Genomic DNA, 72089 nt, shown 5'->3' with positions numbered 1-72089 from the left:
CCCCGTACACACACACACACATACACACACACACACACACACCTCCACCCTGTCTCTGTCTGTCTCTCCTCCTCCTTTTATCCCAGGAGTCGATCCCCTTTCAATCCATCTCCTGCCTCCTCTCTCCCTCTGTTTCCCACCCTGTCTGTCTGCTCTGTTTTTTTTTTTTTTTCCTGTAATTATAAATCATGTCAACCCGTCTTTGACATGTCTGTATCTGTCTCCTCAGGTCTTCTTTTCTAAACTTCTGGAGAAGGATGTTCACAGGTGGGAGATCCTGTATGTTCAACATTCTTCACCGCCTCCTGAAAAGTGATGATATATGACATAAGACACTTAAATTAGCAGACTTAAATGTAGCATATAAAGTATTAGTCTTCAGACTTTGTCCTCTTTTTTTCAAATTATCTCGGCCAAAGAGATTTGAATTTTTTTTTAGGAAATGTTTAAAATGGGATAAGGAAGACATGATTAAATTTTGAGGTAAATTTTGGATCCAGGATTCTTTATCATTGTAAAATAGGGCTGTTTTCACCATATGTGTATATAACTCCAACATGAATGGTCGGATTGCTTTGCAAAACAATACAAGACAAGGTCACCATAATTTCTGACAGATGTAAAAGTACGATCCAGATCCTGCCAATAGTCTAGATACAAAGATCTGGAATATGAAATATGAACTTGGTCATCATAATTTTCAACATTGTCAGGAAACAAATTATTGTACAAACCTGCAACTAACATCAAATTGTAGCAGACAGTCTGCTGAAAGGGAGTATAACATTAAAGTAGGACCAAAGTGTTGCATGAACCGTTTTTCCTTTTTTTCTCCTCTATGAAGAAATCATGACATAACCAGTCATACCCTTTTTTTTTACAGGTTGGAGCAGACTTCTCTTCCTTGTGTAATTCAAAGTGTTAGCCTTCATCAGAAGAGCTCTAACCTTTGCTTTGCAGGCTAAATGTCAAGATATATTAAACAACCTGCCTTTTTTTCCTGCTCTTAAACTCACCGGCGTGGCCTTTGAGGAGAATTACCCACATCCAGCTGAGTGGGAGTGTTGAATAAGTCGATGAGTTTCCCATCGAATGCATTCACAGACAGACGGCTTTCATTTGTAGACTAATGGACTCATACCTGTCCATTTGAGGATTTTCAACAAATCTGGAAGCTGCAGTAACGTAAAATATATTGTATTTATTGCTTTTGCATGCAACACTTTTTTATAAAATATTTCTACCACCACTTTATTTTTTAACTCTTTGAATTTTGAATATTTATGCCCTTATATTCTTAATGTTGCATCAACAGATCCATCCAAATACCTTGTGATATAAAAAACCACTTGGCAATAAATCCAACTCTGATTCTAATCATCTTTAACAACTTCAAACCTCCAGTTTCTGTCAAACATTTGGTGAGACAAACAGCTCGTGTGCTGCTGCTTAAATGACAGCCTTGGCGTGCAAACTTGAAGCCCACACACTGACCTAAGTAACCAGAACCTTACCTCCTTCTTCCTCTAAAATAGGCATTAAAAATAGAGACCGTGTCTGTCTTATTTTGGGGGAAAAAACGTGTGACCACACCTTTCCTTTTTCCTGCTTGGAGAAATGCAAAATGAAAGAGTGTAAATTACTGACATTTTTAGAGAAGAGGCTGAGAAGCTTATCCACAAACAGCAATAAACATCTGAAATAATTTCCAACATAACCATCAGAGGGTTTGAAAACTTTAAAAGGTCCCATATTCTGCCCCTTTTCTGCAGTTTAATATGGATCATTGATGTCTTCATGAAATGGTAGTAACATGTTTTGGTCCAAAAAGCCAATAAATCAAGCACAGCAGCATTGTTTCCAGGCTCTCATAGCCCCTCTGTTCAGAACGCTCTGATTTAGTGGGCGTGGCCTTCATATGTAAATGAGCCACCGCTGATACCGCCCCGCTCTTCCACGTCACTGAGAGCGGCGCCACAAGCTCTGAGTGAACAATGTTTAGAAAACAGCGAAGCTTGTTTACCGTAACATTACAGGCTAAAACAACAGGCTAACCTCAGCTACAGTTAGCATTCTGAAGCTAACACAGAGACAAGGGAAGACTCGGGAAAAGCTCTTCCATCTGCTCCACAGCACACAGCATTTAAAACACTCACATTTCCATGGTCCAAGGTTTGTTGGAGGATGGTTGGTAATGTGCCTGGATTCAGGACCAGTCTATTCGCTAGCCCTCTGTTGTACTGTCCAAAGTTGGAAGAGCAGTCGGCCGTGAAGTGACTAGCACACACATGCACATTTGTACTGAGTGTAGCTGGCACATTTCCTTGATAAATGAACTCTAGCCACTTAGTCTTGTCTTCTTCTGAGATGGGAAGCTTGTGCATGGAACCATGTGGCTGTTTACAGCCAAAAATAGAGCAGTGATGGCTCTTCAACTTTGGCATTCTCTCCAGCAGCGGGGAGGAGAGTGGGTGGGAGGGGGTTCGGGGGTATCTGCTCCAGTGGACCAATCAGGTCAGACTTGCTCCTCATTGGTCAAAAAAAGGAATCGCTGATGTTGGCAAATCCCCAAAATCCAAACAACTGGTTTTCAGGATTTTACATTCACAAGCACAACTAACTAAACTCTTTTGCACAAAAAATTAGATTTGATGCAGTTATAAACCTGCTGTTTGAGCATGTTTAAGGGTGTCTGTAAAGCTGAATGAGGCTTTTAATTTGAGGATCAGTTGTTTTTTTATGGAAAAACAAATTTGCAGATTTGTTCAATTTTTTGCTGACTAAGAAGCAAAGAATCTGAATTGTGCTTATTTTTTTTTATAGATTTAATATCTCTCGACGATGTGACCGCCCCTTTAACTTCCACATGTTAAAGATTTTCAGTGTGGCCCAAGACTTTAAATTCCAACCACCTCCTGCTGACTGAAAACGGACATTCAGACTCGGATATTGTTGAAAAGTTTGTTTTAAAGAATGGAGGAGAAAGTGTCAAAAAGAGCTAAGAAAAGAAACTACCTCCCGTACGTTCAGTCATTAGCTCTTTCCGCCTCGGCTCTTAGTGCCCGGCGTTCCTGACGTCTCTTCAGAAAGCTTCACTTGGCCTCTAACTGTGGAGAAAAGCTGTGGACTTTGAGTGCCATTCATCTTAAATGTGTGCAGTGAGCATTAAGCCTTCACCTATGGGGAAAGTGTCAAGAGTTGATGAATAAGTCACAGCACTCCTACTTGAAGCAGTGCATTTAGTTCACACCTTGAATTAAATTCACCGCTGCCATTATTCCCTCAAGTCGGGAAGGCGGAAAGAAAAGAAAAATTGACGCAGGAAGCAGGAGGATGTTGTGAACTTCAGGTCTTGCTGTTCTGAAGTATTCATCCGTCGGACGTGAAATGGCTCCTGCATTCAACACCTGCACACGACGGTCTTTGTCTTCCATATTTTTCACACTTTTTGCCTGATGAGAAAGCACTCCATTTAAGTCATCCAGCTCGAGTTTTTGGTCTTTTTCAATCTCCATCCACAGCCTACCTTTCATTTTTCCTCCGCTGCAGCCCTATCATTACATGCTTCCAGATATGGCTCGCAAAGTGCTTCGGCGCTGCAGGAGACCAGAAGAAAGGCTGCGGAGATGGGCTGTAAGAGACCACTCAGGGTAAGGGTCCAGACCTTACTGTCCTCAGAGGAAGATGACTCACGATGATCACTTTTTTATGATCGCCAAAGTCTCAGGTCGGAAAACATCTCACATGAAGGACGAGGAAAAATCAATCTTTGAAAATACATATTTCGGATTTTTGTTTGTGGCAAAGAGTGAGAGCACTTTTCTCCAACTTTGTTTCCAGTAAGTTTCTCGTGTATCTTTGACTCTTGAGACCAGAGAAGTCCAGACCATCTGAGAGGTCCGGATGGTCAGAACAGAGCAGCAGCTCCGAAATGTGTTTTGGCCTTAAACCAAAATACATCTCCGAGCTGCGAGTACACAAAAACTCTGCTGCTGGTTTTCCAAACAATACCAACAGCTGCATTCTCAGCCTGGCAAAAAAAGAGACTCTTTTACAGCAGTGAAGAAAATGCCTTGTCAGCAGAATTTTGCTTTTGATAATCCTGTTTGCAAATGAATGGTCTGAAAGCCATCTGCCAAAAAGTTTCCAAACATTTGTCTTTTAGAATCCACCAAAAAAAAGGTATTTTTGTTGGCACATTACCTCAAACATTAATATTTCCATTAGCAACAATTCAATAAAATAATTAGATGTGTTACTTTATGAAAAGGTTGAGTTAAATCAGCTTTTGTCCCAGAACAAAGTGAAGAAACGGAAAACAAATAAGAACAGGCAGAGAAGAAATAACAAGTAATGTCTCTGAAGAGAAGCCGACAAAAACAGATGAGATGGCGAAAAGAAAGGATGCAGAAAGAGAGGTGAGAAAATTGTCTGGATGTATCTTATCTTGTAATCTATCTGAGCTTTTAAAGTGTTTTCTGTTGTATCCCCTCCTGTCCGCAGCTCCCAGCCCGCCTGTCAGTCAGAGAGCAGCGCAGACAGTACGTGTCAGCAAACCTCAGAGAGCCAGGATCCTGTGCTCCAGAGAGCAGATGGAGGGAGAAGATAAAGCACACACACTCACACACAGTCTCACACACACACTCTGACCTCACTCCCCTTGTCTTTGAACGTATGTGTGCAGCTGCATAGGAGCTACAGCTAGCAGGAGTGTGTGCACCTTGTGTTTGCCTGCCATCTCAGTCACTGAAACTGAATGTGTAAGCAGTTTACATATTTCATGAAGGAGTAATTAATGGAACTTCCTGGTTTATGTTCTCAAGGGAAAAGAAAAATGTTGGAAACCCTGGAAAATAAAAATAAAGAGACAGACCTTTCTTTTGGTAAATACAAGCTCCTTGTGTGTTTACCACGAAAAAAACAACGATTACTTAAAAAAATGTGCTATTAGCTAACTGTTTGAGTTTCAACGTGTTATTACTGACAAGATACTTTTCACACAGGTGTCTTCACCTATTTGAACATTCGCTGTTTCTCCTAACACTTCTATGGCGCCTCATACAGAGCAGGTAGGATTTGTGCCGTCTGTTTTGAGGTACCCTTACAGCCCAAAGACACCAGACGTGTCTCTGATCTGACTCCGCTCCATCATGGTACCGAATAAGATAGGTTTACATTCAAGTCAATGAATCAGCTCACATTAGATCTGCTCAGTTTGGGTCCAGGTGCATCCTATCCCTGCTCTAAAGCACACTGAAAAAACACTAAAATCTTATCAAGTGTTTTTGTCTTATATTAAGTAAAAATTTTCTTATTGTGATAAAAAAATCAACCAATGGAACAAGAAAAAATTGCTTAATAATAGAACAATGTCCTAATACAAGTAACTTCTCTTGTTCCATTGACAGGTCTTTTTACTTGTTACAAGCAATTCAGACCTCACTTTTATCTTTACATAACTTGAAATAAGACATTTTTCTGGACTGGTCAGGTGAATGTGGCTCATATTAAGTCTCAAAAGATATTTTCAACTGAAAATAAGACAAAAACACTTGATAAGATTTCAGTATTTTGCAGTGATACGCAACTGTTCAAATTTCACCAAATGCTTGAGCTGTGATGCGTCAATTCATCACCGGGCAGATTGAGCGGGACAGGAAGTTGGCATAGGAACTACCTGAAAACAGACAGAGGCCTCCAAAATAAAACCAGATTGTACTTAGCTTGACTACAACAACAAACCTGCAACATGCCATGATGAACACGCAGCCGGTGTGAGTTGCCGTACGCAGTTAACACGCAACGGAGCGGAGCTGGACCGTAGACGCATCTGGTGTATTTTGTCCATCACTGTCTGTTAAAGCCCTTCTCGTGTTTAGACTAGTTTTAACTTTCTTGTTTGAGACATAACTTGGAAAAAGTGAATGACAACAGCCAATCAAACATGTTTGGTTTGTGTCAAATTCTGCATCCCACATTTCGGCATGAAGACTAAAGATCTGATGATGTTCCTCCATTCTGCCTGATTGCAAGGGCTGGTACGATATGCTATTCCCACAATTCAATTCTATCACAATTTTTGGGTTGCCAATTTGATTTTAATTGCCATTCTTTGATATTTACCATTTTTTTTTAATTTTAGTTTGCTTTTATAACACCAGACCATGTGAAAAAAATTCCCCATAAGATGCACATATCGTGAGTCAGAAAGAAACATTTCACCTTCTGCTGGAGTAAAGTGGTAACTTTTTTACAATCTAGTTTATAAAGAAAGACTGAAATGAAGAATTTGGATTAAAAAAAAAATAATAATAATTTTTTACTTAGAATCCTGATGTTGCTATTGCCAAATAAAAAATCCTGACCCCTACTGATCAACCTTCTCTCGCCACACATCAATCAAAAGTGTTATCCTATAAAGCATGGGAGTAAAAGGTCACAGGGTGTTGTACATGCAGGCAACAAGGTGCAACCAGTGGTGAAATGTCACCTCATGAAACATGGGATCCATATTTCAGGCTTGAAGCATCTTCAACCCATAAACCTCAGGGGGTTGAGATAATTTGTAGAACCAACCAGTAAAATGCACAGTTACAGAAACAGTTTTCAGATTCATGCACGAAAAACACAAACAGTTGATGCTACAGAAGGTCAAGAAGCTATTTATTTAGCTAATCCCACGGACAGAGAACTAGACGGTGAGACTAAAAAGGACTCAAGGTAAAACAGTACCCTCATGGGGCAATCAGGCAACACCCAGTCATTAAGGCCAGAGCAGATTACATCAGTGTTCAGTAATTATGATACTCTTGTACTGGAGTGCCCACATGTGACATCATAGATCCGGTATCAACACACACAAACTGTGAGAGGGACACGGTGGTCTGCAAGCCAGAGGTATCACAAAGCATCTGCATAGGATGAAAAATTAAAGTCAAATTTGCGTCTGCCGGCTGCTGGTGGGACGCTTTGAAACATCTGCACTGACAAGTCATAAAGTTGTCATCAGAAATATTTTTGTCATGTCCCCAAACAATCAAACTCTGTATTCATATTCTGTCTGCCGTAAATCCAAACCAGAGCTACTTTCATTCTTCAGGGGCTGAAGCTCTGAAGTAATATCACATTCTTCTGCTCTGCTGTCTTAATATTTCCTTTCATCTCTTTTAGTTTAACTTTTTTCTTTTTTCCTCTGACAGTTGAATTGCATCAAAGCGTTATTTTCTTTCTCAAAGCTGTAAAATCACATCAGTGGTTTTAACTCTCCAGAAAATCTTTTATGCACGGTTTCTCGTCACATTAGACTCAACATTAAATCAAACATTTCACACAAACATTCATTCTTTGTGCTCCCAAAAATAAACTGTAGAATAAAAGTGCACCGGCTTGTCCACGTCCCTGTTTGTCGGTGGCTCATCCTGTGCGGAAACCATGTCGGCCGCGTTCCCCGACACCGCATCATCCTGTCATCAATATTCAACATGCGGCGTCCCTTATCTGATCGCTCCGATGAAGCGGTTCATTTTTTGAAGCCTGTTACTGAGAGCCTGCAGATGCACGGGACAATACAGGCAATCACAGACTGAGCACTTTGCATGCAACATCACTTCAGGTGCTGATTACTTTCATTACAGGGGAGTAATTAGCACCTAAAGAGGAGAAGGTAGGTTCAGAGGTGTGATTCCCAGGTGATTCAGAAGAGTTGGTTTAATCTCACCAGGTTTGGAATAAATTAGGAGATCTCTCAGGGGAGGAAGTTCTTATCGGAGATGACACACGTGTAAAAGAACAGAGGATACAAATACATACAGGACAATACAAGGACTTATTATCCTTTAGTTCTTTATCTACAGATAAAAGTAATGGAAAGACTTGTATCGAAAAAAAGGAACCAACTGATCTGACACGTCAAGTAGAATCAAATCGTTCAAATCTGAATGTGAAGATGTACCTGAACGTACATCTCACCTCTGCCTGTTGACACTGTGATAAAATTGGTCACATTTGGATCCCACTCATCCTGTTGTCATTCAAATCCCCCAACCTCTCATTGTACACTACAGTTCAGTTAGCAACAGAGCATGTTAGCGGAGTGTAGTGGTGAGAAGTTCCGTTCCTCGCTACCCAAGGTGCCTGCCTCTGTCGCTCCCTGTTTAACCTGTTACTGCCTGAATTAATTAACAATTATAAAAATATGTTGTTTTTATGCATTTTTGCATTCTTAAAGATACTGAATAAACTGGAAGTTGTATATTTTAGTATAGTACACACAATAGTTACAACCAAGTTATATTGAATATATAGACATGACAAGTTCAACCTCTGACCAACATATTGTGACATAGTGGATCTGATACAATCTTTGGTATATGAAGAATATGAATCAATAGGTAATAATGAGATACAAAGGTCATTTCAGCTGCGTCAAGACCTGATAGGATATGTCACAAATGTGCGACAACAGGCATCAAGGGGTTAAAGTCCACTCTGCTCTGTACATTACCGCTCAGCGCTTAAACCAAGATTGCGTCTCTGTTCCACACATGCTCCACACTGGCTCCAAAAATATGGGGATGCATATTTTTCCTATCTTTAATCGAAGCCTTAGACCCCAAATAGGTGGGAGATAAAAATCATTTGTATTTGGATACTGATGCCTCCTGGACTCCTCCCCCAGGAGGTGTTTCGGCATGTCCAGCTGGAAGGAGACCCCGGGGTAGACCTAGGACATGGTAGAGAGACTATATCTCTTGGTATCCCCCCAGAGGAGCTGGTGGAAGTGGCTGGGGACAGGGGCCATTGGTCTTTGCTGATGGCACTGCTGCCCCTGCAACCCGGACTCAGATAAACGAAGGGAAATGAGATGAGATGAGATGAGATGTATTTGGACACTGTGCTTGAATAGATTTTAGGGCCCAGGTTTGGGCATGCATCAGATGAGTAGAAACAAGCAAAACTTGAACAGAATGGCGCTGCACTCCACCTACAGTTCAACACTTTAATTTAGCAAAGACTTTTGTCCAAAATGACGTACAACACAAGCAATAATTTAGACAGAAGGAAAACCTAGTTAGTGCGACAAAGTGCTACAAGTTATTTGACTGCAGGTGCTGCCATTAAGTGCAGTGTTTATGTATTTTCTTTTCTTAGTAGTGTAGAATTATGTAGCCAACTAACCACAATCAATTGCTGCATCAATATACTTAAACTTTCGACAACATTCAGTAATTAGTGCGGAAAATTTACCAAGAGCTGCGTCTGAGACCTTCTGACTCATTCTACCCCTGAGCACAAAGAGGAGAAGGCTCAGATTAAGTGCTTAAGTGTTCCCTGATCAGATGAGTTTTCAGACATCTCTTAAAAGTAGAAGAGACTCTGTGGATCGTGTAGAGTTAGGTAATTTATTTCACCATTTGGGAACAACAGAGGAGAAGAGTCTGGCTAGAGATTTGGAGCCGCCCTGGGCTGGGAGCACCAGGCGTCTTTCAAAAGCAGAGCGTAGTGGGCGAGAAGGAGTGTAGACCCCGATGAGGTAGGCAGGAGCCGTTCTTGTCAATGTTTTGTAAGCCAGAAGAAGAGCTTTTAATTTGACCTCCCCATCCATTGCTCATGCTCTGCTCTGCTTACATGCCCTGCTTAGCATGCACAGATGGAGCTACTGGTTGGTACGTGGTTAGAGAAGGCGCGCCTAACACTGTATCCCTAACTTGCTACATTTTCATTTTTCTGCATATTCTATCATCTCATTTCATCTTTTATGTATCTGTTTTAATTTCTGAATTGAGTTCCTCCTTTCATACAGTTTCCCAGTGAATGTAATATTATTATTGTGACTGCAGGACGGTCCATGATAAGATAACAGTGTCGTCTTTTGGACGTTCACTCCCAGCCTCTGATACCTCACAGCAGAAACACTGACTGCATCATTGTTCCATGTGATATGGTCATATGCTGGAGCACAGTTCACAGAGATAAGCTAACATTTCAACAGAAGAGCATGACGATGTCTTCAAAGGTCAGAGCGTTGCATGAGACAAAAAAAAAAGAAATGTCACAAACTGTTTCCGTCTGCTCGTCATTTGATCTGGCCTTTTATTTTCCCAGGGTTCAGGTCATCTTAGCAAAACACAGTGACCATGGGACATAATATACAAAAGTGCTACTGTTTATCAGGCCTGCTCGTACAAATATTCACTTCAAATGTAAATGTAAACATAAACAGTGATGCGGTGAACAGATGTCAGGTTTGTGTACTCTGTACAGAGAGGAATGTGAAGCAGAGCAGTGCGGAGACAGAGTTAAGTTTCACATTCAATAAACACTGTGTACTAAAGTAAAGTTCACATATGTGAACAGCCGTGTATGTGAACAATGTACCGACATGCTACACGGTGCTCAAACTGGTTCTACATTACCTGAGAGTATATGACACTACATGTGATTACCTCAAGGTATTCTGGGTAGGGAAAAACAGAGCAAGAAACCCACAAGCAAATATGTGTCATGTGCAGGAGATCAGGGAGGAACATCGTGACAGATGTGGCTCATTGTCATTCCTGTCACACTCACCTTCAGCGATCAGGAGGAGGAGGAGGAGGAGGAGGAGGAGGAGGAGGAGGAGGAGGAATGCAGAGTGTGACAAAAAAAAGTTGTAAAGAGTTACTTTAAAAGAGCGAGGAGATGGAGGAGGAGAGGATGCGATGTTTCATTCACAGGATGGTCGCAGCATTATTGAATTTATGTCACGCTACATTTCTCTGCGGTTTACCTGAGGCTACGGTTTCTGGTTACACAGCAGGTTGTCCCCTATTCACAACCTCATTCAGCTTCTGTATGAATTTGTAAGCTAAAGGGAAATAGTGTTAAGTGTTTTGTTCAACTTTCTTTCTTTTCATGGTCACTTTTTTCACTTGGTGACACTTAATGGAATCTATTCTCTTTCTTTTGTCAGTATTGTTACATACGGAGGTGTTCCGTGACCTCCAGCTCTCCTAACGAGCTCTCACTCAGCTCACCTGTCCTCATTGCACCCAGCTGGTGCTCGTCAGCCTGGGGAGTCTATAAAAGGAGGAGCTTTCCCTCAGTTCGTTGTGTGACACCAAAGGGCCAACACCTTCAGTTGGTTTCTTTTGGTTTGTGGGATGAGTGTTTTGGGAGCGTGTGTGTGTTGAGGGAAAGAAAGTATTTATGAGAGATTTGAGAGAGTTGATCTCTCAGTTTGTCCACTCTTTCAGTAGATTTAGTGGGTGGCTGTGGAGAGTCCAACTTCCACTACACCTTTTAGACCCCAGGGTGCAGTTTTTCTTTTGTTAGGCCATGTCTACACGTAGCCGGGTATTTTCATAAACTAATATCCCCCTTCATCCAGTTTTAAAAATTCCTTTTTCCACACGCAACAGGCAAATCTACCAATAAGTGCAGCTTGAGTCATACCAAACAATAGCCTGTATAAAATATGGATGTCGTCTCCCCGATGTCACTCATCTGTTTCTGAAACGAAAAATGAAGCACATCAGCTATTGCGGCCATATTGGTAGTTTCAAGGGCTTCAAGAACAGCTATAGGGCGCCTGTCGGTCACGTGACCTGAGCTATGGCTTTGATTGGGCAAGCTTAATATCCTCTGAACTGCTGAGTTAGAACAGTGTGCTGATGGTAAAATTAGTGACTCTGACCGAAGATGTTTTTGAACCAGGCTGTAATTAGGTTAATTGCTGCTTTGAAAACTGTTTTTTTTTTTTTGGCTTGGTGTGTATGTCACCTCTGGTACTTCCAGAACCAGCCTCAAGCAGACACTCGCGAAACAGCAGCACTTCCGCATTGTCTCATATTCTTAGATTGGAGATTGCCACTTGTGTCAAACCCTTATTTAGCAGTAGCCACGTGTACATGGACCCATATATTCCGCTTGCATTTGGTTTATTTGCTCGAACGAAAAGGATTTAATCTGTTCCACAGGGGTGGAATATTCCTTTCCCCAAACCGATTGAGGCAACTAGAGACATTCCTCAATTTTAAAAATGGCGGCAAGCGGTCAGCACTGGACTGCTGTAGAAAGTTTGTTTTTGATCCAAACTTTGAAAGAACTGAATATAATTTCAAGACTGGACGAACGAAAAACTTGGAAAAAACCCCCCCGTCTTCTTCCATCTTTGATAAATCTTGTGATGTTTACTATTTTCTGCGCATGCCATTGTGACCATTCTATTTGATTATAGTGGCACATGTAAACCAGAGATTGGAATATTCCTTAGTATACATTCCATGTATACTATTGTTTTCGGAAAAAATCATTCAGAAAGATTCCATTCAGAAAGACGAAAAACTCCTCATGTAACCGTGGCTACTGATTTCCAGATGTAAAAACTGTGCTAGCCAATCAGAATGACCCCCCCCAAAAAAAAAAAAACTATGAAAACAGAATTTTTTTAGAAAACATTGTTTTGAGTGACGCAAAGCTGCGGTTTTGTGTGGATTACAGGCTTAAAAATATAAGTGGTTTTCACAAGTACCTGGCTACATGTGGACATGGCCTTAGGTTCTCTGTCTGTGACCTCCTATCCTTCACGTCATGAGACTTGATGAAATGTAACTGTTTTATAGCATATATAGTATACTAACTACCATTAGCAGTATTTTTTCACACCCTTTCAAAGACACAGGTCAGATTTACATATTCAGTCAAGCTAAGCTAGGCTAATTAGCTGCAAGCTTTATAGTAAACAAAACTTTGATCAATCACATCAAGGAAAAAACAGTCAAAAAGCCCTCCTTTGACTCAATAATTAAAGTATTTCTCATATGAAATGTCCATTCTTTGCCAGTCAAACATTTTTTTTATCTGACTTGCAGCATAATCAATACCGACTGCAGATAAAATCTGCTTCCATTGCTCCATTTGTATGAATTTTAACACTCTCCATCTTGATCTCTTATCTCTCCACGAGACATCTTTGGATTTTTCCTTTCACTGCAGCAGCCGTCAGCGAGCAGAACAGCAGACAGGTGTGGGCGTTATTTCAGAGACCTGCTCCAAGGCTGATTTCAGACTTTCAGACGAGACTCAGAGTAAACTTTCGTTTCTCTGCGCATTCATTCTCACCCGACACTCAGATATGATGATTTACTGTGATTACACAATCAAAATGAAGACTGGCTGTTCCACCGTCGTCAACGTATGATTCACCGCTAACAAAACAAACGTTCGATCCCTTCAGGTGCACAATCATATGCTGACACTTGTGCTGTAAAGCAAGCAGAGTGTGCTTCGAAACACACAAAGACAAAAGATGCTTGGGTCCAAAGTGTGACAGACAAGACAATTTGAGTCATTAGCGATGACTCTGGAGACAGCAGCACTTTGTGCAGCACTCAGAGAAACGCTAAAGAGTGAATGCAGAATGGGGAAAGATGACAGTATTGATTATGATGTGGTTTATCTTGCCATCGCTTTCTGCGCCTGTCCGACTGCAGCGCCTTAATCACAGCTTTCACTCCAAGGCACTCTGCAAGCCACGGCCAAGTCTGCCAATACTGAACACAGCCAGAGTGGGCGTTTTAATGGAATATAGGTCAAACTGGCCTCCAATTCAGTCACACCAGAGGCCTACAAGTTTTTCTCTCCAGCGAACACACACACACACACACACACACACACAGATGGATGCACACGTTTTCAAACTCACTCCACTCCTCTCGCTTTGCCCTCAAACTGTTTGGACGTGTTGCTTTTATACTTGCTCCCACAGTCTTGCTCTGCTGTTGTGCACTTTCGTATCACACTAGATATCAAGTTTAGGCTTTCTTGCCCTCTCTGCAACAATGGCGGCACTATCACACCACAGAATATGTTTGGAGGAATGTGTCTTCTTGTGTTTATTTGTCGGGCAGATGCTTCCCGTGTCTCTGTAACTTCACACCAGCTGACTGTAATAACCCGGCTGGTTCTATTGTGCTTTTCATTAAAACTGAAAAACACCATCAGCACCGCCGCCTTCTTTCTGATACTCCTCTAAATCCAATAATATTCAAATGTGTCAGGAGACTTTCCTCCTCAAATCCCATTTAATCTGATTCTGAAATGGCTTTGGTTGTTTGTAGTCTCAGTAAGAAAACACAGGTGTGTTAACATTAATAACTACTTTTTGTACCGCAGGGCTACAAATGTAGAGAGCAGCCTGGTCTCATTTCTGAATCTATCTAACAATTTAAGCAGCGGTTCATTCGCTGCTGGCCAAGGTTACATCCACATTAAGATGTGTCTCTTTTTTTTGCTTTAAACACATTTTCTCAGTGAATCCACTCTGCTGCAGCATTTTAAAGCCTCTAAAACACTCATTTGGTAATGCTGGTGACCCTGTTTCACTTTGTAAAATTTGGAGCATTAAAAGTTTTCAGACTGTTTAGGTCCTTTTCCACCTCCTTTCTTTACTAATCAGCTTCTTGCACTGGAGCAACCTCTAGAAGATAAATACACACCTCATCAAAATTTAAAACCAGTTGGAAAAAGTACAATTATTTACTGTTCAGACTGTTTACATTTTGAAGCTCTGCTTTAAACTATCTTAAAGGGGCTATGAGGAGTTTCCAAGTTATCTTAAAACAGTGTGGATTACAATGAGATTATCAGCACCAATATTGCTAGTTACAAGTTATTTTATTCTGCAGGGGCTAATCTGTTTGTGATAATGTCCATTCCAACCCACAGTCAGCAGTTATTCTGCAGTGGTCTGTTCAAACTCGAGAGTCTATCAATAAAATGTAGAGTGAGGTTACGTTAGCTCTGCTTGGTGGATGACTGGCAGGACATAGCTAGCCAGGATTCACGAATGTTACACATTACAGACATGTCTTAGAGCACCAGGCTGTCAGATGTGCTAAATAGAAACAGCTACTAGACTACATACAAACTGACAGAGTTAACTTGTTGTCACGTTAGCTTACAGATATGCCGGAGCACCGGGCTGCCGATAGCACTACATATAGCCAGCCACTACAACGTTTGCTTGATGTCACGTTTCAAACCGTAGCGCTATGTAACTGTACTGATAAATACCATAACTCAGTCAGTGTATCCAGTAAAAAGTTGTCTTGAACAAAGTAAAAAAAAAAAAAGTATCTCCATTTAATTCCAAAACAAACACATGCCTTGCTAAAAGTAATTTATGACAGTGTGAGGAGACTTCGGGCCAGAAGGTGGCGAGGGAGTGCAATCAACAGATCCTCCTTATAGCATTTTTTATTGCGATCAGGTGTACAGATAGCTTGCTAAATAGCTAAGCAAAGACATGAATCCAATAACCATGAATTACTAATTTGTTTCTATGTTACCTTTTCTTAACGATCTGTTTGAGACCCAAATAAATACATTCTGTGTCCTGCAAGTGCTTGTGTGTTCACCTCTAAACAATATCATGTGACCTCTTGTTCTGCCATTATTTGAGATTGTGTGTCTGCATGGTGTATTTGCTGTGTTCACATATGCCGAAACGAACCGGGTTTCGGGGGGCTGCTCACTGTTTCGTAACAACTGCCCCAAACAGTCCAGGTGTGGATACACTCTAAAATTTTCAAGGCAATCGCGCTCTGATGTGGGACAAAACAAGCGGGTCGAAATCGCAATAAAAAGGTGGTCTAGATCGCTTCCATTCAAGCCCTGTAGCGGTTCCTGTGCAGTGAGAACACAAACGCCCCAGCAACCAACACAACTGACTCATATCTATGGCTCACACTGTAGTGATGGGGCCAGTAATGAGCCCGGTTGACAACTATACAGTCCAATCCAATCCAATCCATTTTTATTTGTATAGCACATTTTACAAATACAAGGTCCCCAAAGTGCTGCACAGAGTAGTAGCACTAATAAAAACAGACAACCAACAGCAATACAAAAGAATTGAATGATAAATACTAATATTAAAAAAAAAAAAAAGTTACTAAAAAAATGAATTAAAAACAAAATTAAAACAGATAAATAAAAAATAAAAACAGTCAGAGGACCACACAATTCCATGCCGGGTTAAACGCAAGTGAATAAAAATGTTTTTAAACGAGACTTAAAAGCGTCAACAGAGGGCGCCATTCTGATGTCTACAGTCAAAACAGTAGAAGTAGAAGAATCAAGAGCAGCAGAAGAAAAGACTGAAGAACTGAAGAAAATGAGTCCTTATTGAAGTGTCTTAACGCAGTCAGGACTCTTGGAAAAACGACATATGTCGATCATATAGCACATGCTGCCAGATAAATGTTATAATGCTAACTAGCCACACATGTTGATGCTCCTTGGCTGTTCTTCCACAAGGAAAGCAGGTAAGAACATGAATCAATGAATGGATGAAGATAAGAAAACTCTCGGGTATGATTTCTGACCAACGAGAGAAAAAATTTGATCACACGTGACATTTGTTTACAACTTTGGACCGCAAGGGACTTTTGCCTTGTGAACACAAACAAACCAAGCAACAACCGCTACAATTGTATCATTTTTGCCCCTGAAATGGAACAAAGCAAACAAGCCACAGGTGTGAACACACCCTTAACGAAAGCAGTTTAACAGCATGCTAAGACTGTCCATGAAAGATGACCTCTAAGAAAAAAAAGGGAGAAGTTCTTGATGTTTAGTGATATTTTAAACTGTGTTAGGTCAAGTGAAAAAAGAAGCTTGTGTGAGCCATGAGAGTTAATATAAAAGGACTTCTTGGCTGAACAGATTCCAGAAGGACATTACTCTACAGTCGATCCTCTGTATTTGGTGTGTAGGTGTGTGGCAGAGTGGGTGCGTATGTCTGAAAGAGGCAGAAAGTGACAAAGATAACAGAGGGGAGAAAACTGAGAGACAATTGCAGGGTGACTCTGCTCCCATTTCCTCCCCGTCCCTGGTGATTACCTCAGCCGACTCCGCTCTTTCACTCCATCCGTGAGCACACTGTCAAACAGCGTCGTGAAAAAAAAAAAAAAAAAAAATCCTGCTCTCAAACCCAGCGGAAAGACAGACAGATTCATGTAAACAACGTCTAACACCTTGACGTGCTGGAGAGGGACAGGCAACAGCAGGAAAAGTGAAAACCAGTGAGAAACAAACAGACAAAATAGATCAGTCAGAGAGGAGCTGTGATGGAAACAGATTACAGAAAACATGTGGAGTTTGATTTTTTTTTTGTAAACAACTCTGCAGAAGAAGGAATTTCATAGTTCACATATTCTTATTTTTGCTGTTGAGATTTCTTGGAGCTTCAAATCCTTGGAATCTGTTGATTTGAGATATTCTCTTAAGGAATAATGGTGTTAAAAGGTCTTCCAATATCTACAAAAGTTTCTCTCGCACATTACTTCATGTCATCAATAAAGGTGGGGTCAGCAGGAAGTTTCGTCACTTGTTAGTAAACAGAAAATTCAAACTGGGCTCCTTCTCCTTGGATCAGTGTCAGCGGCAGCACACACCCACTGCCTCTGCCCAAAGCTACGTGAACACACTTACTAGCCCATCAACCACCTGTCGCATCGCGTTTCTACATAGGAGTGACTTGAGAATTGTGCACCTGGCTCAGCGTGTTAGCACAAGCTAATCACGGGTATTTGACACATACCTGGTTAGCAGAAAGCCAACTTGTATTGCTTTTTGCCTCGTGCCTGAAAGTGAGTGAAAGTCGAGTCAAGCTTCACCCTCATTTAGTAAAAAGCTTTATCCATTTGGCACTTTGTTTCACTTTGGTTGTGTTTTCTTTTTTTCCCCTCTATTCTATGTCCACTTTCGTAGCCGCTCAAGAAAGCTACTTCCACCCGCATTTATCAACATGCAAATTCACTTGCGCACTGAGCGCTCCAAGAATGGCTGAGGTAGCCACCATAGACTGTACAAAAAAAAAAAAAATGGATGTCACCTTGCTGGAAGTGAGGTCTCCACAAAAACTGCTCCCCCTGGTGGTGGGCTGCAGTATAGGATAAAAAAATTCCATCTCCCCATTCATTCCAGATGGGCTGTGGTCAAACTTTAAAAAATGAACACACCTCGTAGAAAGTTCTCACATCCGATTGTTGTGGTAAATTGAAGATATCATTTGACTGCCTTGTATTCAGGTCCTTATTTTTTCTGAAATTTCATTTTCATGCGTTATAGGAAGTTAAAAACAAGGCTTTGTGTCATGTTTGACGATAATTGACAGCTGCTGTTCTTGTGTATTTTTTTCAAGGATTGTAAAATATGTCGGGAGGGAGAGCTAAGAAGAGATTTGACTCTCTAAAGAAAAAAATAATTCTTATTTTTGTAACCCGGCACCACTCAGATTCCCCCATAGCCTCTACTGTGCAGACTCTGGCTGCACAACTGCTGCCAATGGTGGCGCCTGTGACGGCGGTATTTTGGCCTCAAAACAGTACAATGGTAAATGGCAAAGCCACGCTGTCCACTCTGTATACAGTCTATGGTAACCACGTTCATTCTCTGCCCAGAAACATCCCAACACAACCAAACCATCAACATACAGACAGAGGAGGGTGGTTGAGGCAAACACAGACACTGACACACATGTATAGAGGTTTGTAGGAGACGATTAAGCAAGACTATTCCTGTCAAAGTTGACATTTTATTTTTTCAGGAAAATCCTGCAGACTCTACCTTTAAAGAATGTTAAAGATTAAATCTCTAAGCTTTTATGTGCAAAATTTGTAAAGGCTGCAGCTATCAGTTTATATTTCTCATGCATTTAAACAGAATCATCTGCTTGAGGTCAGTTTTCAAAGGGTTAATCTTCCCTCCGCCCACTTTTTTTGCAAGTCCACCTCTAATCAATCTGCTGTCCTGTCTGTGCACAAGTGTTCATTGTTCTCCAGTGAAGATCAGGAGTGTGAGCACAGACAGACCACCTACCATCCATCCTGCAGCAGACAATAAACAACATAGCGCTCCGTTTGAACACTGACAGAGTTCTGGCAACACAGCGAGTCTTTATGAGTGCTAAAAGTGCTGTGTGAACAATCTGGGAGAGCTCGGCCCGCAGCCAACCTAGACGACACAGACAGACATTACTGCGTGTGTGCGAGGAATGAAATGTGTCTGCTGCAAAACCGTTTGCTTTTCACCGGCAGAAAGTAAAAACTTGATTGGGAACAGAGGTACCTATTACAGTCAGAGGTAATAATAGGGTAGAGTGACGGCATGCATCACAGAACAAAAAAAGTCGTCCTGGCAGGCATGGAGGCATAGCAGGGTGTGTGTGCATGTGGTGGGAGGGAGGAGTTCCTGGTTGTTTGGGTGCTTATTTACTGCAGGAGACGGTAGTCAGGCATGCTAAGAGATAGAGAGGAGTGCCAGCAGACGATCAGACAGACAGGCAGACAGAGTAAGTGTGTGATGAGCTTGTGTTACTTCCACAACATGCACAGTGACACTATATTTGGTCTGCAGAGAGAAAACCTCTGCGTCGTGTGAAATAGGTACGTCTGAAACACTTATTTTTTGATCAAACTGAGCGGGTTGTCAGTGTCCGCACAGAAAACGACCAGTTTGTCGCGCCAAGCTTTCACAAAACTGGACAGGTGTCCTGCGAATGGCCGACAATCTGCTGCAGTCTTTTAAAAGAGTTGACCGAAGCTTTCAGTTCCTGAAACACACACAAAAAGATGGTAGGTGCAGCTTTAGAGCACCAAGATGCTACAATGACAGGTGTAGACTCCACCTAAACACTTCAGCAATTAAACACTGACATCCTGAACAATGCATGAAGTGTTTGCATGTTATTAGTTTGATCCATATCTAACCACAAAGGTGCTTACGTTGTTGCAGCCTGGCTTCATACTCTGCTGCATGATGAGACTTGCTCACTACTGCTCATAAAATCTAACTGCTGGGATCTGAGCCTGCAGGAAAACGAGGCGTTCGCTGACCTTTGAACTCACTGCACTGGCTGAGTGGATGGTGTATTCTTCTTCTTCTTCATGGGTGCAGATTAACAAACTGTGTTGCTGCGGTCTGAGATGTACAAGTCAGAAGAATTGGTCTGTTGTAAACATGCACTTACTGGCCACTTTATTAGGTACACCTACCCAGCTGCTCGTTAACACAAATTTCTAACTGACCAATCACATGGCATCAACTCAATCAGAGCATCAGAATGGGGAAGAAAGGTGATTTAAGCGACTTTGAACATGGTTGTTGGTGCCAGACGGACTGGTCTGAGTGTTTCACAAACTGCTGATCTACTGGGATTTTACCCCACAACCATCTCTAGGGTTTACAGAGAATGGTCCTAAAAAGAGAAAATATCCAGTGAGCAGCAGTTCTGTGGGCCAAAATGCCTTGTTGATGCCAGAGGTCAGAGGAGAATGGACAGACTGGTTGGAGCTGATAGAAAGGCAACAGTAACTCAAATAACCACTGGTTACAACCGAGGTCTGCAGAAGAGCATCTCTGAACGCACAACACGTCCAACCTTGAGGCAGATGGGCTACAGCAGCAGAAGACCACACCGGGTGACCCTCCTGTCAGCTAAGAACAGGAAACTGAGGCTACAATTCACACAGCAACACCAAAACTGGACAATAGAAGATTGAAAAAACGTTGCCTGGTCTGATGAGTCTGGATTTCTGCTCCACATTCAGATGGTAGGGTCAGAATTTGGCGTCAACAACATGAAAGCATGGATCCATCCTGCCTTGTATCAACGGTTCAGGCTGCTGCTGCTGGTGTAATGGTGTGGGGGATATTTTCTTGGCTCACTTTGGGCCCCTTAGTACCAACTGAGCATGGTTTGAAGTCCACAGCCTACCTGAGTATTGTTGCTGATCATGTCCATCCCTTTATGAGCACAGTGTACCCATCTTCTGATGGCTACTTCCAGCAGGATAACGCTCCATGTCATAAAGCTGGAATCATCTCAGACTGGTTTCTTCAACATGACAATGAGTTCACTGTACTCAAATGGCCTCCACAGTCCCCAGATCTCATCTGGTGTGAGATAGAAAGAAGGATTGTTTATTGATACCATGTGTCACAGTCATTGATGCTGATAATATGATGAAGGATTTGCCCCCTGCAGAATAACTGCTGAAACCACTGACACTCACATGTTAGAACCAAGAGTAATGTGTGTTTTTCCACACAGATGGTGCTAAATGTGCAGTAGACCTGTTTGGTACATGTGAGGCGCTAACATGAAAATATTTAAGCCTGAAGCTGAGTGATGTAAAAACTGACATCACCGCCTCACTCAACGACATCAAAACAAGACCCAGATTTTCTCTGAGCCGTTCACGGAAACAGGATCCGATCGCACAGCTGCTTTATTTCACCGTGGAGTCCTGAAGGCTGTCACGTAGGAAGGTCTCATCCAATGTTTGAATTTCATTATGAGATCAAATCTTCTCGATAAAATAGGATTAAGAATTTCCCAACAGTGTAACAATAACTTCCTGATGAAGCTTGTGTTTCTTCATGACGTGTCAGAAACTTGATGAAGTAAATCTGTGGGTTTAGTACACACCTTTTTACAGCTGGCAGATAAAAATCACATACACAAGAAAAATCCACTTTCCAGAACAGCGGAATGAAGAAGGGAATAAGAGGGAGTGTGAGGAGTGCAAGCCAGGAGCATGAGCAACACAACTTAGGGTGGAGGGAGGGCTGAGTGCTTTTTTTAAAGTTTGAAGCATGGCCTCATATCCTGCTCATATTTCCTTTCAAAGCTCAGCAATGAAGTTTACTGAGAACATTTAAAGGAAGCCGAAAAGTCCTGGGACTGTGTTCACAAAGTATCCTAAGGCTAAAAGTAGCTCTGGGTTACATCTTTCTTAGAAAAATCCAAGAATTTCTTGGATTCTAAGATTTTTCGTAGAATTTTCCCTTGGTAAGATAAAAGTTTTTCACAAAGCGTCTTAAGCCTTGAGAGAGCTCCTAAGGTGAAAAACTGTTTCTGCCACCTGAGACAGCTGTTTACCTGCTGATCTACCCCCTAAACAGTCCTGTTAAAGACCAGATGAAGTTCTATAACATTCATACAGTTATTAATATCAAAGAAACCAATTTCGTACTCTAAGTGGTAGCCCACAAAACTGTTTAAGGACATCTTCACTTCCTGTTGTAATCTCCACTAATCGCAGCTCGTATCAGCGCTTCTCACACTCACGCGCAATGTGCGATGAAGACTCTCCCTTGTGCCGTGGTCTCGAGACCCAATTTCCCTCTTAACACTCGTTTATTCTCCTCCATGAGCCGTGCCAACAGCAGGCTTCTCTGTCTAGTTTTTTTTCCATCGTTGTTTTGGTTGTTCTGCAAAATCAAACCGCTTTTTATAAGGACGCCAGCAATCACAGGAAGTGCTGACGGCTGAGTCTGCGTTCACCATCAAAACCAAACACACCGAGTAGTGACATTAACAACGTGGACAGTAACTGGTGTGTGAATGAGGTACGTTCTAACGTTCTGGAGCTGAGGCACTATTGACTTGATTTCGCTGATTTCATCAGCGTAATATAAAATTAATGTCACAATACACATTTCTGACTACAGTCTGACTTATGGTTGGTTTTACTGTGCAATTATTATTGAGGGCACGGAGCATTTTTTCCCCTCATCTTTTTCCCTTTTTGTACCAACCAATCACAGCTCTTAGCAGACTGCTCACACCTAGCAACGGGGTCAACCACACCTCCTCACTAGCTGCGTTTCCTTTACTGTATTTTCGCAAAATAAAAGCGATATTGAAGTTTTGATAAAGGACAATTACGCCTTGCCAGTGTTTCCATTACGACCAGAATTGCGCACAGCTTGAGTAACATAAAACGTAACATCCTTCCAAATGCTGCACTGATAACGATGCTGATTCATGAACATTAGTGTTTTATTCACTGGTCAAACTTTCGCCCGTGATCACACCAACTCAAAAAAGGCAGGAACAAGATCATAATTGCAGCTCACGTACTCACACACACACACACACACACTTCCGCCCCGCCCTCCTGCTGCTCTCTCACGGCCGTCCTGATGCCTTCACAAGTGTCGGTCTTAGATTTTAGCAGAGATGATAAAATATGAACGCTGGAGTCAGTTTGTGTGGCAGTGGACACATAAGAGGAAGTGAGTAAGGAGCATTATTATTACAACGTGCGGAAAAGGTGTTTCCCTTGCGCTTTTGCGACAAATTTCAGTATCAAAATTTTTGAAAAACCATCTCATGAGAGCGTAAAAACTTTTCATCGAAATTTGAGTTTTTTCAAAAATGTGGTGTTTTGTTTCCTGTTTCTTTATTGTGATATTGAGGTTTTGTGTAAATCTAGGTGTAATGGAAACGCAGCTAACGAGAAAAAAAGTTTCTGTCTCCTCCTTGCTCAGAGTTGCTCTTGGAGGCTTCCTGAATCACTCTTAAGCTAAGAATCCTTGCTAAGAATTCTTAGGCTGAGTTAGGAGCTCTCTGAGAGGACTCTGAGAAGCTTTGTAAATACAGGCCATGAAATACCAACAGATGGTATCTAAACTTGACAGGAAGTGAAGAAGAGAGAGAGAATAGAAGGGGACAAATTTCCCTCAATTGAAAGCATAAAGGCCCAGTTTGAGAGAATTCGGCCTTGTGCATTTGCTTTGTGAATAAGACATGTCTTGTCTCGCTTTCACTGGTTTGGAAAGTTTAAAAGCTGTGAAAACCTCTTTTAGAATCAGACTCTGAGTTTTGATATTGATCACTTCTCTGTAGCGCCTTTTGAGAGCGCTGGTGCAAGAAAGAAACTCTCACAAATCAAACCTACTATCATGCTCTTTACAGACCCATTTTAGAGCCTAAAATCATTCATCAAGGTCAACAAGCTGCAGAGCCATGTACAAAAACGTGTAACTACTCCATAAAACAAGATTCTGCGAAATGAGACCGTGTCCTAGAGCTCCTGGAGCAACAGCAGCTGCTGACTTCAGCACTGCAGAGGAGGAACACTTCACGAGGCTGCAGTTAAAGTCAGAGATATAAGCTGACTTAAATCACAGAGTCCTCGCCTCACTCTTCTTCTGCTTCTTCCTACGTGTGAGAATTACTTCGCTGTTGTGTAAATGAAGACAGAATGGAGAGCAGAGGTGGACACTTAAAATAGGCTTTAAGTGGCCGTCTCACAGCTGCATTCCTGACTCAAAAAGACCCAGAAAGCAAGCTCACAGTCGTCAATAAAAGATAGAGGAAATTTAGGAATAAAGTACACTTTTCATGTAGGAGCAGCAAATTTGCAGTGGCATTGGATTCAGTTTATGAAAGATAAGATTTATGCTCCTGTGTCCATTTTTATACGTCTACTGTAAAAGTGATTTATTCCCTGTCTGGTTTATTTCACTATGATGTTACACCCTGAAGTTAATGTTCTGAATTCATTACAGAAAATGTGTCAGATTTCTTTAAGACTTTCTAGGAAAGACACGTCTGAGATGGTTTATGTGCACGGTTGGTGTTGTTATCTACAAAAAGAGGCCCTGCGGAGAAGATTTGTGAACTGGATGTCCAACGATGTTCCACTTAACATCACAGAGGAAAGTTAAATACACACTGTTTTATCCAAAAGAGTCACTGAAAGGAACATCAAACAGAGAGGCACAATGATTTCAGCTTCAGGGAGACAAAGAGCCGTAACATACAAAGAGCAATGCTGCTGTGAGGACGAGACATGAATATGAATAGCTGTGGAATCACATTTCTCACATTTTAGATGTAATAGTTTTATTAACTCAGACAGAAAATAAGCTTCTGTGTTGTCTGTGTTTTGTGTCAAACTATGCCAACAGGTAAACTAAATGACTCTGCTGCTGTGCTCCTCCGCGCGCTCTAAAGGTCAGCCTCTTTTGTCCTTTTCCTCATGCGCTCAGGCAGCAAACACAGCCTGTGGAAACACAAAGAGGACATTTGTAACTGAAAGTACCATAACTCAGATATGATATGACAACCTCAGGCTGATGCAACCTTTATTAACTTTCTTCAGAAGCCGTTCTTGTACGCTCAGAAGGAACAGCGAGTAATGTGTGGGTGCGAGGATCACGTAAGCCTTCAATTATCAAATGAAGAGGCTGTTTTATTTAGGACATGTTGTTTCAGGTACCAGTGGGAGGAGGGGGTACAATGAACACAGAAACCTTCAGGGTTTAACGAAGGGTTATTCTGCTTCCCATTTTCAAGCATAAAGCAACAATGCTGGATTTTCAAATTAAACTTGTGCACATTTTCAAACGGCTGCAGAAAGGCCTGAATCTGTCTGTAAACTGCTTAAACTGGTCCGATCTAAAAATAGCATCAGATTTCACGAGACTTGCAAGAAAGATGAGGTTGCATAAGGATCTGCTAACTGGTTCAGGACAGGCTTCAAACACCAAGGTCTGCCCACAGCTCTGCACCTGATTGGCCAATCAGAGGGAAGAGGGTTTGTGGGGCAGGGAGCCTTAAAGAGACAGCAGCTAAAACGAAGAAGGAAGAAGCTCAGAGGGGACAGGGCCTTCTTTAATGTTGCTTCCCAATTGTGGAACAGTCTTCCCTTGACCATTACCCCAATTCACACATAAAGCATGAGCGCTGCGCCACGCACTACGCCATACTAAGAAACCACTTCAGTCAACTATTGCTTCCACACAGCACGCGCTGTTGGCGTTGTGATTATTATTATTATTATTTACGGCTGAGCGTGGCTGTTTCGCTGCGAGTCTATTTTTGCCGGAGTACGCTGCAGAAACACATCACTTTCTGCAGAGCAGATCATACCAAACAGGAAGTCAAACACAAAAATGATTTGAGTACCCAGTCATTACAAAATAAAGCTCCATGTCCTGGTTACCGATGGCAAATCTCATCCTTGTTTATCAAAACTACGTCTCTGGCACATGGCCAGAAGTCATCAGCAGGTCTAATCCAGATGAAATCCAACCTTATGGCCGAGGAAACTTGATCTTGGAGGTGAAAAACTTCATATTTCTTTACAACACACCACAATAAAGGAGAAGGCATGGACTGAAGGAGCTGAAGTTTAGGGAGGACCAGGTGAAATTAACATGCTAGTGAATCACCATGCAAGTACATTGTCATAGGTGAGATTCTTGCAGGAACATGTGGTTTTCCTGTGATCTTCTGATCTTGCGTATCCAGCTGCTTTGGATGCTGCCCTGAGCTCCAGAGACACATCCAGTGTGCCCCAAAACCGCGGTGCTGTACAGCGCGGTGCTCATGCTTTTTGTGTGAATTAGAGGTTTGCGAGGCCCCTTCACTGTCCACTTTTAAAACGTGTCCCAAAACTAAATTTTATTCTTTGGCTTTTAACCCCAGCAAGACTTAGTTTCTTTGCCCAATTTTATTCCCTTATTCCTTTTATTTGCTTTAATTGTTTTTAGTATGTTTTCTTTTATGTGTCTGTTTTTCCTATCTGTTTTTATCATTTTATTTTTATCTACCTGTACAGCACTTTTTTTTTTTTTTTACAGCTGTAGTTGTTGTTTATAGAGGTGCTTCATAAATGAAGTTTTTATGTTATGTTATGGTATGGTATACTTCGGACAGTTCCTGAAACATGGAGTTTTTAAAACACCAGTGTAAGAAAAACAGTTACTACAGAGGTCACAGAGGGACATTATAAATCCTTTGTTGCCCATCTGACTCTAAATGGTAATTACTTAAAAATGGTACTTGGAACTAAAAAGGGGGGAACACAAACTTTTGCCATGAGTTTTAAAACATCTTTTGCAACCACAAGAATCTGGTCCTGTCTGCGTTTAGTAGGACCATAAGTCTTCAAATTTTCTGCTTCGTGTTCACTTTGAAAGTACTCTCAGAGTAGCATAATAAACTCCTTTTTTATTTTGCAGCAGACAACAAAAGCAGTGATTTCTTGTTGGCTTTTATGAAAGAAAGAAGCATTTCTGAAAATACCCAAACACTGAAGGATGCTATAATTTTATGTAAAACTAGCTGCTGAAACAGTCCCACACAGGGCATGTCAGCATCACTTTTCAAGACAGTCTTGAAAAATGTGAAATTCCCCTTTAAGCCTTTAGTCAAAGATGTGTTATGACCTGCTTATTTGCTGAATAATCCCACAATGTCAACAGGAACTTTGCTTGCTCTGGGAGTCTGGTGCTGGTAGTGACAGGCAGATAATGCCGGTGTTACACCACATTATGTGCCTGTTGAAATATGTGATGCGGACACAGCGGTTGAAACTCTGACAAATGCTTTTTGGTTATGGTCTGTTGAGTCAGCTTCTGTCTGCAGTCCCACATTAATGATCACACAACACAGCACAGCGCTGGAGAGGCCTGTCTGACATGCTTTGTTCATGCCATGTTCTCTTTCTGAATCACTACATTTAAAAAGATATCTGCATTTTCTGATTCGTTCTATAAATTGATATAACACTGCAGGATGCTAGCATTGTTGCTCTTGTTCTATCTTTGCTCCTCTTGCTCTGTTTCGTTTTCACTCTCCTCATTTTGAAATGTGTATCTCATGACCCAAAGCTTTAAATGTGTCAGACGTCTATCCTCTAACTCTGTCTGGTATTAGCGCTAAGCTCCTGATTCATTTGCTTTAAGACTCCTCTCACACACCTCTGACCTCTGATCCCTTCAGGATGTTTGGTAAACCCCGGACCTTCCAGGTATGCACACATTCATGTTCCCCTTCCACCCTTCATCCTTGTTTTGGGCGAAATGTCATCAACAAAGACGAACAAATTGCAGGAGTAACGCAGTCCCACAGTCCTGTCATTAATAATCTCAATGACAACCCTGATGCTGCTTAGCTTGTACCACTCGCGCCTTGTCAAAGCATATTAAAGGAGCATTGTGCTGCTGCACAATAGACTCCATTGTTGTCTCTCATTGCTGTCACACAGGGGCTGTAAACAGTGGCGCTGGCTTTCATTTAGGATCTCTGCGATGCTGCTCAGGTGCAGGAAATACGGGTAACCTTGTCACTTGGTATTCCTGGAGTGGCTGGTAAAGAGTGACTCAAATACAACACAGGACAAGAGAGGACTAAAGCTCTGAATAGGAGGAAGAGAGTCGGTGGCTGCTTAACAATTAGAACCGAAGATATGATCAACAGTCAGCTCAGATTTACAAAAAGAGGTGAGGTGTGTGTGCTGGTGTGTGGGGATATAGATGTGGCCAAAGTCCCATTGGTGATTAAAAAAAAAAACAAGCTTCATATATCTTACATTTAAAAAGTGATGGTTAAAGGCTTCAGACCATAGACTGTATAAGTAATAGACGTAGTTCCCCCGACGTCACCCCTCTATTTCTGTAACAGATTTTTGAAGCAGATCGGCTATCATGGCCATAATGGAAGTGCAGCTATAGGACACTGATTGGGCAAACTCAGTATCTTAAATTCCTCTGAGCTTCTGAGTTGGAAAAAAAATCATCCCCTGTACAGTATGTGCTAATAGTAAAATTAGCAATTCAGACGAGAGACGCCTTTTGAACCAAGCTGTAAATAGGTTAATTTCAGCTGTAAAAACAGCTTTTTTTGGTTCGGTGTGTATGTAAGCTCCAGTACTTCCTAAGCCAGCCTTAAGCACACACTCCAGAAACAGCAGAATTTAGCACTTCAGCATTGTCTGATAATCTTGGACCGGAGGTAGCCACTTGCTGAAGACACGTTGATGGATTTATTGTTGACACAAAAAACACAAAAATTGTCGGCTGATTTATTATTTTACAGGAACTGTCTTCAGTTTGCGCAGAAAATCATCCCTAAAATTATTAACACCTACCATCACCTTCCAACTAATCGTAAACTGGACTGAGCATCAACAATTTCCATTCCTTGCTATTAAACCTCTGTGTTGTTTTTAACTCTGGGTCATGCATCCTTATACACATTCTCTTCACTTAGGTAAAGCAGGGGCGGCATTATGGGTGGGCCCAAAGGTCCCAAGCCCACCCTAAACTTTTCCTATCATTTTTATATTTCTTGATTGGTTCAAAAAGAGCATGGTGAAATGTCACTTCATGTTTTTTAATTAGCACTAGATGCTCTGTCTTTGTAAAATAAGCCATGTTTTTGGCCTGCTGAAAAAATGTTATGAAATATTCAGCTTCATGTGAGCGGGATCATATTTTTTGGGGGGAAAGACAGTGGATTTTCAATTTTTTTTTTTTTTTTTTACCCTGGTTAATGTCTTTGCCTTTACAGCTTATAATGCAAGACATGCAAGTTAAAGGGTAAAAACATCAACCAAATTCGCTTTGAAACCACACAGTCACATTGGTATATTGTCCGTCCCAAGTCCATACAGATTTTTTACGAATCAAAATCATCCGTGAAAAAACTAAACAATCTACCTGCTTTAATTTTGCTCCTAAATGTAAACTTTGTGCCAATGATATCTCACTTGAAATAGTACTACTTAGTGTACCAGTGTTGGTTTCCTTTCCCTTCACTTCCCCACAATCTGTCTCTGTACTTGAATAATTAAATGTGGTAACTCTGCATGGGAACCTGTTAGAAACACACGTACAGTCAGAAACATTCTGCAAAGGTTGGGGGTGTCACACCACATGACTCCCTCTGAACCAAATCTGTTCAGCATCTGTGATTACTCAGGCCAGCAGAGCCGTCTGTGTGTTCACCTCACCAGCAGAGACAGCCTACACCAGACGCAGACAGTTATTCACACAAGCAATCATTATTATCATTATCAAAACCCCGTCGTGATTATGGGCAGACACCCTGCAGACGAGCCATCTGTACTTCAGGTGGAAATCAATGTCACTCTGAGCCTTCTGTCGGCTCTTTACATTGTCCTCAAAGACCCAAATAAAGCAGAGACAAAGAAGAGGAGGTTTACAGTGATGGGAAGAGGATTAGGAAAGAGAGAGAAAACAGAGATGGATGGGGAGGCTTACAGGTTGGACACCCAGTATTTAACTTCTCTTTTCTGTCTCAGAGAGAACTAGCCGGAGGGTGTTTCTGAGAACGTACACAAGGAAGATATAAAGTTAATAACAAGCTATTGAATGCCATGTAAGTACTCTGGAGTTTACTCTGTACACCCTCAGGTGATATGCTACACAGTCACAAGGGGATTATTTTTCTTAAGCTCGATAAGACGTAGATGTTTCCTTTGCTTGTGATCGATATCTCTGAAAAACTTAATTTTATTGTGTGGTTAGTTTCCTCATGTCAGAGCAGGAAGATAAGGAGAAATGTGTTTTCAACAGGTACTTTAGATTTCAGTACTTATTGTCCAAATACACCATTTGTGGAGTACCCTTGTTTTTCTGTTCAGCACAGTTTAAAGTCTGCTTTAAGGTACGCTTCAGCCTCCCTAAACAAACTGTTTTCTATGAATCATAGTTTTTACAGCAATTCCAAAGCAACCTTTAAGTCTGTTCAAGTGACTGAAGAGTATTATTCTTTCAAGGTACCCTGAGTGTCTGTTTTATGACACCCATGAAACATCTGATTTAATGATACATTAAACTTGTGTCTTACGTTACTTTGAGGCTGTTTTAAAAACAATTAAGCATCCGTTGAAGTTTTAAGATAATTTTTGTCCCCTTTACTGTTAACTTCAAGGCACTCTGCCCGAAGTGTTTTGAGGTACCCTGAAGTATAAATATAATTTTTTGCCTCAGATATGAGTTACCTTTTACAATGTTATTTTATTGAATTTCTTGATGTTCCCCTCAGAGCCTGTTTTGGGACCTGGGAATGACTGTCAAAGGTACTATTTTAAGTCAACTTCAAGGTCAAGTTGAACCTAACCACAACCGCTGGTTTAAAGGTGTCAAAAAGAGTCTGTGTGTACCCTTTAGAGTCTATTTAAGGTACCCAATATTGAAAGTTTTTGCCCTCTCCCTTTATCTACCATTTTTCAATGTGCCTCCTAGCGACTGTTTTAGGTACCCACTGGAACCAATTTTGGTGTCTTTTAGGTATTGACTTTGTAAGTTACTGTTTTTAAATGTATTTCAATTTACCCTCTATCTTGTGTTTTATGGTACCCTTCAACACAAGGGTTCAGCAGATGTCTGTTTGAAGTACCCACTGGTATCCAAAAATAGTTTTTTGGATCACCTGGTTGTGAATTTGTGATTTCTAAATCAACTTTTATATACCCTTTTAGTCCATGTTAAGGTACCCTATAACACATTTTTAAGGGTATCCTTTAGTCTGTTTTGTGGTACCCATTCTTGTCTGTTTAAGGCCCCATTCAGCTCAAAGTTGAAGTTTCTCTTGAACCCCTTTTGAGATACATTTAAGTGTCCATCTTAAGACTCTGTTGTGCTTTCTGTGCGCATGTGATGTGCAAAAATAAGACGCACTAGATCCACGCGAGAGAACTTACTGAAGGGCTTTTATGTTTTTTTAACACCCTGTGCGGCGTCTGTTCGTGTCCATTCCAAAACTGCAGGGAGCGGTGTATCACAAACGTACATCTACCAAAGTACTAAACAAGAGTCAAAGAAGTTTGCCTTTGTTTACAACATGACATCTGTCCTGGAGATTTTTCCAGGTTCTTTTAACCAATTTCTCTTAACTTCTTTTTCTGTGTGAAGAGTCAAACAGATACCTGTATTTCTGCACTTTGACTACCGGAAGATCCCATTGTTCGGCCATCTTGTCCATGCATCACTGTACAGCAGGTTAGAAATTTGTGGGTGTGTGCAGCGTAGAATTTTTCTGAGTGATTGGGTCCATGGTGCGAAAATGATGTCATTCGTCCGCACAAAGCCGTTCGGACACATCAAGCATAAATCAGCCTTTATGGTCCCTTTACAGATTCCAAGTTCTTTTCCCATCTCTGTTACAGGGAAACCATACTTGTGTTGTGGTACCATCCAAATCTATCTCAGAAAAAAGTAACTGTAAATGAGTTTTACATATATTCTCATAGATGTGTTTGACCGGATTGACTAAAGTAAAAGAACTCAAATGAGGAGCTAACGTCCATCTAACTTACCTGAGAGTGAAATACTGAGTGAGACCTTTAAGTTCGTCCCCAGCTGAAACTCACCTGGAACCATGTATCAGCTCGCCAAAATCAAACACGGTGTGTCCTTCCTGCCAGCATGATTGACACAACAATGCCCCTTTTTTCCACTGACTGAAGCGCTGACCGGCCATAATATCTGGGTTCCCACCACTCCCGCTGCCTCAGAGGCAGGAAGAGAGCTGCACATGTCATAACACAGTATCACCAGGTCTCCCTCAATGGCTTTATAATGATCATGAAGAGGAATCAGTTTGTTTTTCCTCATGGAAACAATGTCAGTCAGTGTGTGACGAAGACAAACGAGCGGTATGGAGCTCCTCGTACCACAGGCGCAGCTTTTCCCCCATGAGTTGCTGGGAATTTTCACAACAATGTGAAGAAAAGTGCTGGGTGCGTACGACTTTTGTTTTAATCATATGCCAGATATTTGAATTCCAGATGTCTAGACTGACATTCTGTCTGTCTGTTTTCTTTTCTGACTTCTCCTTTCAGACATCATTCCAACATGGCACTTATCTGAAACTCCAACCTGTCTACATCTTTTTTCTTCCATTTCCGCTCCCTAATGGCTTGACATTTCTCTGCATAAGGCAGATAAAGTAACTTCTTTCCCTCCCTCCTGAGCAGAACTGATATCATTCCCTCCTTTCTGCTCTGTCAGGGCAGTCTGTGTCATCCCTTCTTGATGTTTTGCAACTGTCCCCTCTTCTCTTCCTTTCTGCTTCAGTCTCAGTTAATCCTACACCACAAGCATGCACCCGGACCAACACACTGTGACACATCCACCGCTGCATGCATGCTGTTTTTACCTCCTGAAACCTGGCAGCAGTTCCTCCACATGCCAGGCCACGACAGTATTGTTCTTCTTGGCCAAAAGAATAACTTAGCCCATCCTGTGTGCTTTTATAACCTTGTTTTTTCACTCAGGTGAAATATTTTCACACCAGCTCTGAGCCGGAGGAGATAGAGACGGGCAGGGCGAGAGGTGGCCGGTGTTTCCGACACTCATGCGGCTCGGGCCAGAGCTGTGCAGATAACACGCTGCTCTGAGGAAAACAGGTAATCATTTAACCAGATATTCAATGGTGTGTGTGTGTGTATGAGAGTACATGTGTATGCGTGCAAATCAAAACATCAAAGGCCCATGTTGTGTATGTGTACGAGCTTACTCAGTATCAGACACCAGCAGGGTTTGAGCAACAATTTGTCTTGCATGAGCTTGCAGTTTTCAAAGTGTTTAGCTGCAAACGTGTGCACGTGTCTGACATGTAAAGAGGCAGTGGTTGAGTTTAAATATCATGTAAGCTTCAAAAGAAACACAAGGAATATTTCTTTTAAACAACTTTGTGATGCCAAACAATTTTATTTCACAAACATGGATCTTGGTTATTGGCTTTGTCAGTTTATCATATATTTATACTTGTATATTAAGAGCTTAAGGCAAGGCTTTATGGATTTTTTTTCTAAAGTCACAAGAGTTTTTAACTCCTGTTTCTTGTTACATTTACCATTTTTGGTAAATATTTAATTGAATACTCCTTCTCCATTCAGTTCCATGATGAAAATACTTGCACATGATCGATTTGCTTGCACATGATCTGAAAGATTAAACTATAAATGTGAAAAAACAAAGAGTTTTCTGACTTTATCCTATACCCTTTTCAACAAGGTGTAATGATCTATGTTATAAGAGTTGTCTCTTTGATTGTTTTGGGGTTTTTCTGCTTCAACACATTGTACATCTTATTTATCTGTTTTTTTTTTTTTTTTTTTTAAGCAGTTGGAATCAAAAGATAAATGGAAAAATAAAAGGAATTTATTATATATATATATATATATATATATATATATATATATATATATATATATATATATATATATATATATATATATATATATATATATAATTTTTTTTTTCATTTTTTGGATCTTTTGCCAAGCTCAAAAGCTCAGATACACCCAGGTTGATGAATCCAGTCTAAAAATAAAGCCAGCCTAACTCCCTGATCCTTCCAACAATGTGTACATATTATTACAGAGGTCTCTCCATCATGCCACCATCCTACACTTCCTGTAATTTATGGCTGCATCACCAATACATTCACAATAACACCCTGTCTGCCCATCACACCCATCACAAAGACAACACACAATCCGTCACACAGGTGTATTGTCTACCTGCCACTTCACTCTGAGAGCGCTCTGCCGCAGGTGTGTAATTGTTATGTCCTCATGCGCAGGGCAGTGTTGCGTGTCTGTCTTAGTCACTCGCTGTTTATCTTTGAGGAACAATCTCCTGACTGTGAATGGTGAACACTGATGGCAGCCAGTGATACTGACAACAGTTTCTAACCAAAAACAAAGACCAGATGACGGATGGGAAGTCCCTCTCTCAGCTAACATGGCGATCATAAATGTGAGCTCTGGCCTACATTTCTGAGATGTTTTTGAGCCATGGTTTGTATGAACGATGTAAGAAAAACAAGAGAGTCAAACAAAACTGAGAAACTTCTGTGATAGGTAACATACTTTTTGTAATGTAGAGTTTCTCAACCTGTAAAGTCCCAGTGCGTTTATGTCAAAATATAGAAGGAGACTATCAACTTAAGTTTGTTTTTATGGGAAAGGAGCATGGCAAAACCAAATATGGCAGACTACATGGTTTTGAAGCCAAAATACCCCTGTTACAGGCTCAATCATTGGCAGCAGCAAAGACTGTGAAGGATTCTGGGAGAAAGTCTAATCTCTTCTCGACTCTACCTCCTGATGTATTTTACAATCCCCTAAAAAAATACACAAGTCGGCTGTCATCATCATTAAAGATGACATAAAACCCTGTTTTTAACCTCTTATAACTAATGAAAATGAAACTTTAGAAAAAAAAGAGGACTTCAATACAAGACAGCCAAATGACATCTTGAAATCACCACAACAATCGGACGTGAAAAACATCTCTACGAGGTGTATTATTTTTTAAAAGTTTGACCACAGCCCATCTGGAATGACTGGGGGGATGGATTTTTTTTTACCTATACTGCAGCCAGCCGCCAGGAGGAGCAGTTTTTGTGGCAACCTAACCTCGAGCCAAGCAAGATGATGTCCATTTTTTTTTTTTTTTTTTTTTATAGTCTATGCCTTTTACACACATAGCCGGGCATTTTCAAAAACGAAAATATTGCCCCCTCATTTGTTAAAAATTTCAGTTGTGATGCTGAGAAGTGAAAACTCTGTTTACTGGTATCTACACAAAACCATGAAACATTGTTTTTAGTGACATGCGGATGACAGGTGTGAACGTATAAAAATATATGCTCTTTCCCAGATACCCGGCTAGTGTGGACATGGCCTAAAGCTCATTTAAGGAACTTTCTGTTTGTGTTGACTTTGGCGCCCCCTCTGGACAAAGAGCATTTCTTAAATTTGTCAGATTTTATGTTTTCTGACTAAAAAAACTAACTGGTTTCTTTTAACAGTAAAATTCAATGCTATTTTTCTCATTTAAAGAAATGGCTGTTTCTACTGTTTTTTTGCTCTGATGCATCCTCTCTCCGTTATCGGGCATTTCCAGTAAAACTATCAGTGACAAACTACAAGCATTTCAAGTGGGAGTATTTGATCAGGCACATTTGCCTACAGGGATTACATTGGTTTTTGTGTCTGCTCGCTGAGGCAAGCTGCTGGAAAAACTCCAATACTTTTGCAACCATGAGTTATTAAGAGACCTTACATTATGTAGAGAAAATGGCACAGGCGCTTACAACTAAAATTCCCCTTTAATGTGTGCAGTCAATGGGTTTATGTTTGAAATAATACAGACTCAAACACAGACTATTATCCAGTTTTCTGTTATTTTCACAGCAGCAATTTGTTTTCATTTCTGTTTCTTACTCTCCTTTTTTTGTCTTAATCAAAGCTGGGAACCAGTGTGACCCTATGGCATTTTCAGTCTAATCACACCAGAAATAACAACATAAATACAACCTCTATGCTGTATTATTTTTTCTCATTAGCAGATTTTGCTGTATCATTCAGCATGTAGGTGTATGGATGACAGCTCCTTTGTAGGTCGCTCTGCTTCTTGTTACTCCCTGATCAGTCTCAATAAATCACCACGCAGACACTTTGAAATGCAGCAGAACGACGCCGCTCGCCTGACCGGCCCAGATTAAAGCAGGAGGGAGAGGAGGGGGGGTCTTTCACGCACAACTCAGTTCACAAAGAGCAGAAGAAGAGAGCTTGACATCTAAATTACCCACAAAGCTGTGCAGATTAATCACTCATTCTTCGACAAGCCGCGGCATGTTCCTCTTGACACACACAGCTCTTCCCATTCACACACATACAAACGTGCATGAACACACACATCGCTCCCACACATATTTAGAGAGCATTCATAAAGTGTGTGTTAATCCTTTTATTTTATAGCTTCATTAACGCTCGCTGATGCTCTCCTGTTATACAGCTGCAGTTTGACAGACGCAGCCTCTCATCATAAATATCATAATCACTTTGAGCGTCGCTGTTTGACTTTGACTCGAGTACGAACACTAAAAAAACACTTGTGCTGCTGCAGTGTTGTAGCTGGTGGGCTGTAACAAAACATGATAGACTGGTCTGCCTGTGGTCATCCAACACATCTGTGAAACAAGAGATGATTGGTTCTGGGGCAGTCGTTGGATTTGTGCAGTAAAATCTTTGTGGGTGTAAAGTTTGGTCACTGAAAGTCCAACTTTAGCCACTGACAGCTTTTATTCTTCAGATTGTTCTCAGGAATGCTACAGAAATACTTTATTTTACTTTTTTAACATCATGTAGCATCTAATATTTCGGCTGTTGACAGCAGTGACATCCCTGTCTACAAAGCCAGCACACTCCTTTGAAAAAAACAGTATCTGTCTGACAATCCAACAGCTGGTTTATGTCTCTAGCCTATCGTCTAACAATAGAGCCAACACCAACATTTCTGTGCGCCAGAAACAGGATCTCTGAGGACGTGCATCACAGTGCACTAAGTCACCATAGTGTCTTTAGCAGTACTTATAAAAGAGACCCAATATTTGTTTTGACCTTTCTGAACTAACTAACATCCTCTAAGGATGCCCAGATTGGATACACTGATTGGTATGGGTGCCTGATATGGCTATTTTTGGAGGATCAGATAGCATCGGATTTCGTTACCTGTTCGGGACAGATCCGGTTTTCATGTGTTTTCAGCACTGTAACGCTTTATGGCTGCTGTAAATCAAACCATGGGACTACTTCTCTTTGGAAAGCAATGATAGTAAAACAGCATCTTTCAACATTAACAAAGTGGAAGTACCATCAGGGCTCACTTCAATACAACAGAAATGACTCTTCATTTACAACAGAATCATCCAACAGAGTACGGTATTTATCAGAGAAAGGTATTGGTATCCGTATCAGCGAATCTCATCGTGAAAAAATCAGATCCGAAGTAAAAAATAAAACCTGTATCTGGACATCCCCACTGTCCTCCCCCTGTCTACAGTTGGCTTTTTGTACCTGCAAAGTAACAACTTAAAGGGGCTGTGAAGAAAAGCTCTGCTAGCCATGTCTGTGAATAGCATGATGCTACTCTGCCTCCTGGTATTCCCTCTGTTGCTGGGTTAGCATGGCTGGCTTGTCTATCTTATTGAAGATAGGTCTTACGTTACCATAATAATAGATGGAAGGACAGGTCAATGTTGTGACTTCTTAGCACCTCCTTCTCCTCCCTTTGTGGGGAAACATCCGGCCTTGCACCAGTTAGCATTGACAAGATACAGGCTGCTAACAGCTGATTTCACATGTAAATAATGAGTTCATGGTTACATGTAGGATCCCTACAGGTGCAAAAGTAGTAAAAATATCACTGAAGATGAAACCAATTTGGTGTCCATTACCAAAAAACGAGCCATACAAAGTAACGACCCACTCCAAATACAAAGATGACGAAAAAGAGACAAAAAAAAAAAAAACAACAAGAAATGAACAAAGAAGACATAGCTGCTGGCAGCCACAACCAACAGGGCAGAGCCAAGCAACTGTTACACACCTGCATATCCCATGATCACACCCATTACACATATAAAATCAATCCACAGAAAGGAGTTACAACACATTTCTTAATTATTTCACTTCCTCCTGTTGACAGTGTGACAAAGACATTACATTCTAAAACCGTGGGAAGATACCATGTTGGATTGTTTTCAATTTTCCTCTTTGGAGAGCACAGATCTTCATATTGGTGGTTAATGTCTAATCAGTCTCCAACAAACAAAAGAAGACGGAAAGAAAACAACCAAAACTATTGAAGGAGTTGAAAACAGACAAACACAGAGTGAAAAAGACATCAACCAAATTGAAGGAAACGGACACAAAGCAAACACACACTGTTGCACGGTATGGGCTTTGGCGCCGTTACAGAACTGGCTGAGTGAGAACAGAAAAGTTACAGGGAAGAAGATGTTATGCTGCTATTTTCTGCATCAGTTAGGAATGACAACAGAACAGAAAGACATGGGCCTGGTGAATGAAAATGATGAGTGTGATGTTATTTCAACCTGATTGTCAGTAGATAAGAATACCACCACCATGAAAGTGTGACCAACCATCAAATCTGAAGGGCGAAACAATCTTTAGAGACATAATGAGGTGAAATACTTTGCTTCTTTTGTCAGTATCTGGGTTAGAATCCACCCACTAACACATGACAGTCCAAGAAAGACGACTACAGCAACCTGTCCACCAAGACCCAGGCTCAGGGAGTAACAAGTTACATGTAATGGTGTTTTTAAATAGGATTAAAAAAAAGGATAACTCGAATCCATAAAAGTACAGAAAAAAAATGTAATCAGATTACCGGTACATTTGGAAAAAAAAGGTGATTATATAGCAGAATAACATTTTAAAATCAAGAATGCATGCAACATTTTAAGTTTAAACTAAACAATGCTGTTTTGCAGGAAAATACTTGGATAATTTGGAATCAGTAGGTTTTAATTTCCTTTTTTCCTGTTTGTAAAAATCAGTATATGGACATCTGATTTGTTAAAAGTGTAAAAGGAGATTTTAATACACGTTTCGCCAAGAAAATAAACTGAGTAGAAGACATCTTTTATTCTCTCTTGCCTTTATGCATGTTTGGTATTGAAGTAATCCAAAAGTAATTAGAAGTAACCAGATACATTACTTTGACAGTGTGGTCAGGGCGAGTTTTTATCAGTTACGTGTTTCAACCAAGGTAAAACATTTTCCAAACTTTTTTAAAGACTTGGAAAAAACCATTCATGCTTTATCAGCTCAAGACTTGATTACTGTAACGCGTTGTGTGTTGGTGTCTCTAAGTCATCACTCAGTCTTCATCTGGTACAGAATACCACTGCATGCTTTATAATACATATACGCTGTTTTGAACATGTTCCCCCTGTTTTATCTTCCCTTCGCTGGCTTCCTGTTTCTTTTAGAATTGATTTTAAACTGCTAATTTTTGTTTTGGAAGCCCTTGATGGCTTTGCCCCACTAGGGCTGGGCTTTTGCAGTCCTCAAATCAGCTCTTGCTGGAAGTCCCAAGAGCAAGGGCTAAACACTGAGGTGTGGCCTTCTCGGTTGCTGGAACCAGACTTTGGAATAAGCTGTCCCTGAAATACGCATCGCAACTGACTTTGGGCTTTTTAAAAATCCAGGCTTAAAACCTTTTTATTCAGACTGGCTTTTAACATACAATAATGGGGTGAGATATTCTTGCCATTTTTATTGAATTGTATTGTATTCTTATTGTATTTAAATTGAATTGTTGTGTCCTGATTTTAATGGAAAGAACTTTGGGCACCTTGTGCGTTGTAAATCAAATTAAAGTTGATTGATTGATTACTTCAGTATTGTGATACTTTGAGTGAGTTACTATTTTTTTGTGGGGAAAACATTTTTATTTCCAATATATAAATAAAAGGAAATACAACACAACAGAAATGACTATCCTAATACAACATCAGTGATGAGATGACTTGTACAGTTTTCCTTTTTAACCCACATCCTTGCCCCCCCACCCCCAAGGGAAAAAAAGGAAAAGAAAAGAAAAAAGAAAGAGTAGGAAAAAATAAAATATGGGGGAAAAAATAGAAAAACCAAGAGGATAAAAATAAAATTAAAAAGAAAGAAAAAAAATCAAATGAATAAGTAAAAAAGTAGTAACATAACTTTTCTGACATCAGTAGGTCAATAGTAAGTTATTTGCACAAAGATACACATGCTGTCTCACATGTACTGATGTGTTTACATATCAGATACCCATACATCATATATACATACAGACGACAGTTATCCATAATGTTAAGGTCTGTGTGGCCTTTTGTTGCATAGATTTTGGATCAGACACCCACTTAATGATCTCATTTAATATATCTCTACACCTAAAATTCATGAGTATGTTACAGATTACATTTTTTAACAGGTAATGGATTACTTTTTCAAGTAACCCTCCCAACCCTGACTAAGGCAGAGCCAAAGTATTGAAAACCACCAAAATAGAAAAAAAAACTCCCCTCAAACTAATAGGGATATTTTATGGTTTTGTCTACTTTATGAAAACACACAAAAGCAGCTTTGGTTCATTTCTACTGCAGCTACACAGCACTGCCTGGACTCCTGACTCTGTTTATCTCTGCGTGTGTTCTGTGAGTCTGGGCAGTTGTGCCTACCTTTGTTTAACCCCCTTTTTCATTTATGTTATGACATCTTTAATGCTAAAAAAATACATATATTCAGCATCAAAGAGAGTTTGATCATTTTGCCTTTCAGCACCTAATAAATCATTTAAAGCTCAGGACTCTTCAAACAGCCCTGAAATAAAACCCAGCACAGCTCTGTTACTGTGTGTGGTTGGTGCATTTCTGTGTACACTCAACAAGTTAATGAGATATAGATTTGTGCTCCATCACAATGAAATGACATCATTAGTGTCTGGAAAGTCTGATTAAATGCCAATCCAAACAAAGCAACAGGGATAAATTCTTCTGTCTGTGGTTTAGACTTGTTAACACTCGCTGTCGACATGACTTGTTTGTTTTGGCACAAGAGAAAACAGCGTCGATGTATGTGAGTTATCAGTCAGCTGTTTGCCTCGAGAGGGGTGTAGCAGGAACAGATACCATCCCATGATGATCACGCCTGATGGACACATAAAGAAAAGTCACATGAGATGGTTAGTCACCTTTGTTTACTCTGTCTCCCCCTGAAGAAAAGGAACTGTAACAAAACAAAAAAGACAGTTTCAGTCGAAACAAGCTTAATCATCATGTGGACACACTTCCTAATGTCACTCCAGTCTCAGCAAACAGGTACACAGTTTGCTGTTTGACTGGAAATGACAGCCACAGAAAGCTTTTTGTCAAATATTGAATGTTCATGTTCATTTTAAAGTCTTTAGAGTTTAAAAGAAGCTCACAGCTCGGGGGCTTAACTTCCCAAAACAACGTCCTTACTCAACCTCAGGTCTCCATACAATGATCACATCTTGTCCAGAGTTCTGCAGGAACACAGACATGCAGATGCCAAAATAGGGGAACACAACCCGCCCACACTAGCATCCCTGCACTGGCTCCCCGTTCATTACAGAATCCCTCACAGAAATCTTCTGTTTGTGTTCAAAGCCCTTCACAGCCTGGCTTCCAGCTATATTACAGAACTCTTATCCCCTTACAGTGCAGGCAGACCCCTCAGATCATCTGATCAAGGGCGATTAACCATCCAGCGGTCCCACAGAAAACTTTTTTTCAGAGGCAGGGCTGTCTCTGTAGCCGCGCTGAGGCTTTGGAGGAGCCTGCCGTTAAAAATAGAATCAGCAGAGATTTTATTCTGCTTAAAAAATATCTGAGGACTCGTTTTTATGCTCCAGCAGTAAAAACTATATCTTTCTCAATTTACACCTTAACATGTTTATTGGAAGCTTCCACAGGGTCCATATAAAGATGTGTGGAACAGTCTGTTTTTTGAGTGTCCCTGTGTTGTGACATTATTTCATTTCCTCTTTTGATAGAGTCCATGGATTTTGTTGAGGGGCAGTTTTTGTGTTGTTGTAGAGAACACTGATGTGACTTTTGTTTGTTTTAAACCACTCCATAAATAAATAAATATGACAGCGACCGTGGATCTTGACCTTGATTTCACAGTCTATATTAGACGCCAAAGGTCAAGGGTGATCAAATTTTTCCAAAAATTAATTAGTAATTACTGTAAAATACCTGCAAAATTAACAACAGTCAGAGAAGTCTGAATAATGCTTTATTTATATGTGTTAATCACGTGCTAGCGGGCAACAGAAAGCCTGGCTACAGTTTATTGGTTTATTGTGTTGTGTATTAGCATCAGTCTGCCACCTAAAGCATGACTGATTTTACATTATATATATATATATATATATAAATCTTAAGTCAATATCTCATGGCAATATTTTTGTATATATATATATATATATGTTACTTATAACTATTGTCTGATATATACGCAAATTTACAATCCGCACTTAATTTAACATCTGTGAGAATACAAAAACACATAAAACCAATCTATTTTTGTAATTGAAAATTTATTCAGATAGTAAGGGGTTCAATGCAGGATGTTTGCACGCAAAAAAATGTTTATAATTAAGCCCCTTTTCCACCAAGTGGTTCAGTTCTGTTCATCTGGGCATGGCACGCATTTTACAGCATTTCCACAGACTTATCCCAGGACAGATCCCCAAATAACCAAGACTTACCATTCTTTGGGACCTTTCCAGAGCCAGACTAAGCCACACTACTGCGGTCCGTTGATTGGTCAAAAGAACCATCACTTACCGTGTGACAGCTGCTGTATTTCTTCTAGCGGCACACAGTCTTCTCTGAAACAAAACTTGATTGCGCTTTGTAACAAAGAGCCACATGGAAATCACATAGAAGAAGAGTTGCTGGATGTTTTCCATTGTTGCTCTTTGTTTATTGTGTTGCGTTTTTCTTCTTCTTCCTCTCTTGTTGAATTTATTAGCGGGGTACACTGTGCCACGCTGCTATGGCTTCATGCTATTATTTGACTGATGTGGCTATTGGCATTCAGCTTACACGCCACCTACCACAAGGGGGTACGGTTGGGACCAAGGGACCAAGCTTAACCAAGCCAACCTGTACCAAACTGTACTGATCCAAACCGGACTGGTTGGTGGAAACGGGGCTTTTTTTAAGCTTTAAACCTTTAATAAAGTAGCCACTGTTTGAAACAGGATCAGTCAGTTCATGTATTCTACTCTGAAAAGTTTTATTAGGTCAAGGCTAGCTGTGACAAGAAAAAAAGAGGACACACGGTATCATTCGTATGAACACTTAACCATTAGGACTCTGGAAATAGAATTTGATACCTGCAGAGATTTAGGTGAGTTAATACGTTTCAAATCTTCAGAGATGTATTTCCTATGAATAGGCCCCCCACATGTACACACATCAGGCTGCAGAAGGAAAATTAATTAACTAAATGCGCGAAGTGAGGAAGGGGCTGGGTGATCATTGGCTTCAATCAAGGTTAATGAAGAGTGCCTCGGTAACCTGTCAAATCAAGTCACATTCAGAGTGATTGGAGGCGTGTTATCTATGTCTTTTTAGAGGAGGATAAAGTGTGTGACGAATAAACTGCTATCAGACACAAGGCTTCAAACTGTGAGTCTCACAATTAAAGAAATAAACCTCATGGAAGACAAACCAGGCAGTAAGAGGTGCAGGCTAAGTCTGAGGCAGGACCAGCTCTGGCAAAATTTGACAATTTCTCTTTTCTGTAAAAACCCCAACGCTGCTGCAAACAATTAGAAAACCTAATAAACCAGGTTTCCTCAGCACACCAGTTTGTGAAAAGTGAGTAAGAGGAAAGAATAATCCTCAGAGCTTGTTAAACTTTTTAAAAGTGTTCTTTCTTGACTGTAATTATCAGGAACAAATGCCCAACTCTGGGATTCTACATTTTGACTTTCATTATTCCACCACTCGTCTTTGTTATTATTTATTAAAGCAGAACTCCTTTTTTTAATCACCATCGCCACCACACAAAGAACAAGTGTCCTCACACCCGTGAGACACGCCTCGAGTTGTTTAAAAAGCAAAACAGAAGGAGTGGGAGGGGGTTTCTTCCCCTTCTTCCTCTGAGACTAAACACCAGCAAACTGCCGAGCTGCACCGAGACAAACCAAGCCCTGCTGTCTGACTTACTCCCCCCTAATCCACACAAACACATACACACTGTATACTCACACACACTTTGACTTTAATCTCCCAAGACGTGGACTTGCCTCAGTGGGAGGCATTTTACTTTCATGACTCCACAGCGACTGAAGCCGGCCCCGCCCTGCTCGTTTTTGATAACAGTGTCAAAGCCATGAAACGCTTTTATATATTTGTTCAACCTCAGCAGGTGGGGACTGTGGGTATGTTTCTGTGTGTGTGTGTTAGCAGATGGGGGGCGTGGGGCAAACATGTCATTAAGCATGGGCTCACCTCCATTTGTGACCCATAAGCAGTTGAAAACTTTACTGACTGCAAAGCCGCAGGCATACATCACCTTGTAAAAGTGTGTGTTTATGGTGTAATGGGGACCGTGGGGCTTCTGGAGGCTGGAGAACACACAGATGTGATACTGAATCCGCCCGGAGAGGGCATGACTCAGAGTGTTTATTGTTATCAAACCCCCGGGACAAGGCCTGTGGTTCTTTGCAAGGTTGACAAATTTCAAGAGTCATACTGGGATTTTTAAGCACAAGTCAAATGACGAACGGGTTGAAAATGTTTTGTAATCGACAGCAACCACAAAAGGAAGAAATGGTAAAGCTAATGGATGGATGGATGGATAGTCCTCTGGACACAAATTGCACACTCACTCTGACTCAGAGTATCTTATTCTTATTCAAATAAGTACTTCTCAGTGGGGATGGGGCTTAAATTAAAATTCTCCCACTGACAGTAAGGATGAAGTTTGTGACACATCTTTATTGCATAACTCCATTTCTCATCCCTGGTTTGGAGATTTCGGTCACCACTCAGCTGGATGTATGCAAATGAAAGCTGGGCAGAGCATCTCAGAGCTAATTTCATTACAGAGCTTTAAGTGGATCAGTCAGAACACAAATATCAAGTGGATTTGTTATGAGTCAAAGGAGACATGATGAGTGAGGATATTTGGACCAAGTGCCACTGAGGTTCTAAGATTCTTTACATCCCAAAGTCCACCAAGCAGTGGTGGGAGTATCAACATATCAGTTCTCACACGTTACTCATTTGACGATTGATTCCTCCAATACAGTGTCAATTAGTAATTCCTGAGTAAAGTCTTACAGGGTGACTTATTCCAAAGTCTTGTAGCAGCATGATCTCCCAGCAGCATAAAATTAAACTAGTCCATTCAGGTCATGTGACCAGAAGTGCAGCGACTCCACTTGGCTGTTTTTAGCCTCGTAGCAACAGTTCAGTCTGTGGCTGCACGTCTGGAGCGAGAGTATGGTTCAGTGTCAGAGGAGCGTGGTGTGGGCGTAGACAGTACTTTCTCAGTCTATACTTTTCACTAGTGGATAAAATTACAACACAGTGTTGTCTGTAAAGTAGAAATGTGTAGCAATGTCCCAACTTTTTGAAATTTTTGACACCTTTTTTTTCATCTTTATCATTATTTGTGTAATTTTTCTGTTTTAATTTATATTCATCTTAATTGTTTATATATATTTTTCATTTTTATTTATTTAGTTATTTTTTTGCTAAAAAATTTTCATTGTTGTTTACCTGTTTTATTTTTATTTTTTCCATTCAATTCATATTTATCATTATTTGTGTTATTTTTCTGTTTTGATTAATATTTATGGTAATTGCTTTTTTTTTTTTTTCTTTTTCTAAAGTTCTTTCATTTTTGTTGAAAATTAAATTAAATTAAAATAAATTATTTTAAAAAATTGCATTAAATTAAATTAAATTAAAAAAAAAAAAAAAGCAGGCCACTAAATGTTAAGCACATTAAAGCTGTAAAGTAATTGGTAGCTTATTATAAAAGTGTGGTATCACCCAGCACTACCACCAAGAGATAATCAGCACCTTTCTGAAACAAATTTATGTGCTATACTTTTGCCCATGAGATAATATTCAAAGAAAAAAAGATGGGTTCTCCTCTTATCCAAAATTAATCACCTGCCTTATCTTTAGGTAATTTATGACCCTTATAATACATCCAGATGCTGTGTTTTAAGAGTCTTCAAGATCACCGGTGTGTGATTCCAACAACCTGTTGTGGGTGATTATGGAGCTAAGAAGTTCATTATTAAAAACTCCCTCAGCAAACTGAATTACTGAGTAAACATAGAGTTTTATAAGTTGCAAACAAACAGTTTCAGTTATGATAATTCGTCTGGGAACTTGTTTGTCTGCTGAGGACGCTGTTTAAAGCTGGCAGCTGTTCGAAACGACATGAACTCTGCATGATGAGCGTCAGTATTTAATTTAAATCTCATTTTAACTGACTTTTTTTGGCGGTGGAAAAATGGCTTTTGTTTTTGCAGGTCAAAACAGTGTTTTCTAGTTTTATTCTTGTAGATCTTTCTGAATTTCTAAATGTATTGTTCTGAGAAAGCCAGAGAAGGATAGCAGCACAAACACAGCACCAAGTGATCCATTCATCTATGTATTATTAGTGCGTTTATTTAAGATTTAAGATATTCATACAAGTCAATGCAAGACTGCTTGTTTTATTACCTCAGTGTCATTTAAATGCTGCTTTTTCCCCCTCCTCTGCTGCAGAACAACAGCTTCATTGTTCCCGCTTCATAACCAAGATTAAAGAAGCGTCTAAGTGGCTCCAGAATCACGGGAAGGCCAAAATCATTGTTTTCATGTAATTAATAGAAAATGAAGTAAGCCTTTGCAATAAGGACAGATAACAGGGGACGATGAGACACAGGGCGCTTTTGTTCTACGGTTTCTTCACAGTCTCACGGTTACACACACTCGTGCAGGGTGGCACGGCGATGTAGGCTAACACAGCTGTGCAGATAAGATTCAGCGACGCTGGAGTGGAAAGAGAAGATCTGTCAGGGAGTGGCGGCAGACCAGCAAGTCAACCAGTGAGCCCCAGTCTGGCTGCTGAATTTGAGGCCACGCTTATGATCACGAAAGGCAAAGAAAAGAAAAGCTGTGTGTTTGTTTTTGCACTGATATATGTGTGTGTTCGGAAAGAGACGGCTGTGGTATTGTTTGACACCAGACTGACTTTTTAAGCAGACTTCTCTTGAAAGAGTGGCAGGTGATAACATGGACCCACCTGAAGAGACGCCAACATTATTTCCAAGTCGTTGGATCTAAAGAGACGAGCTGTCCTTCACTCTGGATGTAAAATGAAAGTAAACATGATTAACTCTGGGAGGAGGCTGCACTCAGGGAAGGTACACTTAATCAAACAGTATATACAGAGTATATATTAAAAGGTAAGTGTCTCCTCTCATGGGAGTCAAACAAAAGGAGAGGAGACGCTCTTACCTTGTACCAGACTGATGACGCTTTCTTAACTCATTGTGTTATTTGGAGCTCAGGGACTTTCCACAATATGCAAAACACACACAGCAAACAGTAAGGAAAAAAAATGCTCTCACGTCAGCACATGCCTCCGTGTTCAAAGACGTATTTGACTGCAAGTGTGAAATGATTGCTCTCAGTTTGAACCAATTATGGTGTGCATGATTGAAGCCGTAAGAATCCCGGCGCTAACCTCAGGGGCGTTTTTCTCCTTTCTCATGACTTCAGAGTGAGACTGCAGCCTTCCTGTCTTTGTCTCAACTCAACCAGTAAAAACAGAAAAGTAATCCACACTCTGCCTCGCAAACAACCTGCTTTTATGTGTATCAGGCAGCAGCCATAGTTACACAGAAACACCTACTTATGAGTGTTTTTTTTCCTCTTCGTCTGACTCACAAGATGTAAATAAACAGTTTGCCCCCTGAAGAAACAAGTGCACATCATAGCTCTACTTTATCCTCATTATCCTCCATAGATCCTGCATGCAAACAAGCAATTAAGCTTAGTTCAACACAGGGTCAGAGAGGAAAACGAACGCAGAAGCTAACGTGAGTGTTAGCATGGCATAATGAACTTCCAACGCAAGTTCTCTTTTCCTTAACATTATATTTTCATGCACTCGTGTTTAGATGGATGAGTATTTATTATAACCAGTAATGGATGTTGTGGTTTGAAATGAAGGAAACATTTGAAGATACAGCAAACAGAAGAAGGGGGTTTCTGCAGGAAATAGTCAACAGGAGCTTTGTGGAAGCATTGTAGGTCTGATCTGAGAAGACAAAGAAATTCACCATGCAAGAATCCAACACACGTGAGAATACAAATTATAAGTGTGTGTAAAGAGTTCAAAAAATAGTTGGATGTTTCTGCAGCAGCACACAGGACACACAGGCTAAATCAGTGGCGAGCCTAATTGTTGAAATATATGTGCTAGAGCAGTGGTCCCCAACCCCCAGGCAGCGGACTGGTATCAGTCCGTGGGTCAATTGGTACTGGGCCACACATAATAAATACACAACTCAAATTGTTTCAGTTTGATTTGTTATTTGATTCTGAACGTTTTCTTTTGAAAAAATGACCAGATTCTCTCTGTCATACCCGTGTATGACTCATTCTTGACGCCCAAGCTCGCTAAACAGACAAAAAACAAACATCTTTGGAAAGTTTCTTTAGGCAGAGTAAAAGAGCCAGTAAGGAGACAGCAGAAGAGGTAGTCCATGAAAATATTCTCTGACATTTAATTGGTCCGTGCTGCAAAAATGGCTGGGGACCGCTGTGCTAGAGGGCCTCTTACGCCGCGCTCATGTTGGCTCCAGAACAGTTGCAGTCACCAACTCAACTCAACTTTACTTTATTTATACACAAGGGCAGATTTGTCATGCAGACAGAGTGTTCACATTTCAGGAAATAAACAGTAAACGCATCAAACCTTGGTCAGAGTGACAAGACCTAAAGTGCTCAGTGTTTCACCATATATACTGAATATATAACAGCATGGATCAGTAAAATGAAAAAAAAAAAATCAGATAAATAAACAACACATGATAAAACACAATAAAAACCTCAAGAAAATAACTATGAAAACATAAAAGTCATGATAAAAGATAGAGTAAATAAATAGGATAAAAATGAGATCATCAAGTACCGTGCTATGTCACTGTTTCCTATTGAGCTAAGCGATGGTGACAGGAGCAAAGCTGTTTTTATAGTGCTGTGTCCTTAGAACAAAAAACCTCTTTCCAGAGAAAAAGAGCCTGAATTCACCTCGTAAAGGATGGGAATCATTGTTAAGAATTGCCAAAGCCATCCTCTGTACCTGTTTAGTATGCAGGAAAGGGACAAGACTGGGGTTCACCTTTCAGGCGACTGGACCATCTGACTATTTGATTCAACAAATTTTTCTCTGCCACTGAGATCTGACCAAACCATGCCACCAGGCAAAGAGATAAAACAGATTCGATGTGGATTTTCCACAAGCTGCCACTCACATAAGCTCCGGATAGAGGCCATGGCTGGCAGGAGAAGCTCACATGAGTTCACATTCTTGTCTGAAATTCGCGAGAGAACAAGCCCTTTATATAGGAAGTACATGTAAACAATAAACGTATATGCCAGTGCGAGTGCGCGGTCAAAGGAGAGTCAATTACAATTGTTTGTACACTGGTTTTATTTTGAAAAAACAAAAAAACTTCATGCCATTGACTTCACTTCCTGTATAGCTCATCATATTTCATTCAGCTTGACAAAGACCCTTTCCAGCGTCCTGGAAAAATAGACTTCTTGCAAATTGTTTCCTTTGTGCCGTATGTGAGCCTACAACAGTGATTTTAATGATACCGATTACACGTGGGAGCTGCACTGGACCCGCACAGGATTCAGTCTGGGCCTGGGGTTATGGGCCAAAACATGTGCTAAAGTGCTCTTTTGGTTCGCAAAAAACACTAAACTGCCACCTTGGCTTTTTTCTTCTTTTCACCCCTGCTCTTCAAAAAGTCTGTGCACACCACTGGGCTAAAAACTGTCTGTGGCATGGAGGTAGAGTGGGTCATCTCTCATTCTTAATGTTGGTGGTGCAATCCCAGCTCTTGCAGCCCACATGTTGAAATGTCCTTGGGCGAAACATTCAACCTTAAATCTCTATCGAAGACATGGTGTGTCAGCATTCTTGCACTTAACGTGAAGTTTATCATGCGATGCTAATGCTCGCGTTAGCCTCTGCGTTCGTTTTCCTCCCTGACCCTGTGCTGAACTAAGCTTAATTGCCTGTTTGCATGCAGGGTCCATGGATAAAGCAGGGCTATGAAATGCACTTGTTTCTTCAGGGGGAAACTGTTTATTTACATCTTCTGGCTCACATTGAGCTGTTTGTTTGCATGGAAAAGTGTATTATTCTCTGATATGCTTTCGTTTAAAAAGCGTGCAATACATCAGTGTCTTTCCAAACCCCGATAATTTCTAAGTAACAGCAAAAACCTTCAGTGAGATTTCTCCCAAATCGAAACTGCACGTCAGAAATAGCCAGGGGAGAAAAGCGATGCAGCCCAACCAATGCTATTATTGCAAAATATGATTTTTGAAAAGAAACTAATGCTGTTTTGATTAGCTGTCAGTTAGCTGTCACATTAGAGTTCTTGTGAGGTGAAGCATGCAGAGCAATGTGAGACTGTAGATAGAGGAGGCGGTTTCTTCAGATAAACCTGCAAAATGAAGTCATGTTTCCAAAAATAAGTTTGAAACAACTGGAAGAAGAATGTAACAGATGTTATAATTAGCTCCATGAAACATCTAGACAGTTTAGTGCATACCAGATGAGCTTCTGTCAGTCAGTGAACACACCTTTCAAAGCTGTTTTTCACTTCCTCCTGTGACTGACAACATACCTGACTTCATTTCAGTCCTCGTGCTGCTGCTCACTCCGCCTCCTTTCGTTTCAAACAGGTTCAAAACAAACACTCTGCAGCTTCTGTTTCGCTCAGGTCTACTTTGGATGTGTGTGTTTGTGTGCACGTGTCCGCATGCGCCTCAGCTGTGAAATCATGAGGGTAGGATAGGTTACAGATAATAACCCACATCTAGCAAGAAAAACACAACGTAACTAGCAAAAATCGAGCTGCATGTTGCCAAGAGGACTCAGGCGGGTTCAGATTTCCTTCTTAAAAGGTTCGAGGTGCCAAAGAAATTAGAGCGACATTCCAAAGCAGTGTGATGTGCATGAAGATTAAGGAAGAGGGGGTTCTGGTCTATCTCACGTAGCATGTAGTCTCATTTCCGCAGCTTTGAGTCTGATTTGTTGCATTTCTCCTTCCCTGCAGGCCGTCAGGGAGCACCCATGTCTCACCTTTGCACCGCTCGTGCAAACGTCTGTAGTCTGAAGTCCACAGAGCCAAGAGACGATCCAGAAGCTAACGAAAGATGGATGAACACGTCAGCTCGAGTCCAGTGCCCACATGTAAACAATGAAGCCTGTGCTCTTTCATCTCTCCGTCCCTCTTTTTCACCTTCACGCAGGGTGAAAATGAGGGAGAGTGGAGGGACGGCTGCCAAACCTCACCTGGAGCCAGGAGCCTCGCCAGAATCTAACCTGAAGCGTTTTTACACCAAAGAAAATGTGGAGAGGGAAAGTGGGCAACCTTAAAAAGGTGCTTCCTGTGACTCGAGCCAATTTTTATAACTTCAAAGGTGAGGGAGTGAGGCACGGAGGGGACAGATTAAGGATGGGAAAAGTTTGTGCTGGTACAAATATGTCCTCAACTCAGAGCAGGACTTTCGGGGAGCTGAAAAACCTGCTCTGAGTGACACACAGGAAAATACGACGATTGTGAAATCCTACCTTTTTGTATAATAGCTATAATAAAGTGCTATTTTTTGCTCCCATAATGAAAATCATTATGTTGTTTTTTCCTTTAGATTCCTGTAGCGTCTACTGATGTGTCAAGCTATCAGAGACAGAGTGATGTCTGGGGAAAATAAAACGGACAACACTTTAGTCCTACTTTAATGTTATACTCCCTTTCAGGAGACTGTCTGCTACAATTTGGTGTTAGTTGCAGGTTTGTACATCATTTGTTTCCTGACAGTGCTGAAAATTATGATGACCTAGTACATTTTTCTTATTCCAGATCTTAGTATCCAGATTGCCAGGATCTGGATCATACTTTAACATCTGTCAGAAATGATTGTGACTTTGTCTTGTATTGTTTTACAAAACAATCTGACCATTTATCCTGGAGTTTGTATACACATATGCTGAAAACAGCCCTATCTCACAATGATAAAGAATCCTTTAAAAAAGTCCCGGATCCAGACGGTGATCCAGATCACCTCTTGACAGACAAACAGACAAAATCTCCCAAAAATGTAACCTCCTTGGCGGAGGTCATTAGAGTTTAAATGGTGGAGTAGTAGTGAGGAAGGAGGAGGGGGGACTTTGCAATCGAAGCCAATTTTTGCAGGTGGAGGATGGCATTAAAAGACCAGAAGGGGTGAGACTCCAAGTGGAAGAGACGTCTCTGTGCTTCTCTCAGCACGGAGCCACTCCGCTCTATTTGGACAAAGAGAGATGTGGAAAGAGAGGATTTGGGGGCAAAGTGGAGTCAAATGGCGCAGAAAATGTGTTTGAGGCTCCGTCTTTGTTCCTGAGCCAAGTTAGTAAACTATACTGAAGCTGTGTTCCTGCCTGACATGTTCTTTCTTACCATCAAACTGTGCAAACGCCACATATTCCCCTCCTTAAACACACACATGCTGTGTAAAATCAAACTCATGGGCAGCATCATGGTGGCTCTTACATCCTGGAGACGGGAGGGAGGCAATCATGCATTTCTGATTTTTAATTAATGGAAATGATTGCACAGCTCTCTGCTCTGTCTGTCTCTTTATCTATCAATCACGATAAGCCTTTCACTGCGCTTTGTGTGCGTCACTGCGTCCTCTCACACAGACACATTTAAGAGTGTAAAGAGAGGAGATAGAGCACGTCACGAACAGGTTCTGGTGATGAAAGAGGAGCAGCGATTAGTCGCCATCTCCCATACCAAGAAAGGAATTAACATTATCAGATTAATTAAGTTTTTACGCTGCAGTTTGGAGAGAATAGAGTTGGGGATAAAAGTACATATGTGCGTGTGCAAACTGAAGGGTGGACTCCATGTAAATCCAGCTGTAATGTGCTTGAGAACATACACAGATACAAAATCGCCTTAGGACTTTCTTTTCCCTGTGATTTCATCCGAGGAAAGCCTGAGATATTATTCCTGGCTGTGTCTATATTGGGGAATAATGCTCGCGGCGTGTCATTAGTTACAGGCACGGCACACCAGAAAATCAACCTAACATCCCATTAAGTTACCATAACAACCGCCATGCTAACAAAAAAAGAAACTTCAACTCTCTTAACACAGGAACGTTTACTCACTTGAGATTCCAGAGAGCTTCATGTTGAGTTTTTTTTTTTTTTTCAACTCGTCATGCTTTTCAGAGTCTCGCTTTGATAGAAACAAAACATCAGCAACCTCTCAGCGAGGGCTGAAAGGATGACCTTTGACATCACAAATTCAAGTGTGGCCCCAGGTCACACCTTGACCCCCTCCCCTCAGGGGTCAGGGATGAATGAGGTGAGACAATGAGGTAAAGCAGGAGGACAGGAAGGTGGTGAGACAGGATGAGGACAGGGTTTCTCTGACAGTCTGGGAGGTTGGGGAATAAAGTTTATTCCTTTATGGATTTTCTTTTTTTGTCATGCTATTGATATAGAAGCTAAGAGTTGTTGTGATCTCACCCACACCACTTTCCACAATGAATCAAGAATGGATGTAAAGAAAGATGAACGCTAAAGATATTCAAAACCTCTGTTACTATCCACAGATCCACCTGAAAAATTCATTTTCCCTCAAACTAGAAAATGGTTTTGGTCTTCTTGAAGTATTTTCCAAACAGGGGTTGTAGTTGATTCAAGACTGTCTTCATTCAGACCAAAATACCATTTCTCCTCTTGAGAGGAAACTACAGGAAGCTATGTCCTCACCTCTCTGTGTTCTCTAAAACTGAATTTTCCACTTCCTTGTCGATGTGTAAAGCATTTGAATCTTTTGAACACTAACAGATGCTTCTTGAATGAGCTGTTCAACATCATAGGTTTGTTTTTCATAAGATCTACTCTACATTTGACATATGGAGGATATCACAGGTTTGCATTTTAATCCGTAGCAGCTGTTTATGTGGAATACCAGAATTCACAGAAAAGGTATTTTTCTCTCTACAGCTGGTCGGATCCAAATGGAATTACAGAGGTATGGTATAAAGAGATATTTAATCCATCCATCAATCATTTTTAAAGCTTTTCTCTTTTGAGGTTGCTGCAGCCTATACCAGCAGTCAGTGGGTTCAAGGTGGGGTGCACTCTGAACAAACCAATCACAGGGCTAACATCGTTTCAGCCTCATGTTTACACAGAAACAGTGTTTTAGCCGACCTAAAATGCAAACTTTTGAAAACAGCCTCCAGAGTAAGATTTTTCTGACATGCTGCCGACACCATTGCGGTGTAATCAGTCAGACAGCGTTTCCAGCAAAAACTGAAAATCATCGTGGACTACCATGTTGTGCATGTACTGCTGAATCTGCTGACTGTCTCTATACAAAATGTGCATCTGTTGCTCCACTTCTGCACTTTGCTTTCACCGATACACCAGATGATTGGCTCAACTCTACTTCAGTGGTGATCTACCAAAAGCGGCTTTTGGACTACTCAGTTATACCGCCAACTACAGGCCTGGCATGCTTACTACAGCATTTTCAGTCCTTGAGCATTTCCATGTAAACACAGATTTTTTTTCACTGCGTTTCAGCGTTTTCAGATGAAACGTTATCGTGTCAACGGGGCCTTAAAGTAGATGCTTCGAAACTGATAAGAAAACAACTGGCAGCTGTGGCTTGACGAGTTTAATTTGTTGTCAAATTACACATATATCAAATCTATTTCCCCCATTAAAACGAACTGAAAAACCATTACTCATCTACTATCTCCAGAAAAACACAGCATTTTTTTTTGTGACTTGTTTTTAAATGAGGAAAATGCACTTATACACAACAAATATTGTATAAGAGCTCAAGACTATAGAATGTAATGCAATAATCTGGCTTTATTAAGTATAATGTACTGCATTGCTTAGACCAGGGTTCTCAAAGTGGGGTCTGCAAACCATAGCTTGGGGGTCCATAGAATTATACAAATAACTGAAAAAGTGTGCTGTGTCACTGAAAAAGCATATCAACAAAGTGTGATCTCTTGCACCAATAAAATCAACTTTTTTTCAATGCTTCCATCCAGTTTTGTGCCATGAGATCAGTTCTGATATGATTATTGTGACATGTTGATCACATCATAGAGTGCAACGTTGGAAAAAAACAAAACAAAATCAGCTCTTAACAAAATCATTTTGGAACAACTCATAGTCACTCAAAGTGTACAAAAGAATTACTAATTCCATCATTGCAAAGTCCTACAAAGTGCATTCATTCATAGTATTAAAATATGCTTGGTCCTTGGTCTAAAAAAGCTCAGATGACTTGAAGATGCTGAAATGAGTTAGGCAAGTGTGATTAAATAGCGCAGTGGCACGCCAAGTTTCTACTTTTTCCGTGTGTTTCTTTTGAAGAAAGTTTCAAAGTTTCACAAAATAACAACAAGCACAAATAAGAGCACAGAAGACTCCTCAGGAAAGGTACTGACTAGTACAAGCGAGTGTTTGGACTTGATGTGAACTGCAGACTCAACAAATATCAACACTGTTTGGTAGTTAAGGATTCAAACCCCACATGGATGGTGCTAGAAAGAGTTAGGACTGTGGACTGAGAACTTTGTGAAGAAACAGACTTGGCAGATCTCCAAACAAAACACAAACTAACTAACTCATAGACTGTACACTTCTAAAACTCTTACAGCAGAGTTTGGGTTGGCTTCGTCTTGTTTTTAAGATGAATACATACAGAGGTGTAATTGTGAGACAGAATCACTTTTCTACCCGTTTCTATTCTTCTCCTTGATGATCCCAGTATCGACCACAGACAGGTAAAATAAGCCACAGCTATTTGGACCTGCCACTGCATCTCTCCAGTCTTCTGCCAACTGGAATTAAGCATGCCATCAAGTGGTATGAGACACCTCCTCATTCCATGTGAGTCAGCCGTGAGCGAGAGTTCGCAAGCAGCCTGTGCTGAATGATGGTTATACAAATGCAGATCGGCAGTGCGTCACCTGACAGAGTCTTAAACCCACTCCTTAAATTACCTGAGGCGCTTTGATTATGCCATGCTGTTATTGTAGCTTCTGTGTTCCAAGTATGATTGCAGGAAAGGCATTTCTGAGAACGGAGAGAATCTTCCGGTCTCCTGGAGCACAAAGAAAAATTATTTATAACCACTGGCTTGTAGCTGGTGTGAGAATGTGTGAAGCCGGGATGAAGTGATTAGCAGAAATGGATGAACCTGGAGACAAGATGCAGAGATCTGAAGCAGGGATTGATGTGCAAAAGATAAAGAGCTGCACAGAAAAGCTTCCTGCATAGAACCATATGTGCTATTAACCCCGTGTTTGCATTAATGTGCAGAATAACATTATGTCTGGGAGCATGCAATGTCCCAAATAATCACGCAACACCCCTGCAGTTGGTGTTGGCAGGAGGAGATTACTGTCAGGGCTGGAGGAAACCGTTTTGCGATCATGTGGTGTGCACTAAAGTCTTGTTTACACACACACTCCCATATGTCTAATCTCAGCGCTGAGGGAATCTTTCGGCAGACGCTGCATTCCTCGATACAACATAACAAGAGCCACGCAGGCTGCCTGGAGAACGATTAGTCAGAATTAGGCCGCTGATGGACTGATGAATGAGCTGTTGGAAGCGCCGATAACCGCTGTTAACCACATGGAGGACGACGAACTGGTGTCAACTACTAACCACAAATCACTCCAGCTACACTCACCACAGGCTGAAGGCTTCAGGTTTGATCTGCATTCAGGATTTCAATTCTTCTTTATTTGTGTGCCTAAATCACTTAAATGGTCAGAGAAGTCATGGCAAAACATTTTCATGTGGAAGCCAGCCTCAAAAAACATCAAAATAAAAAAGGAAAACCACATTTTGTTTTGAATGTTTTTGCCTTTTTCTGCTGAAGCATGTGACAATATGCTTCCAGATGGTTCCCTGAGGCTTTGTACTCCATCAAACTTTCCTTCAGATTACCTCTAGAAGCAGAAAACCTGCAGTTAGCAGCAAACCACAGAATATCACAGCGGGTGTCCAAGCAGCACCCACTCTGAAATGTCACCAGAAATCTTCTTCAGCTGAAGCTCGTTAAAAGTTTCTGTCGTAAATATTTTCACAAGATTGTTTCCTGATCACATCTCCAGACAGCAGGCTACTTCTCTTTGAAAGACTTTATTATTTTTATGCAACAGGTTAAATTTGTGGTATAGGTCTGTTCTGGGAGTTCCCAGCTCCTCTACATGCTCACGTGGAATGCCAGTTCTTTAGCCTGGCTCACACTACAGGGTTTCAGGAATCTTAAAAAAATTTGGAAATCAGGTTGTATCATACACATAAGAATCTTAACAGATTATCTTCTCTTAAAACTGAAACATGCACACACTTCAGGATTTTATCAAGATTTTCGGACCAGAGGGAGCAAATGTAAACCAAAGCCCCGTATCCACCAAGCAGTCCATTTCGGTTCGTCTCGGCACTGCACGCATTTTACGTTTCCACTGACTAATCCTGGGACTGATCCCCAAATAGCCGAGTTGAGTCGTCCCACTTTTTAACATCCTTGCGTAGGGGTGTTGGACTAAACTGATCCAATCCTAGAAGGTGGAGCTACTACACTGCAGATTGCTGATTGGTCAAAAGAACCGTCACAGTATGATAGTCTTCTCTGAAACAAAGCTTGATTGTGCTTTGTATCATGGAGCCAAATGGAAATCTCAAAGAAGACAAATTTCTGGATGTTTCCCATTGTTGCTCTTTGTTTACTGTGCCATGTTTTTCTTCTTCATTGGATGTATTAGCTGGGTACACTGTGTCGTACTGCTATGGCATCATGCTACTATTTAACAGAAGCGGCTATCGACATCCGGGTCACACGCCGCCTACCAAGAGGGGGAACGGTTAGCTGTGGAAAAACAAACAAGACCAGGCTTAACTAGCCAACCTGTACCAAACCGTACTGATCTAACCCGGACTGCTTTGTGGAAAAGGGGCTTGTTAGGGATTTCTCTTCAACTTTTGTCTTTTTCGGAGCGGTTGCAACAATCCTTGTGGGAGACATTCCTGGTCTTGCCATATGTCGACAACAAGGTCCTCCATGTCCACTGTTCGACCCACCCATTCCCCTCTGCTCCTTTGTGGTCTCCTGTCTCATCTCTGGTAACTCCCCATAATTTCTGGTCCCTTGTTGGTGGCTCTTTCTGATTGGCTATTGTCAGCTTCATTGGAAAAAAGTGGGGTCATCATCCCAATAAATATTAGACATGCACAGATCGATTGGTGCCAATTTCCTAATTTGGGGGATCAGTGATCGGCCCATCCCTATATATAAAAGTGATCTTATATACCTCCAGAAAGATTTGACAGCCAGCCATCGTTGACCTAAAACTCAGGACATTTTATTGGTTGCTTAACTTAAAACATAAAGATTTTATTGTTTCACAGGTATTGTTCAATAATTTTCAAAAAATAAGATTGGAACATTGAAGGTATATGCCGTCAGTTATGAAAAATAAAAATTTGTATCGGCCCAGATCGGTATTAGCAGGTCAGGCTTTTCAAAGATAGGTGATCGGCCAAAAAATGTGATCAGTGCACCCCTAATAAATATCAAACATGCTTGAAAATTACTGGGGCAGCCCCAATGCGTCTCTGAGCCGATCATGGGACTTAAGATTGATCTGTCACCTGCTCACACTAGAAGATAACCTGGACCAACCTTGATCCTGGACTGGATTTCTCCACCTTTTGTTGGAAGGGCCGAATCAGGATCAGATCAGCTTGAGAAGAGGCTTGAGAATCTGATAATGTGAGCCAGGCTTTAGTCCTAATAACCCATAGATCTTAAAAAAAGATTTACCTCTCATGGCTGTCCTGAATAAAACAAAGGGGGCAACGGTGCCAGGTTGTAAACATGATAAATTTCACTGTTAATTGGGTTTTTATTTAGACTCCAAGGAGGTTTTCTTAGCTTTTGGAGTCAGCCTTGATGAGATACTTCAGTTTGCAGTTTGGGAGAAATACAGGGCGCTTGTGAGTTCAGCTATAGCCGTGTTTTCCTTCCTTATCTCAGTATCTAAACAGAGAAATCCGAAAGCACTTATTGACCTGACAAAATGTGTGTTTGACTAGTTTGGCTGATCCGACCTCTTCACACACCGCCTGTAGCTGCATCACTTACACTAAAAGGGAGTCAGAGCGCTGACATCCCCACTGCTGCCACACTGTTGTTCCATTACATAATGACACAAAATGCCATGTGAATCAACTCTAACAATCTCAAGAGCAGCAGGAGTAGTGCCAGCAGCAGTTTGCGATCAAACAGCAGTCGGTGCCTTCAGTGGCCACAGGTTCAGGATCACTGAGGGGGAAATCTGGATCAAGCAACACAACATTTCTGGTGCGCAGCGGGCTGCAACACGTTCCAGTGGACCGGTTGTTTTGACATGATGTGCCTGACATTGTTGATCATCTGCAGGCAAACAACATCACCCAACACAACTTATATAACCATGACCAAAAACCAGTGGGAAAGACATTATGATCTTCAAGATGTCTCTTTTTTTTCTGTGCCTGACCTAAAAAACAGTTTGAAAGTCCTTTAACGCAGCAAATCAGTGTTCTCCCATGGCTTCTTCACAGAGAAGCTTCACTTATTTATTCCTCTTGAGTCTGCAGAGCACTTTGAGATGTTTCACTGCTTAAAATTCTTGCAAACTGCATCATTAATTAGATGAAAATATAAGTATTTTTAGTTCAGGGATTAATATTAGACTTTAATAGTCCATGCATGAATCTCTAAGTTAATTCAATTTTCTCGGTGAGCTGAAATCATTATTGATTGCATCTAATCCTGGTAAATTTGATCAGAATTATTAATATACTACAAATTATGAATTATGACTGATGGTTAATTAAACCGCATGCTTTTTTGCATAAGCTTGTCAGAATAATGAGTGTGCACACTTGAGGATCCAAATGCAGGAAGTGTTTATCTCCACAAATGATTAAATGATCTCATTAAAGCTCAGAGCTCAGATTAACATCTTAGAGAATCCTCTTTGAGCAGCACAGGTGTCCTGACACATGGACATGAATGAAAAAGAATTAAGGTGTGTGCTGCAGGTAATGCACAGTGATGCTGGTAATACGCTACTTAGTGACGTGTTACTCTGATTTTACCACTTATTTCAGTAAAGAGTTATTTAATCGTTACTTTTTCCAAGCCAGTACTCAGACTAAAGTAATTTATCCAAGTCTGTGTGTTACTATTTTTTTCATTTTTCTTGAAAAATATCTCCTTTTTTTTCCTTTCTAGCTGGAAATACAGACACTGTTTTGAGTTTGTCAGCTTAAAATGACAGTATTAAGGTTTGTTGAATACTCTGCTGGCAGTTTGCTTAAGATCTTTGACTTAAACATTTAGGAATCAATCCAAGAGAGCTCAGCACACTGCGGACATAAACGCTTGAGAAGTTGTTTGACTTTTACCTGGGAGAAAGGTGAGTCCTGTCTTTCACTGTAACTCCCTCTATACCAAAAGCTAAACCCTCCGTATAGCATTAATTCATCTGTTGAGGAGCAGAGCAACATAATGTAGGCCACAGCGAGGTACGCAGGATTATGTGAACAGACTGTAATAAAATTTATTTTTTGCTTTTTTTTTATTACAATTACAGGATCAACATACTACAGCTTTAAGGAATATATAATCAAATAAAAATTAGAAAAAAAATAATAAAATAAAATAAACGTTTAAAAACTAAACTAGCCAAAAACAAAGAAATGTAAAATAAATAAATAAATAAAATGAAGTAGTAATAAATCTAAAATTTAACTGAACAGTGCTGTAGTGCACCAAAAATGTTTCTGAAAAAAACTGTCTTTAATAGTAGTTTGAAATTCAAAATGTATAAAGTTAATACTTTGTTTTTAATTGTAAAGTACACATTACACAACTAGCAATAATCTCTGCATATTCCTTTAAAACAAAACATGTAGACTCATTATTATTCATTCTAATCCCAATGACACTATTTCAGCTGCAAGTGCTGTTGGCAGCTGCTGAATGTAACTAATAAAGTCACTTGTAATCGAGCTTAAACCCCGTTTCCACCAAGCGGTTCAGTTCCGTTTGTTTCAGCACGGCACACATTTTACGGCGTTTCCACTAACTAATCCTGGGACAGATCCTCAAATAGACAAGACGAGCTGTCCCACTTTTTGGCACCCTTCTGTAGGGATGCCAGACTAAACCAATCCGATCTCGGAAGGTGGAGCTACAACACTGCAGACTGTTGATTGGTTGAAAGACTCGTCACTTACCACGCGATGGTGGCTGTATTTCTCCTTGGTATCCTTGGTATTTCTCCTGCTTGGTGGAAATAGGGCGTTAGTTACCAACAAAATCGAGTAATCAATAATAATAATCAATTCTTCTTTTTTTACATTTCCATGTTTCCAAGTTGTAGTGTTAGTTTCTCTCTCTGTGCTTGAGGACTTTGGATTTTAAGAGTCCTGGCTAAAGATGTAAGCGATACCAGGATGTCAACCACCACACAAACACGACATGACCTCAGATTATGACAAAGTGGACGTAGCTGTTAAAGGTTTTATGGGTCTGGAAAAGTGTTCACAAATCTCATCAGCCATCAAACTCAAATTGAGCCTTCCCTTTCTGAATAAACCTGAACGTCCACAATCTTGCTCTGGAGTGTTGCTCTCATTTACAAAACAAACTGTATGAGTACGTATTAACGGTAAGCAGCCATAAACCAAGGCTCATTAAAACTTCTTGTTTGTTTTCATGGTAATCAACCATTGAAGCGCTCTTTGCCAAGGCTGCTTGTTTAAGATACACAGAGGTGATTATTTGGGGAACAGGGCAGCAGTCTGAATTCCAGGATGTGGAAACCATGACGCAGCACAAAGACCGGCAGCAAAATGGCCGCCTGCCCGCTCTAAAAAACTTGGAGTCATTCTAATTTGACAAGTCCCAAAAAGCTTACATTAAATTGGAAGTGCCTCGAGCGAAACACTTCCAACAACACTCCGCTAATATCAACATACAGGGGTCCAGGTCTAAAAGTGAAAACGGAAAAGCTTAGTCGCCTGGCATTCTTCATCGACTCACCCCCACCACCGCTAACCCCACCACCACACGCATTCTTTGCTAACGAGGAGAAAGAGAAAACCTGCCAAACTTCTTTCTGGAACAGTCTGTAAAACAAAGAGGAGGAGGGGGTCTCTATACTTCAGTTTCCTCATCAGAAACACCAACAAACACTGTCTCAACCTATTTACAGTGAGGAGCGGGTCAGCGCGCGTACCTGCCGGTGCACATTACGTGCCTGTGTATAACTGTGTATATGATCCTGGATGTGTACATGTGGCTTCACGCCTGGGTGCACACACCTGGGAGTGCACATGTTTTTTGGGATGTGCATGTGTGTGTGTTCAGCCTTCATATGGCAAAGGGAACAGTACACCAGCATTGCCCAGGGGCCCTTTGGCCCTCACATTATCCATCTCTCACTTACAGGGTCACAAGGGCCAATTGGTCTATTCGACCGCTCTGGTTCCTCCCTCAGGAGCACCATTTGTGTTTGGGACAAGTAAACCGGGTCCTTTTAGGGGATTTGCTCCCTCCTCTGAACTGTATCTTATTTCCTTTGACTTGGAGACTTTCTTATTGTTACCTGTTTTCCATATGTCACTCGGCACAGCTGTTCAGGACTCTTTCTTTAAACAATTGGTTTAAACCAGCAAACGTTTTTATTTCATTTTTCTTTCTTTTCAATCCTTTTAGACCGTGATCTTTTGGCCCCTTCAGAACTCTGGTATTTGTGATACCTTGCTTAGATTTAGTGCCCAAAAGCTTTAGCTGTTACATCACTAAACATTACAAATACTTTGAGTTACTTTAAAGGAGCTTTAAGGAGTTTCTATATGCCTGATTGTAATCCACACTTCAAAATGAGATTATCAGTACCAGTATTACTGGTTACAGGTTATTTTAAAATGCTACTTCTTAGCCTCCTGATTAGGTTGGGCAGGACCGGTTTGATTTACATCACATCATGGTCTTTATGACAACACCACGCCAGCTGACGAAGTGTAGTGGAGAGAAGAGATAAAACACAGAGATCTGTGTTTTTCTCTGCTGAAAAAAATTTTTATGATTAATTTTGTTGTGATGGTGGACTCTGGAACCTAACTGTCAGGACAGAAGAGCAGAAGAAAGCTAAGCGGGAGAGTGATACAGCCCAAGCTAAAGGCTAACACAGGGGCTAAACTGTTTGTGATAATGTTCATTCCAACCCACAGTCAAACTTGAGAGTCCTTCAATAAAATGAAGAGTGAGGTTACGTTACTTCTTCGTTCACCAACGTTACACATTACAGAAATGTCTCAGATAGCTGGGCTGCCGATAGCACTACATATATCAAGCTACTACAATGTTGACTTGTGTGTTTCAGACCATAGCGCTATGTTACTGTATTGATTAGTACCTTACCTTGGCACGCTGTATCAAGTAAAAAGTTGTCTTGAACAAAGAAGATTTGTTTCGATCCATTCTCCATTTAATTCCAAAACAAACACACACCTCACTGAAAGTGATTTACGACAGTGTGCGGAGACTCCAGGTCAGAGGGTGGCGAGGCTGTCCAATTAAAACATATCCTCCTCATGACATCTCTAAGACAGCGACATGAAAAAGCATAATATGGGAAATTTCTTTGTATACATCAAACTGTGGATGTATTTTTACATTCTGAGTTTTGACCTGGCTCACAGCAAGGGGAGCTGATAACATCAGACATTGCTGTTCAGTCGCCACTCATAGTATTAACTCCATACGTGCTTCATCTACCATGACAAATCAACACGTCTGAGTTTTGTTTACAGAAGTCGATGCTTTAATTTGACACATAAAAATAGCCCTTGATTCATTTTTCATCACGAACAGGCACACGCTTACTTTTATCCACTTATCAGACAGGCATGCACGGTCAGAAAACACACACAAACACACACACACACAGCAGTGACTTAATGTTGTTCAGTCCTTTTCCTTCATCAGTGCTGTGTCTCAAAGAGCAGCCAGCCTGTTGTTGTAACTAATCCCTCACTTCCACTCCCCTCAGTCAGAGTAAATACACTGGCCCAGCCTGTCTGTCTGTCTAGCCCTGGGCCTGCCCTGCCCTCCACACACACATACACTTGCACTCACACACACACACACACACACACACACACTGGGAGTTCTCCTTTACATTAGTGTATTACAAGAGGGCTGTAAGTGAGATGGCCTGGGCCAGGAAGAGGTTGAGCTACTTTACTGTGTGATTGAGTGTGTGTTCGACAGAGTCTAGTGTGTCTCTGTCTGTGTGTGCGCATAGCCTGTGTGCGCATGTGTGGGAATTCAGGTGTGTTTGTGCACATAACAGGATCACACATGTGTATCTCTGTGTGTGTGTGTGATCTTGTTGTTTTGTGTGTTAATGCTGCTGTGCGGCTGCCCGAGGGGGTAACCTTCCTGGCTGTTCTCAGGCTTCAGTTTGACCTGTGAAGAGTCGTGGGCTGGTTGGGGACTGGTCCGCATGAAGAGAGTATAATGAGGAGCTGCAGGATAAATAATGCTAATAATGGGAATCTTAATTAACTCCCCGGAGTAAAATTATCTTTTCTGTTACCCTCCTCACACTCAAAGGTCAGGAGTCAGGTTGGATCAGGTGTCATGACCAAGAAAACCAAAGCTGCGTGGAAACATTTCACAGGGCTGAGAGACTATGGGAGCAGATGATGCATGTTCTTTACACAACAGTTAGATTGAATTTCCCTCTGATTTCATTGTGGTTTAGTTTATCTGTTTAACATACAGAGACAATGCATATTTATAAAAAATTTTGCAAATACAACATTTTTATTATTACTTTTTATTTATTTATTTATTTAGTTAGTTTTGTTATTATTGCTTTGGGTTTTTTTCTGGTTTGGTAAATATTTTATATTTTTTATTTTCTATTTTTAATAAACAATAAAATCAAAAAGTTGGACATAAAATACACAACACAGTTAAAGAACAAAAGTACAAAAGTATAATGTAACTTAAAAGAAAAAAAAAACTACTGACAACACTACAAAAAAAACAGAATTCATAATAAATAAATAAAATAGATATTTTTTTAAAAAGGGGGAAAGAAATATGATGCATATATATATATATATATATATATATATATATATATATATATATATATATATATATATATATATATATATATATATATATATATATATATATATATATATATATATATATATATATATATATATATCAAACCTTCTGTATAAAACACTTTTAATACACAATAGTGGCAACAGAAAGTGCTTGACAAAAGAAAACAAAAACAAAACAAACAAAAAATGGTAAAAAATTATCACAAGTGACCTGATAAACCCACATAAACACACACCTCAGAGCACAACCCTTCACTTCCAACCCACCAACCCACACCCCTTAGTGCACAAGGTGAACACAGTTAATTAAAATCCCTGCAGATGACCTGAGGAACTGTGGAAGATACACATACACAGATACACATAAATATACACATATACGCATATATACATAAACATATGGGTGGCTCACAATAGTCTTGATTGCACTACTGTTGGGCCATCTTTTGTACAAATCACATATCAGTAAATACGCCAGTGTAGCCAATTTGGCTTATTTTCAACTGTGGTCTCTGGGGCAGGTGGCATGAGAACTACAATGAATGACATGCATTTAAAAAAGCAAATTTAAACAGTACTGTAAACATATTACAAAATATATTGCAAAAAAGCATTACAATAATACAATAAAATGCAATTAAATTAGAATTACAGACCAGATGGTCACACACTTAACCATCTCTGACCATAATTTTAAATTTCTTTTAAATGAAGGATAAGTGTCCTGTTCCCTGAGCTGAGCTGGAAGAGTATTCCAGGTGGAAGTAGCTCTCACCAAGAAAGCCGCCTGACTGAAAGTGGCCATTCTGTTGGGAACCACACAGTTACACTGCATTTTTTCCACAGGTACAAGTAAGAGCAGTTACAAACACTGCACAGTTAGCTCTCGCTCCAAGGTACTAAACGCAAACTGTCTGCAAAGCACTGCATCATTGATGAGGTGCATCGAAACTGCACCTGTGGCTGATATAGAAAGCAAAATGATGCAAACGTGTGTGTTTACTTGCAGGGTTAGTCTTAAAAAATGGGGTTAAGGAAACACATCTTCACTGAACTAATTGGAGGTTAAAACCTGTCCAGGAAAATACCTGGATATACAAATCCTGGATAATCAGAGGTCGCAGCTCCACACTTCTGTCTCTGAGAAAACTTTTAAAACTCAACTCAAAGATCTGCCGACCAGCCATCTTTCTTTTTTTTCTTCCTGCTCAGATGTGACAGCTGTCTCAGTCTCTGAGTCTCTGAGGGTCTGGGTGGGCTTCCTCCTGCAGAGAGAACATAAGACTGCTTCCCAGCTCCTACTCTCCTTCTCCACAAACCTCCACAACCTCCTCTCACCCTTCAACTCCACACTACCCCCCGAGGAGCCTGATCAATAATTCTACAAGACTGGAGCCCAAAAAGTCAGCTGAGGGGAGGAATGCAGTTGGTGAAAGCCTTCAAAGTGCTTCTTATGGTGGAGTCTGTAATGAAGGAGGCTGCAGTATATTTTTGCTGCAAGAAAAAGCTTGTATCTTGTGAAAAACAGGAGTGGTGGTGGAGTTTATTCTAAAACGACACAGCAGGTGTTTGCAGGTCTGCGGCTTCAACATGTGGTCACTCTCAAACAGATCCTCACCTCAACACAAAGAGAAAGAACTTATAAAGACGGAGTGAAAGGGTTTTAATGCGACAGCAGGGATGTGTGTTCTCGTATTTGGCATACTGATCAGGGGCTTGAACTACTGTGTGGGAGAACTCCCCAGCCCCATTCATTATTCAAGGGAGTGTGAGAGATATCTGCTTCCCAGATTACTTTTCCTCTGAGGTGGAGAAGAGATGAGAAGATGGAGCGAAGGAGAAGAGGGAGAGATAGTCTCTATAAAGGCAGACAGAAAGACAGAAAGCTGATATCTGCAAGTGAATCTGAACATGTTTGTGTCATGTTTGGGGTTGTGAGATGTGAACATCAGTGAGAGTGTGAAAGTTTCTGAAAGGCATCAGGCAGAAAAAAGAAGTCGAGCAGACTTCTGCAGTCATCTCCTCATCTCTGCCAGAGGCCGAAGCACGCAGAGTAAAGAGACACTTTCTTCTGTTCTGCTCCATCAATTTTAATCTATTCATTTTTTAAAAATGTCAAATGTTGAACATGGTGGCGAGACTGAAAATTCACATCAGAGAGGAAAATTCTCAGGCTTCTCTGAGGATGTTTTTGTTAGTGCTGATTATGGCGCCTCCTGTGGACAGAGCAGCACTTTTTAGCTCTCAGCTGATTTTGTAGTGAGCATTAACATATTACAACACCTCGCTGGTTGACGAAGCTCAGTAGTGAGAAGAGATTAAACACAGTGATCTCTGTTTTTTTTCTGCTAAAAATGACTTCTTTGAAGAATTTTGTAGCAATGGTGGACACTAGAGTCTAACTGTCAGACAGAAAAAGGACAGAAGAGCAGAAGAAAGCTCAACAGTAGAGGGAGACAGCCCAAGCTAAAGGCTAATTAGCATTTAGCTCAGGCTGTATCACTCTGTAACACAGGGGCTAAACTGTTTATGCTAATATTCATTCCAACCCACAGTCAGCAGTTATTCTGCAGTGGTCTGTTCAAATTTGAAATCTATCAATAAAATGAAGAGTGAGGTTATGTTAGCTCTGATTGGTAGATGACAGGCAGGATATAACCAGGATTTACTAACGTTACACATTACAGACTTGTCTTAAAGCACACACAACACTGCTAGCTGCACTGAATATAAACGGCTACTAAACTACTTACAAATTGACAGTGTTTATTTGTTGTCAAGCTAGCCTACGGATCCATCGGAGCACTGGGCTGCCGATAGCACTACATAAAGCCAGGTACTACAATGTGTGCTTGATCTCACGTTTCAAACCGTAGCGCTACGTAACTGCTCCGATAAATACCTTACCTCGTGCTTTGTGTCCAATGAAAAGTTGTCTTGAACAAAGAAAACAAACACACACCTCACTAAAAGTAATTTACCACAGTGTGCAGCAGAGACTCCGGGCCACAAGGTGGCGAAGAGTGCAATCAAAAGAAAAAAGAAAAAAAGAAAAAACATAAACAAATTAAGAAAACATCTTCATCAATTTGACAACACATGGGCAGCGTTCAGAAAAGACCACAACATAACACACTCAAAAAACTTGCTGCAAATACACTGCAACACAACGGAAGTGTTTCCAGGGGACACTTAAAAGTGATGCACATGTCCCGACATGCTTGTTGTTGCCGTGGATTTTCAGTCACAACTCTGTTACACTTACTCTAATACAATCTTAATTACATCAAAACATGTACTTGAAAAGGGAACCATCATAGAGCTGTGATTGAAAATCTGCAAAAACCTGTCTGGGGCATGTGCATCACTTTTAAGTGTCCTCTGGAAACACTTCCTTTGTGTTGTCTTGTTGTCTTTGCTGCACCTGTTCTGTTGATGTTTTCTCAGTTTTCATGTGTTTTCTTAAGATGCAGCACTGTGAGCTCTCAGGGCCACCGTAGTTTTACCCTTTAAAGGTGATGGTTATTACAAAGTGTTGCCTTGCCCTTTAATTGTGTCAGCATGAGGAAATCCTGTTTGCTCATTCCTCTTCATGGGGGGCAGGAAAGCTGCAAAAAGGTCACAGTTTTGTGCAAACAAGGAAGCATAATGTTTTAAACTCTGCCTCATGAATCAAAAAAATGACGCTGAATGAAAGTCTTCTCAACATTAATGACCCTAATTAATGACACTTGAAAATGCACGAAGCTGCAGTCCAGGAAACTAAACATGCATCTAGTTAGGGTTCACGACCTGAGAAGTGTTTACCCAAAGAAAGTAGAAAAAAAAAAAGAAGAGTTTAATAAAACATGAAGCTGAAGTTACATCAGATAGAGATAGAACAGAATAAGCAAGAGGTAGATTAAATATACTTCACAGATGAATTAGTTATAAGGAAGAGGAGGAAACTGGATATAAAACTCTGGCTAAATGTTAACACCTCAGATAAAAAAAGGAAGAAAATCTGTCTGCAGAGGTGTGAGGCTTGATTTTATCAAAGTTTCATTCCTTTGTCAGTCAGAGCTGGTCAGCACAACAGCTGTTTCTCTGCAGGGGTTCAGAGCTTCCCTCCCACCCACCTGTGGTCGTGCCACAGAATCACTCATCACTCATGCTCAGCTACAGTTAAAGCTCATTAAGCTATCTTTCAAGCTTATGGCAATATCTAACACTGCTCGCTGAAAAATCAATCCCCTAACATTACATTCCCTCTGAGTTACATCAAGAACTTATTGTAGGGGAAGGAGATTTTCTCCTGAGGTGCTAATTGAAGCAGCCACCAACTTTCAGTTAATTTTCTTCTTCAGAAACATGAGAGAGAAACTCTTTGCTTGAACAATTGGACGGCAGCAAATTGGATGGAAAAGGCATTTTCTCCTGAGAGACGGATGAAAGAGACCAAACTTCTGAGGTTCTGCTGAAGTAGCTGCAGTAGCTTTGACTTTTGGCTGAAGCTTTGGGTCATTTCAGAACAGCTGTACTGAAATGAAGACATCTGAGGTGGATTTGTTCAAACACTGTGTTTATTTTATTAAACTCTAAATATACATGTGATGCTCTGCTTCTCCAGAATAAGCACCACATTTCTTAATGTTGATTCTGTTAGCAGTCACCACTACTGAGTGTGTTTACTCACACACCTTCAGACACAGACTCTCCTGCACACACTGACACCTTGGGAAAACACAACACAAAACACACTAATTTCGATGACAGCTGTGATGAGAGCCCCTGATGGCAGGCGCTGTCATGCTTCTGTCTGCTGCTGTATAACAGAGCCCATAGTTTTCACAAGCTGTAAACTATAGTGTCGACATCTTTATCTGCAAGTGTGTGAGTGAGTGTTTGTTTGGCCACTGAGGAGATAACCACGTTTCAACTCGTGTCGACAAATCCCACTTTGAACGCTGGCCTAGCTTTAAACTTACACTGATTACCTCCACCAAGAAAGTTATGTTTTGGGGAGTTTGTCTGTTTGGGAACAACATAACTCAAAAAGTTATGACCAGATCTTGATGAAATTTTCAGAATATGTTCGAAATGGGATAAGGAAGAAGTGATTATACTTTGGAGTCAATCCGAATTATTGTCTGGCTCCAGGACTTTTTTTTAAAGGATTCTTTATCATTGTGAGATAGGGCTGTTTTCACCATATGTGTATATAACTCCACCATAAAAAGGTTAGTTATTCCATTGGACACAGAAAAGTTGTGAAAGAAAGTAAATGGTTATCTTTTTAATCTGCACCTATGATAAATAAAGCTTCATAGGGGTCTCACCTTGTGATATCTTTCATAGTACTCATTTCTTTATTCACTGAAAAATTACATAATCTCATAGAAGGATTATTTGTTTGTCAACAACACCGGATGCGCGCGCAACTTGGGTCAACTACCAAAAAACACAATTTTAAACTAAATATAATTTTTACAGGTTTGTGAAAAAGCAGTGAGTGGACAGATATTAGGTGGACAGACATTTTTAGCGGAGAAATCCGGCATGTACTCAGAGAGCAATTCAAACATACAACTGTCACTCGATGCTCATGACTGCATTATCCGTGGACACTTACCAGACTGTGACAGACCAGGATGTACAATGCAAAAAACTGAAATCTTATCAAGTGCTTTTGTCTTACTTTAAGTAAAAAAAAAAATCTGCCAATGGAACAACACTGACAGATTTTGTTTTAGCTCGCTCCAAGCGATTCAGACCTAATTTTTGTCTTTAAATAACTTGAAACAAGACATTTTTCTGTACTTGTCAGGTGAATGTGGCTCATATTAACTCTTAAAAGACACTTTCAACTAAAAATAAACAAAAACACTTGATAGAATGTCAGTTGTTTTGCAGCGTAAACATTGGTCAATACATTAGAAACCAAAACATGCACACACACTGTTGAGTCTGAGACCGGTTCATGATATAAGAACCAGAAAACTATGTCCAGAAATCTGCACTAACTCAGATAAAGTTGGCACATATAATTATTTACCTGCAGACGTCCCTGGTGTTTTTTTTTGTGTAAAGTGTGACCCTGTTAACTGGTGACTCTCGGCCATTAATTACTGATGGCTGAGAGTCACCAGTTAGCATGGTCGCTATTAACTCCAAAACACCAGTTGCTCTGTGACTGTCAAAACTTGATAGATGTTGCCTCTGTTGTATAGTATTGTTTCTAAAAACTGACCACAGAAAAACTGTACATTTCTTTGCTGATATCAGGTTGAATTTAGAGTTTAAAAAAACACTAACTTGTCTGAATGAAAAGAGCTAAAAGCTGCTTCTACGGTCAAGATGCATGTGCATCTTTATGATGAGATAGACTGATAATCCCTCTATATTTAGCATTATGAATCAGGCATGTCATAACATTACACTGATTACCTCCACCAAGAAAGTTATGTTTTGGGGAGTTTGTCTGTTTGGGAACAACATAACTCAAAAAGTTATGACCAGATCTTGATGAAATTTTCAGAATATGTTCGAAATGGGATAAGGAAGAAGTGATTATACTTTGGAGTCAATCCGAATTATTGT

The sequence above is a fragment of the Halichoeres trimaculatus genome, unplaced genomic scaffold (genome assembly GCF_033239565.1).
Source record: "Halichoeres trimaculatus isolate MK-OKI-2021-1 unplaced genomic scaffold, fHalTri1.1 fHalTri1_scaffold_19, whole genome shotgun sequence".
Classification (NCBI taxonomy): domain Eukaryota; kingdom Metazoa; phylum Chordata; class Actinopteri; order Labriformes; family Labridae; genus Halichoeres; species Halichoeres trimaculatus.
This window is presented reverse-complemented; position numbering follows the sequence as displayed.